Source organism: Adiantum capillus-veneris, chromosome 8, assembly GCF_014529385.1.
Source record: "Adiantum capillus-veneris isolate H3 chromosome 8, ASM1452938v2, whole genome shotgun sequence".
NCBI lineage: Eukaryota > Viridiplantae > Streptophyta > Polypodiopsida > Polypodiales > Pteridaceae > Adiantum > Adiantum capillus-veneris.
In genome coordinates, this window is record NC_140938.1 from 146,263,310 (window position 1) to 146,335,398 (window position 72,089).

Genomic DNA, 72,089 nt, shown 5'->3' on the forward strand with positions numbered 1-72,089 from the left:
AGAAGACAAGGAAAAAGGAACAACACAGACAATTAAAATAAGTGATAAGCGGTCATCAACCCAAGATGAGACATGATCATCAAGCAAAAAGCCCAAGAAGGTTGAGCTACTGAAGAAATTCCAAGTAAGGATGCAAAAACTAGCCAGCACATCTGTCTCGCCAGTTGATACCCGTAAAAGTCAAAACCAGTGCACAACAAGAACCCAAGCAGATAACTGGCGGAGATACATCTCAAACAACCATTGCTGTTCAAACCCAAACCAATGACAAACCAGACATCGAGAAAAATCAGGCATCAGGTAGTGTTTTAGAACCAAATAGAGATATAACTCAAATGCCTATAGTTAAACTGGATAGGTTCCAATGCTTCTAAAAGAAACCGCTAAAGGGGGCGAATAGTAATGAAGAAACCCGACAGAGCCTCATTGCCCTATGCATTTCCAATGACAGTCTATAAGACTGATCAAACTGATCCTAAAATCATTACACAAGGATGTGCTGCAGCTATCTAGTTTGGTCGAAATACAATTGTCAATTCTATAAGCCAGATGATGGAGGCTCATGCATCCATGTCCATCATAGAACTAAACAATATCACGAATGAACTGCAAAATACTAAATCCAACTTGGAAACTCTCAAGAAGGGACAAACTGACTGGGCAAGCAAATATTTCATTATCAACTGGACAACAACAACACAATAGGGAAGTGGCCACTCTTCAAAAGAAAAATGATAAATTAACCAATGAAACATTTTCATGAATGAAGAGAAGAAGATTGCTCAGGAGGTAGCAGATGCTTCAAATCAACGTTGAATGAAAAGTGGAACGATACAAACGCCTTCATTAGAAACATCATCTAATCTAACTCTAAACTTGAACAACTTGGAAACAGTCATCAAGTCAATCTAGTCTGACCTACAGGACAAAGCTAACGAGTATACCATGGCACTGGTCAATGAGGCCATCTTTGAATATTTAGATAACCAGAAGAATAAGGATGAATATTATGATAAGGAAGATAATGAGCAAGAAGGTGAAGCAACAGACCAGCATCATCACAAGGACAATGATGATGATGACGACGACGATGATGCTCCGAGGTCAATTGGAAGAGGCTCAACACCCTTTGGAGGTCAGAGCTCATACAAGGCAAGGGATGGCCACAACGAAGATCGAGAGCCTCCTGAAGGTGCCTCCTTAAGGTGCTAACTTCCAGTAGCAAGATCCATTTGCCAACCAGCAACATACTACATACTAAAGGAAATAATAATATTATAGAATCTGACTATGAGTCTGACCACACACACTCTAATAACTTGCTAATGCTAAACAAATCACTGAGGAAGCAAAGGCATATCTAGATCCAAGAATTCCTAAATGATGAGACAATTTATTTGGATCTGGAGTATGTGGGGGACTAGGCGGATGGTATTGGAGTGGAAAGCAATGAGCTATCATAGTCAGCCAATGTGTAAACTACCCCAACATCCAAGCCGTATACAGGTACTGGAGAGAGTTCCAAAGCGGTGTGTCACTACTGATGATGTGGCAATAAATTTAATTGTGAAGAACTTGGCCAGAGACAACTTGAAGTCATCGGGCTTGCAACTAGAAATGCTGCTCGGCACTAAAACCACGTACCAATGCATGAAAGACATTATGATTCAGATCAAAGAGATGCTAATCTAGATGCAAAGTGCTAGAGGAGTGCTGGATCAAAGAGTAAAGGATTTACATGAAAATAAGGTTACTAGTAGTAGAGGACTGAAGACTCGGATGACCCTTAGAGACCAAGAATTCAACCTAAAGAGTCTATTCCACCTGGTTTGAATTGCAAGGAAGATGATGCAATAAGAAAATCAGATGCTTCTAAATTTTATGGAGTTTGTTATAGACTCTCCAGTGATGCTATATGCCATCCTAGCTAAGGAAGCAGAGCTTCCATGATTTTTCCTAGCACTCTACTCCACACACCCTGAGTCAACATGCCAACAATGCTATATCAGGATAGTGGACGGGCTCAAGGGGTGGTATGAAGATGCCACTACTTAGTGGCTTGCATGTAATCAAATTCTACAAGACTCTTTGAAGAAAAACTAGGTCAATGAGTTGATTAATGACCTTCAAAACTTTCAATTGAATATGGGCAAGTGGAAGGTGCAACTCCAATGACTGATAAAGATTACTAACCAACTACTATAGCTAACTATGGAAGCTTCTAAGATTCATGAGAAGGAACTGGCCAACAAAGCATCCTCTAAACCCCAATTCACAGAGATGGTTGAAATCTTGTTTGAGGCTAGAATCAACTGCAATCAGTCACTGCCTCAGGGATGGATGCACATGGCATCCTATTGTCACAAACGGACTAGAATTACTGGGGATAAACAAACACTTTACGACCCTAACACTAAAACCTGGAACTCATTGACACCATATGAAGTTGAAATGAAGACAACCAAAAAAGACTAGTTGGAGCAAGAGGCACTGTACCGTTTAATTCAAAAGGAGAACACTGGTCCTAGTGCAAGTGCTTTAGAACCATTTAAAGTTCTGCATAAACCTCCAAAGAAGAAGGCACCAGACAACAAAAAGCGTGTTCTCGTCGATGGACTGACACTGGTTGACTGTTCACTGGCGAATTTTGGTATACACTGAAATCTAAGAAAGGAGAGAAGGAATGTAAATGGTGGGAACGATTGCCAGACTCGAGCGCATAGGCTGGAAATTACCATAGTCGATTAGTGAGGTAACTGGCACATGGAACAGTCAGCCAGAGAGCCAGAAAAGAGCTATAAATAGGGCTCATTACTTCATTTGCGGGGACCGGATAGCGAATCCATGATTCCTCAATCCTAAGCCTAGTGTTACTGCACACTCTTAGCTAAGAGCTATTCATGCTTTGTAATTCTCATTAAACTCAAGGCTTACATGTTTCACTGACTACAATTGTATACAATCATCTGATTTGATTAATACAACTCCAGTTCAATTCTTAATTTCAGTGCCAATCTCTTTTCACTTCTAGTCTTATCTTTTCGTTAATGTCTGGTCTGATCTAAAGTCTTATGTCTGGTCTAAACTAACTCTAACTACCAACTTGGAATAGCTGTCTGAAAGTGTCCTGCTTATTTCATTTACCAATTTACATCTCCCTTGCATGGTTAGAGCAATTGAGTACATGACTTCGCACATCAACAACCAGTGCTCAAAAAACTCAGTTTTCAAACCATACATAATTCCTCTCTATGCTTTTCAAAATACGCAATTTTAGAAATTTGAGATATTTCTCCATATGTTTACTACTCTCAAATTTTAGGTAGAATATCTCCTTTCTTATTGCTCCTAATGAGCATTATTGAATCTTCAAGCACTAGGATTGTACAATGTGAGCTCAATCATACTTTCCCCCAATTCTGTGTATAACCTATGCTTCGTACCTAGAGTGAAATTGGCATTGTGAACAAGGTTGATTTTGGATGTGTGTCCTTGCCCTGTTGGATATTTTATTTTCAACCATAAGAAATGGGCAAACCACCCCAATGGGTAAATGCACGTAAAAAAGCAGCCTAAGTTGTGAGTGTGGAAAGAAAAGGGTTTGAACTGTGTGGTTTGGAAGAGTCTGAACGTTATTACTACCTTAGAGGGTTTCCACACGGTGAGTTTTGTAACTCATCATACTCCTTTGATTTTGCATTCCCACACACATAAAGAAATTCCCTTTATTGGCACAAGACCAAAATAGAAATACTACTTTTCCTTTCAACCAATAGCAAGAGACTTCATGAAACTAGACTCAAAATATCCAAACTATTGCACAATGCAAAAGTTTCACGAAAGGAACAAAGACCAAAATCATAGATATCAGGGGTCTCTCCATATTAGTCCATCCAGCACTGTCAATAGACGGTCCCCAAACCTGAACCGCGTAGTGCATAACTGAAGCGACCAAAGTATCGAAAAGCCAGAGCTTTGTTCGAGGTTCCTGGAACTGAACTTGCGAACAAATCCTCTCTAAACCACCTAGGGCATTTCAACCCCTTTTTAGTCCTTGTTCCTTTTGAAAGGGTACAGTGTAGTAAATTTCAAACATGTCAAGTCCCGCCAGCCAACGTTGACTCATTCCTCCTCCTAAAACGTCTTCGTTATTCCACTGAAGTCCATTTGCAGAAGCGCGTTCCCCCTCTTTCTTTAACGAGGGATCTCCGCCGAAGGGTTTTTCGTTTCCCTTCAACTTCAACAGCAGAAGGGGTAGAAGCTGGTTTTCGAACCGTTCTCGAGGGCTCAGGGCAGGATCGACAGAACTCTTCAAACCTCTATGCATAGGCCTGGTAGACCGTGAGCTAGCTTCGTTTCTTGCACGGATTTTGGAGAGCTTCCCCCATCTGTTAATTGTGCAGGTCGCTTGAACTACTCTTGTTGTGTATTGACATATGCCTCGACCTTTTGTTGAAGAGCACTCAGGTATACCTAACAAAGAACACCCTATCAGGGCGTCTGCACAATGGTTCCTTGTAAATCCTTCAGCTTCTTATTTCTGTCTCATCTCATTTTGATTTACACGTCTGCCCTTCCATGGTCCGCATCAGCTGACAGTGCCCCTCTTGTTCCACGAAAGGGCAATGTTCTTCAAGTCATCGTTCCGGTAAAGACTGTCTTTAAAGAGTTTGTAGAGTGCTCCAATGATTCGAATGCCAGAGGATTTTGCATTGATGTCTTCAAGAATGCACTTTCCATCCTCATCCCAAAGCCCACCTGGACGGATGTCAAATATGAGTGCTACCCAATCGGTGATGAAAGCTATGACAACATGATCAATTTGTTAGCCAGCAGAGATGTATGCTGAATAGCTCACTTGCAATTTTTGTAGTACATGCAGTCCCAACTAGTTTTCTATGGTTATTGTTGTTTGTCTACAGGACGTTGATGCAGTGGTTGGAGATGTGACTATATCAGCAGCACGTTTGGTGAATGCTAGCTTCACACAAACATATCTGGATTCTGGAATTGTCATACTTGCACCAGATGAAGGCGTTTCACAAAATTTTCCTGGAGTCTTTTTTGCACCTTTCACCATTGAAACGTGGGCGATTTTGGTGGTATCGATCTTCTTAACCGGTCTAGCATTATGGCTGCTAGAGCACAATGAGCAAACATCTTTACAAAGAGCGCCATCAAGAGCAGAGCAGTTTAAGAGAATATTTTGGTAAGTGTCTTTCTCTTGGTCTGCAGTTTTTTCAATTTGTCTGTGGAAGTCTTTATGCAATTTGTTATTTTTGGAACGAGTCTTTGGGTATAAGGTCTGGTACTGGTTTTAACTTTTCTGGCCTATGCATGTGGCCATCTCATAGTTGGCTATGATAGGACGGTACACTCTCAATAAAATCCTGGTTGCCTTGAGTAAGTTCATCCCGCACAAACCTGCAGGAAACTATGGACTAATAAAAAACAACTCCGTTTCTATAATCGACCTTTGAGACCCACCACTCAAACATCATAACTGTTCTCCTCAACTGATCCTCATTGAGTTGCACCTTAAAGACTAATGCATTATAAGCTATTCGACTGATGGTTATGGCAAACAGGAACAAGAATGGAAACAGAAACGGCAAAAATTTAGAGTTTTGGCGAGCTCCACTAGCTTAAGGGAGTGAGGGGAGTGGAAACAGAAACGGAGAATCGAAAAAAATATGGAGTTTTGGGGAGTTTCGGGTAACTATGATTTAGACTTATGCAACTAGACATTCGAGTCTGTTATATTCAATCACAGCAGGAAGCTGGAATTTCGGTTTGCTACACACGTAAAGCCAGCTTTTGAACCCCATTCTTCAATTAGTACGTACTTGTCTATATACAATGATCTCTCTCCCCCCCCCCCCCCCCCCCCCCCCCCCCCCCCCCCCCCCCCCCCCCCCCCTCTCTACCCCCTTTTCTTAAAACATGCGTGCACGCTCACACACACACACACACACACACACTTTTTTAAAATTAGTAAATCAATTTGATTTATCTATATGTGGGAAACCTCAAAGAGAGGAAAACCCACCAAAAAGATGAAGTACAAGCGAAGGAATACAAAAGTGTTCGGCTCTACAAAGCAACTAAAAGCATTCGTAAGAAAGCTGATGTATCTCTGCAGTGATATCACCAACTTCCAAGGTGAACCGTAAAGACTGCCTAAGGGAAAATTTGAAGAAAGGCAGGGAATCTGCATGAATGCAATGGAACATATGGCCATTACTCTGTCGCCACAGCTCTAGTAAGCCCAAAACCTTACCCACATGAAGAAGACTGCAAAGCGCTGCAACTCAGGTGAGAAGATACCAAAAGCCCAAAACTGTTTATGGAAGACCGTTGTGGGAAAACAAAGCCGCATACACGTAGATACCCGACGAAGAAAGTCTCGAGTAATACAATAATCCCACAAGAGGTGACAAACGTCCTCCTCGACAGATGAGCAACGGACACAAGATGAAGGGCGGATATTGCGCATCCTAAGAAAGGTACCCACAGGGAGCACACCAAGTAAACAACGCCAAAGAAACAAACGCTCCTTCAACGGCAAACGGCTTTCCCATAATGCAGATAGAAGCTTCCTCCACCAAATATTTGATTTATGCGTGTGCCAAAGAGCGTTGCAATGATCAGCAAGCCATGGTTGAGGCAAAAGAAGAGCATATTCCCGGCCGGCAAAAATATCTTGAAAGGGAATTTCCCGAAGATTCCAGTCAGACATGCGACCACCATCAGCCAAGGGTGAAACGGGCAAGAAACCGACCAACATTTGCTGCAATTCTCTCCAAAACTGGCATAATACATACCCAATCCAAAACGGTGAGTGGCAAATGGAAACTCTAAAGTGAAACCAGTTGCATCCACCACATCCTCAACCACTCAAATGCCACGGCAGGAGAGAAAATACGCTTGGCGAGGCGAGTGGTCAACCAAAGTAAGAGAAAAGGCCCGGCTCCAATTAAGACTCTCCAAGCGAAGAGAGTTTCCTTGCGTCCAAGCATTCCACGATAGATGATTCGTACCCTGTTTCCAGGCAAAGAGCAAGGTGGAAGCAAGCATCCAGGATCTTACCAAATACCACCTCCCAAATAGATGATTGCTAGTGACCAAACGAGGACGTAACCACATGTTGGCTAAAGTGTGCAAACATAAGAGTCCAAGGCTGAGATTGTTGCGTAAGTGTAGCATAGCCTTCCTAGCCAGGACATACGCAGGTCCAAAATATTCATACCACCAAATTTGTGTGCATGAGTTCGCCACAAATGAGACAAAATGGCTGACATGAGAGAATCAAGACAGTGGCAAGGCCAGTGCAACAGTGGCAAAAAGAACTGAACATATGCCACGAGGATACTCTGAACGATTCTTAGGCGAACATGTAGTGGCCAAGTAGAAAGCTTCCAGTAATGCAGTTTAACATTTAAGTGTTGCATAACCCAGTCCACTTTTTGCGTGAGTGACGTTCCATCCAATTGGATAACCCAAATGCCCGGTGATCACATTTGGAGGAACAATCTCTCTTGGCCACAACACACTTTTTTTTGTAAATCGATTTGATTAATTTACCAGTGGGAAACCTCAATGCGAGGAAAACCCACTTAAAAAGTCATATACAAGGGGAAGAACACATAACTACTCAGCTATATGGAGTAGCTAAAAACATTCATAGGAAAGCTGATGCATCTCTGAGGTGATATCACCAACTTCCAAAGCAAACCGTAACGATTGCCTAAGAGAAGCTTGAAGAGAGGGAATGGGTCTGCATGAGTACGATGGAACACGTAAGCATTACGCTGACTCCACAAAGTCCAGTAAGCCCAGTATCTGACCCACATAAAGAAGACCGCAAAACGTTGCAGTGACGGTGAAAAAATGCCAAATGCCCAGAACCTTTTGTGAAAGACAACCCCAAGAAAACCGAGCCGCATACCGGCTGACACACGACGAAGGAAGTCTCTAGTAACGCCGCAATCCCACAGCAAGTGACAAATGTTCTCCTCTGCAGTCGAGCAACGAACGCAAGAAGAAGGACGAATATGACGCGCCCAAAGAAAAGTGCCGACCGGAAGCACTCCAAGCAAACAACGCCAAAAGAACAGGCGTTCTTTCAAAGGCAAATGGCTTTTCCACAAGGCAGATAGGCGCCGCCTCCACCAGAGATCGATTTGTGTATGCGCCAAAGGGCATTACAATGACCATCAAGCCATGGTTGAGGTAGAAGAAGGGCATAAATTCGACCTGCAGAAATGTTTCGAAAAGGTGTATCCCGAAGAGCCCAATCAAACATGCGGTCACCATCAGGCAAAGACGAAACAGGCAAAAAGTCGAGCAGCATACTGTGAAGCTCTCTCCAAAAGTGACGGTAATGCATGCCCAATCCAAAACGGCGAGCAGCAAAGGGAAACTCAAAAGTGTATCCAGCCTCATCTACCACATCCTCAACCACACGAATGCCACGGCCAAAGAGAGTAAGCTTGACGAGGGGATCGGTCGACCAAAGTAAGAGAATGCCCGGCTCCAGTGGAGACTTTCCAAACGAATCGAATCACCTCCCTGCTGAGGATTTCATGATAAATGCATCGTAACCTCTTTCCAGGCAGATACTAGAGTGGAAGCAAGAGGACAACAAGGAATGTGCCCTTCCATCTTGCCAAAAACCACCTCCCATATAGAGGGTTGCCAATGGCCAAAAGCAGAAGTAACAACATGTTGAGCGAGGAATGCAAACATCAGAGTCCAAGGCTGAATTTGTTGCACAAGAGCAGGCAACAACATAACTTTTCTCGCAAGAACATGCCGACGCAAATCCAAGATATTAAGTCCACCAAGACGTTTCGGAGTGCAAAGCTTCTCCATCGACATCAAGCGTAAACCTTTTTTCAAAGCATGAGTCCGCCACAAATGAGACATAATGTCCGACATAAGAGAATCAAGACAACGGCGAGGCCAATGCATCAGTGGCAAAAAGAATTGAACATATGCCAACAAAATACTCTAAACAACAAGGGCCAAGTAGACAACTTCCAGTAATGCAATTTGACATTCAAACGTTGCACGACCCAATTGACTTTCTGAGAATGAGTAACGTTCCAGCCAATAGGATAACCCAAATGCCTAGTGATCACATTTGACGACACAATCTCCCTTGGCTAAACAAACCATGCCAATCACACGAATAGAGAGGCAAAAGCTTTGATTTACAAAAGTTGACTCTAAGCCCAGCCGCATTGCCAAAAAGTTCCAAGGCTTCCATAATCACTTTGACATCCGCCTGTTGATTACGGGGCATAAACAATGAATATCAGCGTAAGCCTGGCCAACGAATGTACGACCCGAAGGTAACCGCAGACCATGAAGATGCTCAGTAGAGGTCAAGTGATCAAGATAAGTCAACAACGGGTGAGTAGCAATAGCATATAATAGAGCACTAAGGGGGCAACCCTGCCTAACCGAACAACCAAGAGGCCAAGATTCAGTTAATTCACCTTCCAAGATGCCTGAAGACATGCTACATGCATACAAAAAATAAACCACATTGGCGAATTTAGGACCAAACCCTATGCATCTCATCGTGGCAGGAATGAAATCCCACTGCACAGTGTCAAATGCCTTTTCAATGTCAACTTGCATAATTAACACATCCTATTGAGTGTACTTAGCATACTCCATGCCAATCATAACATTAGCCAGATTATCCATAATTTGGTGATGTGGAATGAAACCATATTGAGCCTGATGGAGTCCTGCAAAAAGATGGTCCTTAATGCGGTGCACTAGCATCTTAGCCAGTATCTTATAAACCACCGGCATCAAGGTAATCGGGCGCCAATGAGAAAATCGCTCACATAGCGCTTGCTTAGGTGGCAGTTTAAGTAAACCTTCTTTCCAAAATAGAGGCAATTCCTACTTCTCCCGCATTTATCATGAAAAGTGTGCGCGTGACACACTGACTGTGGTGAGAACATTACTGGTGCTCATGGACTAAGGTTTGGTTTTGGAGTCCTTTCCAAAGGTTCAATGACAAGGAAAATGGATGCACGCTACATGCGAATGCAAATGCAGAAGAGGTTAGGGATCTTGTCTCCAACTCCTTCCATATCCGTATACAAAGCTAGGAGATCTTGGTACTCAAGATCTGGGTTTTTGTGTATCCGATGTCGATCTTCCTTCAAAGACATGGCAATGAAGATGGGGTGTGGTAAGTCCATGGTCGGGACTCAAAGATTCTTTCAGGAAAAAAAAACTGGGCGAGGTTCTTTGGTTCAACTTGGGTTCTCGGGGTTCTTTGGTTCTTCCCTTGAGTTCGCGAAGTTGAAGCACACACAGAGCTCTGATACCAATGTCAGGTGCAGCGGAAGAGAATAAGGATTTGCTTGAACCTAGTAACACAAGGGACACTTTACTTCACTTGAAAGAACTGAACGTAACTAAAAGAAAGAAAGAGACGAGAGAGAAAAGAGACGACATAGGGATGTCTCATCCCAACCCTCAAGGGCCCCCTTGCTCCGTTGCCAGAGCAAGTACTTTCTTTATTCTTGCACAAATGCTACTACAATGATGCTGATGCTAATGGGTACTGATGCTGGGGATTGGGTACTGATGCACTGAAGGGATACTAAGATACTGAGGTTCTATGTCGATGACGAGGTACTGACGGGTCTGTGTCGATGAGGATGATGTCAACGACAGGTACTGCAGGTTCTATGTCGACGACGAGGTACTAAGGGTCTTTGTTGACGCGATGAAGTCGATGACGGTACTGTGTCAAAGACGGCGAAGCCAACCACGATTTCGTGTCGATGACGGTCAAGTCGACGACAGTTTTGTGTTGAAGACGATGATGTCGACGACAGGTACTGCTCGTCTATGTCGACGGTGACGATAATGGTGAGTGTGGCGATGACGATGACGAAGGTGTCGTCGTCAAGATAGGGATCTGCGATGACGATGACAATGTCGATGATGACGATGGTGTTGACGATGACGACGTCAAGGTTGAAAAGTGAAAACGCTAGATGCTCTGCTATGGATTTGCTACTGTGGCGGTGCTGTGGGGCTGATCTGCAACCGTCGAGTCGTGCAAGGGCTGAGAATGCAAAATGTTGAGTGTGATCTTGGCTAGAATTGCAAAACACTGGCTGTCTTGGCTGAAAACTGAAAACGCCAGTCTACTGCTGGTTTGTCAATGCAGCGAGGAACTGCAACGGGGAGTTGCGGTCCGGCGAAGCTAAGGGCTGAAAACTGAAACGTTGGTGGTTGTGTGTCACGTGACACATCCCAACCCTATGTGTCCGTGGACAAGCTACAGCATGATCAGGGTTCAGTCAATCCAGTCAGTTTAGATTTAGAAGTGATCTGGCACTTTTGTGAGTCTATTCGTAGACCGTGCATGCCCAGTCACTTAGTGTAGATGCATATCCTCTGGTTGCACACAGCATGATCATCAGTATTTCCTTCAGAATCCATCAGATTCAGTCAGGGGAATTTTCCAATGCATTTAGCCTATTTTCCCTATTTTTGGTATTTTCACTTATTATTTTTAAGTGACTTCCCAACAAAAGTAGGTAGGGCAATTTTGCTAAGTTAATATATAAGCAAACCCAAGTTAGCACTAAATGGCAGAAGAGGCAGCAGGAGCACATGCTCAACAGGCACCTTCCTAGCAGAACCCCAGCAGCACTTGGCATTTTTGGTTCTCCCAACCTCGCCGTACACCTAAGCCCCTAGCGTTTTGGTTTGCCATCGCCAACCTCCACCACAGCCTGGCGTTTTCAGCATTCCTACCCGCAGAAGACCCCTATTCCCCAACGTTTTGCAGATTCCCCAGGATCGCCATCAAATCCCAGATTCTGCTGGCGTTTGTGGATTTTCCATCAACAACAACAAAGCAGCCCAGCGTTAGTGGTTTTCAGCCAAAGCCACATCAGAACAACAACGTTTCAGCCCTATGGTACAATTGTAGAAGTTGCAAGAGTTCCTCCATTTTCAGCCCATAAAAACGCAGCCAAAACAGTCATTTTCAGCCACCCAAACAATCCCGAAATTCAGTAGATAAAAGATCACAGATTTCAGCCCTAAAGTCGTCGTCGTCATCACCGTCGTCGTCATCGGCATAGTCCAAGTTGCATCAGTCCACTGCATTCGCATTGTACCACTTTGTGCAATCAAAAAGTAGACCACTCTTGCCGACGAGAGTGGGGCCTTCGGAGGAGGGTTTTACAACGTCTCTGGTGTCGTATCTCTCTTCTGTCTCTATCTCTCAGTCTCATACACTTGCACGCACATTGTCCATTCACTTTGTTCGTGATCATAACACTTTCCATTAAGAACGGAAGGCTCTCTCTTCCATAAGAACTAAAAGGAACCCTTGAGCACAGTTCGGAGCACTCATCTTGAGCAAAGCACAAACAATCATTCCGCTGCACCTAACATTGTGGTCTTAAAACGCTGAAAACGCCAGGCTGATTTGGGTCTTCTTCTTTTTGAGAAAACGCTAGGACTCCTGCTGAGGTGTTGCTTGATTGCTAGGTGCCTGCCTCGTTGTGTCCCTGCTTCTTCTGCTTCTCCCGAGTACCCAATGGGTTTCTTTTATAGATCTTTAGCAATTTGCCCTGCCTACTTTTCCAACAAACTTACAAAAAGAATTCCAAAAGTCACTTTTAATAAAATGACTTGTAAGAGTTGTTTCACGTGGTAAAATGCCTGCATGATGAAATGATCGTTCTTGTGCAAGAGAGGGTATGCAAGTGTGACCGGCTTGGGCATGCACATCCTGCTAGAGGCTCACAAAGTGCCAAGCTCAGTCCTACGCTAAGACTAACACTAGACTACGGCAGAAGCGTGTCCACATGGCGCAAGTGAAGTACACACGTGAGAGTAAGGTTCGGGACCGAACGTTTTATACATGGCGTTTAATACGCATATTAAACATATTTTTCGAGGATCAAAATAAAATACGTCAGTTTTTTTGAAATATATATTTTTTACAAGTATATTATATGGGTCTACACAAAGGTATATACTTTATTGAAGTCAAATGTTGCACGTAATTAAATGGAAAATTGACATCTATAGACCCTAAACTCATTGCTTAGTCAATGATAATTTCAATTCTTTACAGTGTACCCAAATGTCAAAAACCCTCTTTGCCATCTATAATAAATAATGGTCATACAAAAAGTGTTTAGACCTTGGAGGTCACAAAATGTCACGAGGGTTGAAGCCAACTTTTATTAAAGTCTATAAACTGCCCACGTTTTTTAACAAAGCAACGTACTTAACGTTTTAAAACGTCTCGTTCTGTACTCTATTTAAAAAACACGTTTTTTAGTTGCTATGGTTGGAGGTTGCTCCGAGGATGTATCGATTCATTTGAGGATAAGTATGCCCTGTTTGAAAGCATTCGAAGCATCCGCCTTCTTGTAGTAGGGTATAATTGGCCTGTACACAGTAGAGGGCGGTACTTACTCAATTACTTGTTAACTTTACACAGAGCACCGAGAAGGAAAGAGAGCACAGAGGTATCCATCGACTAGAATGTCATTGCGCACACAAAGACAGACACCCTGTAGGCCCCATAGGTTGGTGCCCCTTTCGGTATTTCTTTATTCAATTAAGAACAGACAATTCGAACACGTAGATCAAAGTCTCATAAAGCTGTCCAAATGTGGCAAGGTCTGAAATTGTAGGTTTTTGACCCAACCTCGGCAGCATAATGACTCCAAATCCCCTGCAGGTCAAAAGTTTCTGTCTAGGACGGATTCCCTCACAATTTAGAAGCTTTTTGGTGAGCTGTAACAGAATTTCAGCGCGTTGTTATTCCCTGTTTTGTCAATACCAGGTGCCCAAAGCCCTGTCTAAGATGCGAGTGTGTGTGCAAAAGAGAGAGAGAGAGAGAGAGAGAGAGAGAGAGAGAGAGAGAGAGAGAGAGAGAGAGAGAGAGAGAGAGAGAGAGAGTAGACCACAAACGCTAGATATGGTGAAGGGGGGGCGATTAGCCCCCCATGACTACCATGAGCAGAAGACCCTCAGTACAATCAATATGATCAGATAATGGAAGTGGGTACCCCCTTGGCCCCATAAATAGGTGCCCAAGGAGAGCTAGGGCAAGGCCTGATAAAAATCCCCACGACCCAACAGAAAATGATGTATGGAAATATATGAGGCCGCTTGGACATAGGTGGGCGGCCGGCCCCAAACTCGGGCGGTCGGACCAGGTACAACCTAGACTATGGGTGGCCAGTAGCTTGGAGACATACTAGCCATACAAGTATGCCCTAGACCTATGTGAAGCAACAGAGTGGTGTAAGTCTAATACCCCCTCTCAGCACCGAATGCTGAACAAACCGCGTGAAGCTGAAGATGTGAGGCAAATGATGATGTTTGTTGCGATGTCCACTGAAGGATACTCCATGAGTGTAGCAGCAGTTTGGGGTGTACCAACCTCCGAGGGTATCTCCATGGTAAAGTGCCGTCACAAGCAGTATAACAAACTGTTGTACTCCGCTAATGTGGGGTGAAGATATTGCGTGAAGGTCTCGAACTGAGTATGAAAACAACTCCTTGTCATGAGAGAAGTGCCAATAGACCTGCAAGTGTCCTGCCCAAAAAGATCTGTGGTGTTTGTAGTCAAATTGTCTTGAGAAAATGAGGAAGCCCAGGAACCATCATGAGAATGACTAGAAGCCTGTCAATGCATGAACCTGCAACCCAATGTGGCCAGGTGGCTAAGCTGTGAAAAACTCTAGAAAGGCAAGATGTAGCAATTTGCACGGTAGACGACGAAGCCCAGGAACCGTCATGAGAATGACTAGAAGCCTGTCAATGCATGAACCTGCAACCCAATGTGGCCAGGTGGCTAAGCTGTAAAAAACTCTAGAAAGGCAAGATGTAGCAATTTGCACTGTAGACGTCCTTCAAAACAAGGAAAGCCGGATTGTTTTAACAGTCTGCACTATAGAGGCTATCGTAAGCTGCAACAGTCTTCGAGAGACTGCACGGACCACCACTGAATGGTGTCCTGTCAGTAGGTAGGGTAATCCAAGATGAGGGGAAGCCAGACTCAACAGTCTACGTTGTGAAGGGCCTCTGAGAAGAGGGGTGGTCAGACCAAGCTGTCTGCACCGCGATCATCCTGTAGAAGTAGGGAAGCTAGACCGAGAAGTTTGCGCTGTGAAGATCCTCTGAGAAAGGGAAAGGCCAGACCAATCTGTTTGCACCGTCTTGCCTGTATCTCTTGAGTCCTCCCTCCAATCCTCGGATGTCAACCAAAACAAAATTCGCGCCAAACAACGCCACCGAACCGCATCTCGGTGTTGCTCTCAATGTGAATGAGTTGGGAGGGGCCTACTGCCCAGGTCGAGGGACAAGTGTGTTCTAAGGTTACCAAGGGTGAGTGTGAGCAACTCTGAAGGTAGCAATCCAAATGATGAGGAGTGTAGAAGAGCAACTGCACTACCATCCAAGCCAAGCTCCGGGTGACTCCGGATGTATTCATGGGATGCCTGGTCTCTCGCATCTCGCGGGTAAACTCTCCTAGAGAGTCCAAAGCACTAAAGTCCCACTCTAGTCTGTAGATCCAAGCAATGAACCTGTCCAAGAAGAGATCCAAGATCCTCTCTTTAAGTCCATGTAGATGCTCCTGTGTAAGCAAGTGATTTGACGTGTCGAGGTCAAGTGATAAGTGTTTGTATCCACCCAAGATGGTGGTGTCTTCTCTAGGAATGTCGGAATCCCATATGCCATGAGCATGGCCATATCTCGTGTGAACTCCTCTGATGAGTGCATAGGTGTGTGCATAGCAAACCACAAGTCACCACCCCCTCTGGAGTGTGCAACTGCGGAATGATGGGTGGAATGAATGGATCTCTCAAGGATCGTACGCCCGTAGCTGATTAAGCCGATGTCGAAGATACCGTGTACTGCAACAGTCATTGAGAGACCGCGTGGACCACCAGTGGATGGTGTCCTGGCAGGAGATAATTGCATCCTCTGTTAAAAACACAAGCCATGTGGCTGCTGTCCACCCAAAAAACGCAATTGCGAGGTGTTGGAAACGGTGCTGTCCAGTGATTTTCACCGTGCTTGTACGCTCCTGGCATGGTTCAGAGCAGTGCAAAGGGTGTAGAGAGGGTTTGTCTCTATGTGCACAGCCATCGGGATTCGAAGGGCAGTGGTATGTGGCTGAAATCTGGTGGCATGGTGAGGAACCGGACTAGAAGGCAAGATCCAAGTGGGTGGGAAGCCAAGTGCTGCCCCCCTCTGCTGAAAACGCTGATGCTCCTAAAAACGCAGATGGGCTGCAAAAACGTTGATGGAAGGAGGGGTTTTTCGACGACAGATGGTGCCCAAAAGGGTAGCGCTAGGCAGCTAGGAGGTGATCGCTTTGTGTGAATGCAAAAGCGCGAGTGGAGAAAGGTTTCTCTGTGATGGAAGTGCTCCAAACTCCATCGTTGGCCTTGCTGATGCAAAAACGTTAGCAGATCAAGTTTTCCAAAAACGCTGGCTGATGTCATCCCGTGGGAGGAGAACCTGTGCGGAGATGCGCCTTGGATTATCGAGAGCCTGAAGCTGAGAGAAATGAAATGAAATGTTATATTAACGTCTTCAAAAGGCCGGCGAGAGAGAGAGAGAGAGAGAGAGAGAGAGAGAGAGAGAGAGAGAGAGAGAGAGAGAGAGAGAGAGAGAGAGAGAGAGAGAGAGAGAGAGAGAGAGAGAGAGAGAGAGAGAGAATAGACCACAAACGCTAGATATGGTGAAGGGGGGGTGATCAGCCCACCCAGGACTACCATGAGTAGAAGACCCTTAGTACAATCAGTATGATCAGATAATGGAAGTGGGTACCCCCCTGGCCCCATAAATAGGTGCCCAAGGGGAGGTAGAGCAAGGCTTGATAAAAATCCCCACGACCCAACAGAAAATGATATATGGAAATATATGAGGGCGCTTGGACAAAGGTGGGTGGCCAGCCCCAAACTCGGGCGGTCTGACCAGGTACAACCTAGACTATGGGTGGCCAGCCTGGAGACATACTAATCGTACAAGTACGCCCTAGACCTATGTGAAGCAGCAGAGTGGTGTAAGTCTAACATAAGAGCCTTCCCAAAGCTCCTTGGTATTCTCTTGCAGTTTAGGTGTGAAACCCTAAACCTGCAGAAAAACACAGCAGGCCGTAATTCTCTGTTTTGGATTGTTTTTAGTGGAGTGAACACGTCTACGCGTGTCCCAAGATCTTCGGCATGCAATGAGACAATCCCCTTGTGATTTGTACGAGTTTTCATGCGAGAAAACTCTCCAAATTCGCAATCTTTCTCAATGGAATTGTGCGTATCTGTGGGGGATTAACAGTTAGCTAATCCGTTCAGAAGGCTCTTACCTTGGCAAACACGCATAAAACCCTCAGTATTGTACATGATCATCTGAGTAGCCCAACTAGTGGGGCATTACCATATGTGCGAAGGGGGGAGAGAGATGCGTGAGAGAAAATCGTTGTGCCACATGAGACAAAGGAGAAGACGAGCTTTTCATTAAGGTTGTGAAACCTGCACCCACTACTCACACACACACTGTAGGTCACAATGAAGACCAAAATAAGCCTCCACCCTCATTTCGGTGCCCCCTCTTGTTGAGGTGTCCTGCAGGTTGCTCTCCTACTGCCAAGTGTCCAGTTTGCCCCTTTGGTTTAATTCCCTAGTTCCCACCAACTTATAAAGTTGTGACTTGCCAAGTGGCCCAAATTCCACCTGGCGCGTACAAGCTTCCATACTCATGAAAATTGAGTGCTAACTGGCCCGACCAATCCCAGACTAATCGACCTAGACTCCCAATGTGAGAAACCTGTTCTCGGCCGCAGCCGCTTCACACTGGCCATGCAATGTCCACTTGCACCTTTCCAAGGGTTTCAGAGGAAACATGTAAAAATAAGAAAATATAGTACATATTTAAAGAAGGCAACAGGAAAAATACACCTCCTTGAAGAGATTGCAACGGCTATGGTGGGTGCCGGCGATGGGAGCCATGGTGCTTTGGGGAGCAAGGGGATGAATGCGAGAGAGAGAGAGAGAGAGAGAGAGAGAGAGAGAGAGAGAGAGAGAGAGAGAGAGAGAGAGAGAGAGAGAGAGAGAGAGAGAGAGAGAGAGGAGCATGACACCAATGAAACAACGTTTTGCATGTATTAATCTTAAAAGCCTTACATATAAAAAGAGTGGAATTTGCCATGCAAACTTCTAAAAGAAGTGGAGTGCATCTGCATGCTCCAAGAGAATGTTCCCACAGGTTGACACGATTGAACCAGGGCTTGCAAAACCCAACAATCCTCCCCTCAAGCCCAAACCACTTACAATGGACTCGTTATAGACCATGACAGAGTTCAATCACCTGAAACTATGAGTAGAAGCCCCCCCCCCCCCCCCCTCGACAACAACATAGGTGTGTGTGTGCACTTCCCTCAAACAACTATCAGAGTGCCTGTCAATGCATGAACCTGTAACCAAGTGTGGCAAGGTGGCTAAGCTGTGTAAAACTCCAGGAAGGCCATATGTAGCAATCTACGCCGTAAACGTCCTTTGAATCAAGGAAAGCCAGACTAAACAGTCTGCACTGTAGAAGCTACCGTAAGCTGCAACAATCACCGATAGATCGCACAGACTGTCACCAGGAGGTGTATTTTTCCTGTTGCCTTCCGTAAATAAGTATTAGATATATTTATTTTATTTTTACTTGTTTATCCCAAAACCCTTGAAATGGTGCAAGTGGACATTGCATGGCTAGTGTGAAACGGCTGCAGCCAAATGGGTTTCTCACATCGGGGATCTAGGTCGGTGAGACAGGGACTACCCGGGCCAGTTAGCACTGAATTCTGATGAGTATGGAAGCTCGTGTGCGCCAAATTGGAATTTGGGCCACTCGTCAAGTCACTGCAACTTTATAAGTTGAAAGGGGCTAGTAAATTAACCCACATTGTAGATGTTGGTCAAATGGTAGTCTTCAATGATGGTCAGGAGACCGATAGGGACGCCATGGAAGCATCTCCTAAAATTTAGGGAACTGCTATTTTTGACGGGAAAATGTGTTCGCGTCATTAGCTCTGGAATGACAAGGGGAACATTTTATTGCTCTGCTGCCAAGTCAATTGACGCACCAGTTGAGATATTTTTAGCAGGAAAAGCCCAAACTCGAAAACTGGGCGACGTGTCAGCCTGTGAGCGATTTTGCCACTCTGGGAGGCAAAAACGAGCTGCATATCAACAAAGGGGACGCCATTTTCAGCCTCAGGTGGATTGTAGCAGGTACAGAAGCTATGGAATGCTTACCTTGCCCTCTATGCACAGTATGGTGACGGGAGTGATGCCCCGCACGCTACATACTGCTCTCTTTCTCCCCTACGTACAGTATGTTATGCCCCACTAGTGGGCTTCTCATTTGACCTATGTACAACTGTGGGGAAATATGCTTTCATGCCGAGGCGAGAGCCTCTTTGCACAGGAACCGGTGTAGCTAGCTGCTATACCAAAGCAGGTCCACGAGAGGGTGATAACCTCTCGATTGCGCAGTAAATTCAGCACTGTTTGCTTGCTGTTTTTACTCTGTTTTGGGACTGTTTTGTGCCCGGGATGCTTCCAGAATCAAGGGGCACCAAGCCCAAGGTGCAGGGAACAGTGTAGGGACCGTCGTGTGCCCAAATCAGGTCAAAAAGAGGACTGAACCAGAAATTACAGCGACCTGGAATTTACTGTTTTGTGCTCCCGACTAAGAGATAACGCCAGTGGGATAGAGTCTTAAGCTTGGAGACTGATTCGGATTAATTTCGGTACCATTATGTTGCCGAAATTCTCCGAATCTGGAGCGTACTAGCTGGATGCAGGTGTTATCTTCCAAGGACTCTCTTTTTGTAATTCCTTCTCTCTAAATTAAAGAAATACCGAAAGGGGCGCCAGTCTTTGGGGCCTACAGGGTGTCGGTCTCGTTTGCGCAGTGACATTCTAGTCGCTGGACGCAACTGTGTTCTCTTCCCTTCTCAGTGCTCTGTGTAAAGTTAACAGGTAATTGAAATAGTACCGCCCTCGTTGTATAGGCCGGCTATATGGTTCCATCGACGGGATAGTCACTTTTTCTTCAAAAAGTGCAGCGTGGATTGTTGTGGGTGAAAGCAACACAGAGCTTGTCGATATGGCAGAGAAGACAGACCAAGTACCTGAAGAGGGATCTTTCTCACATGGCACAGAGAAAATTCCTTCAACTCTTCAAGAAGAGGACAAGTTGTTTAGAACTCAACTGCGTTGTTGCATGGACATGTTTCAGCAGTTGGCTAACAACCCAAGGATGCAGGAATTCTTATAGGCTCCGACACAGGGTTTTCAGCCTCCTACACAGGGCATGACTGAGCTGTTGCAGGAAAAGGAGATTTCCAATGCGCAGAGGACTCATGATGCTCGAGGGAAAGCCCATGTGGTTGAGCAACTAGCGGTGTCCATTGATCCAAAGCAACTTGCTTTAGCTGGACAAGAACCGTTTGTGAATGGTCAAGGGAGAAATGAATAGGCTATGCGTCAGACCCTTCCATTACCTAATACTTATCCTGGTTATTTTGGAGGTGGTTCAGTATTTCAAGCTATGGCTGGTCCTTCCACAGGTTATATGCCAGGGAATGTGTTCGGGACAATGCAAACAGGTATGGGTAACCCTATGTACGCGAACATGGGTGTCCAACCAGGTTTTCAGGGTGCCTATGGCCAGTTTCGAGTGCCTGGAACACAATTTGGTATGGCTGGTTTTTCGCAGCCATACGTACAAAATACAGATATGACAGGGAAAACAGTTGATGCGAGTGCTGGAATGAATACTCATGGAGCACCATTGTTACAGGCACCTGTTTATGATAATGTGGCTCCTTTGAGTCAGCCTAAGGATTACAAGGAAGGTGGACAGGGAGTGAAGTTTGAAACTTTCAGAGGAACTGAGGACCAATTAAAGGCTTTGACCTTCATACAACAGTTCGATGTAGCTTATGCTGGAGGCAACTTCATGGAATCTTCAAAGATACGCAAGGCTTCCACTTTCTTGAAAGGGAATGCGCTTCAATGGTGGACTGCATTGTTGAACCAAGGTCAAGCCCCAACAACGTGGGTCCAATTCAAACTACTTTTTGCGCATTCATGGTTGATAAACACTTTTGAAGTGGATGTGATGACGGAATGGCACGAGTTGAATGCTAAACAGTGTGCGAATCTGGAAGAGTACAATAAACGGTTTTGGGCCGCACTGTTGCGAGTCACCTCTTACAGGTTTGTGCCTTTGTCAGAACAAATTGAGAAGTACTGTTGCGGATTGCCCAAGAAAATGAGGGACTACTGCACAAAGACTACTGTCATGAATATGTTTCAATTGATAGAGAATGCAAGAGTGGCCAACAATCTGTCGAAGGGAGATTCCGATGGATTTAATAGCCACAAGAAAGGGGCCCAGGGCAAACAATTTTTAGCCAAGGGTAATGTTGCAGCAAAGCCTTCTGAGTCTCCTGCAAAGAAGCCCTCCACTGAAGAAGCTGATACGTCCAAGAAGCAGTCTAAATCTTCTTCGGAACGAGGACAAGGACAAAAAAGGCATTTTTTTGGCAAAACTTTTCAAGAAAGGAAAGCTCTTAGGGAGGCCAAGAAATGCTACATTTGTGAACAAGGACACTTTGCAAATGAGTACCCACATAAGAAGTCACAGGATAAGGATGACAAGTCAGACCATAAAGGGAAGAAGCCAAAGTCGAGTGCAAGACTTGTTCCAGATTTGGTTGGAGATCAGCCAAACACAGATGCCACGGAGCTGTGCAGAGCTTGGTGCAAAGTTAGAGACCAGACAGTGCTGGTTTTCTTTGATCCAGGAGCCTGTGCAAATTTCATATCACCAGAATTGGCATCAAAGTTGGGCATTCGTGCAGAGGAGATGGGTATGACAGGCGAAGCAGATTTGGCATGCCCAGGACATTCAGAGCCTGTTACTCCCATTCTGGGAAAGCTTCGTCTGCACATTCAGAGCTATGTGGATGCGGAAGAATTTCATATTATGCCGCTTGAGGGCTGTGATGTGTTATTGGGTATCCCATGGTGTTATAGGTTGCATGCTATGGTGGATACTTACAACAAAAAGATTACCCTTTAGCTTACCTGAGGACTTAAGAATGTGTTCCGTTTTAAGTTGTTGAAGTTTGATTTCTAGGATTAAGTTTTTAAGATGTCTTATCATTTTTTTGCTTAAAGTTGAGTACTTGTTTAAAGCCAAGTAAGTTGCGTCAACTTATTTTTACACATGCCTTTTCTAAAAACATTTTTAAGTTAATAATGTTTTGTTTTATCTAGTTTTGTTTCGTAGCAAACAAAGTGATTTAGTTTGTTTGTTTGTTTGTTTTTCTTTTTCTTTTCTTTTCGTGTGTCCCTTGCTTTTATAGTTTTATGAGTGCTTTATTCCCTCTTATAATTCGTGAGTTTAGACTATTCTGAACTTATGAAGGTATATATATTACCCTTGTACATAGAGGAAAGACTCATGTCCTTGATGTAAAGCTTAAAGGCGAGTTTGTTCCAGTTGTTTTTGCTTCTACTATTTCATCTGTAATAAAGAATCATCTTTCTGCGTACTTGATCTTTGCAAAAGAAGTACCTCAAGTTGTATCTAATTTGTCTACCTTAGATAAAGACAGGTCAACTTTTTTGAGTGGTTTCAGTGATTGTTTTTCGGACTCTTTGCCAGGGGAGTTACCTCCTGAGAGACCTGAGGATCATACTATAGATCTTGTGCCAGGTTCTAGTCCACCGAATAGACCACCATACAGGGTTAGTGCAGCCCAGCAGAAAGAGATTATGGGTCAGGTCAACGAGCTTCTAGAGAAGGGGCTGATTCAGCCCAGTTCATCCCCTTTTTGTTCGCCTGTACTCTTAGTGCAGAAGAAGGATGGTTCATGGCGCATGTGCATTGACTATCGCGCCTTGAATAAGAATACCATCAAGAACAGGTTCCCCATACCGAGGATAGATGACATTCTTGATCGGCTTGAGGGAGCGTCATTGTTTACAAGAATAGACCTAAAGAGCGGGTATCATCAGATACACATTAGACCAGAAGATGTCCATAAGACTGCGTTCAGGACAACATTTGGTCTCTATGAGTTTCTTGTCATGCCATTTGGTCTCACAAATGCTCTTTCCACATTTAATAGAATGATGGACAGAATTTTTAGACCACATAGATACTTCGTGGGTACCTTCTTTGATGACATGATTGTCTACTCAAAGTCTGAAGAGGAGCGTAGGGATCACTTGACCGCAGTTTTCAATGAGCTACGCAAGAATAGGCTACTCATTAATGCGAAGAAAAGTGAGTTCTTTTTGCAAGAGATTCACTTCCTTGGGCACATTGTTTCAAAGGATGGGATACGCATGGATCCCGCTAAAGTGGAAGCAATTAGGTCATGGCCAGACTTGAAGTCCGTACATGACATTCGAAGCTTTCTAGGCTTATGTTCCTATTACAGGAGGTTCATCCGAAATTTTTCTGAGATTGCTTCTCCACTCCATGCACTGCAAGGAAAAGGAGTTACTTTCAAGTGGATAGCCAAGGAAATTTTAGCGTTCAAACACTTGAAAGAGAAGCTGACTTCAGATCCGGTAATTATTTTGCCAGATCTTTCTAAACCTTTTGTGGTTCAATGTGATGCGTGTGGCCATAGTCTCGGTGCAGTTCTAATGCAGAATGACCGAGTAGTCGCATATGAGAGCAGAATTCTTTTGAAGACTGAAAGGAACTTGCAAGTCTATGAGAAAGAATTGCTGGCAGTAATTCATGCTCTCACTAGTTGGAAACACTATTTGCTAGGGGCTGATTTTGTTGTCCAAACGGATCATCAAACCTTGCGATATTTTCTTACACAGACGAAGTTGTCTGAGAAGCACATGCGATGGGCAAACATTTTGTCAATGTTCCATTTTCAGATTGTGCATGTGCAAGGGAAAAAGAACGTGGTGGCTGATGCGTTGTCTCGAAAGCCCCAAATTTCAGTAGTGTCAATTCCGTACCATTGTGAACTAAATGAAATGAAGACACAATATGTTGAAGATTCAGATTTTGCAAGGATCTATGACCAACTTGTTGATGGGCAACATCATGAGCACTATATGCTTAAGAATGACTTTCTCATGATGCATGGAAAGTTATGCGTTACTAAACAGTTACGGCCAAAGATTTTGATGGAAAGTCATGCTCCACCTTATGCTGGGCATCGTGGAATTGATGCGACAGTGAAAGGGGTTGAGGCATTCTTCTATTGGCCAGCTTTGCGTCAAGATGTTGACACATTTGTAAGATCATGCTTAGTATGCCAAAAAGTCAAATTTGACAGACAAAAGCAACCAGGATTGTTGCAGCCATTGCCGATCCCTGATAGGCCATGGGAAAGTATAGCAATGGACTTTATCTTTGATCTTCCAAGGATGCAAACAAGAAATGATGGGATTTGGACTATCATTTGTAGGTTCAGTAAGCATGCCCATTTCATTCCTGTTAGGAAGAAGATAAAGCCAGAACACATGGTCAAGATATTCATGAGCAATATCTTTAAATATCATGGGATGCCTCAGTCAATTGTCAGTGACAGGGATCCACGTATGACGAGTCTTTTCTGGAAGGCATTGATTGAGAACATGGCACTAAGCTCAAGTTCTCTTCTTCATTTCATCCGCAAACTGATGGACAGTCAGAAGAGGCAAATTCTACTGTCTTGGACCTGCTCAAATGTTATGTCTCAGAGCACAAGGCAACTTGGGAACACCATCTCCCATTGGTTGAATATGCTTACAATAACACTGTGCATACGTCAACAGGTAAGGCACCATTTGAGATAGTGGAAGGAGGGAAGGAAGTCCTGCCCATTTTGCAGACTAAGGACAAGATATTTGAGGCAGACAAGTATGTGCAAGATATGGATGAAACATACAGGAAGATAAAGATTGCTCTTGAGAAGACTCTCAGGCTAAGCAAAAGGAAGCTGCTGATCGTCACCGTCGTGAACTTGTATTTTCACTTGGTGATTCGGTACTTTTGCGCTTTGAAAAGGCCAGGTTAAGGAAAAGGAAAGGGAAGGAACTCTTGTTTCCTAAGCTCAGTATGCGATATTATGGTCCTTTTCAGATTTCAGAAAAGATCAACGATGTAGCTTACAGGTTAAAGCTACCAAAAGGCTGGAAAATACATAATGCTTTTCATGTCAGCCTTCTAAGGCCCTTTGTTGGTGATGTGCCAGAGAATATGCTTGATGAGGAACAACCCGAAGTGGAAGAATTGGATTTCCCATCATAGAATATATGTGATATCAGGAGATATCCGCATGTATTATTGGCATGCAAGCGAGGTCGCCTGCAGTATTTCAAGGGTGGGGTGTGTCACCAGGAGGTGTATTTTTCCTGTTGCCTTCCGTAAATAAGTATTAGATATATTTATTTTATTTTTACTTGTTTATCCCAAAACCCTTGAAATGGTGCAAGTGGACATTGCATGGCCAGTGTGAAACGGCTACAGCCAAATGGGTTTCTCACATCGGGGATCTAGGTCGGTTAGACAAGGATTGCCCGGGCCAGTTAGCACTGAATTCTGATGAGTATGGAAGCTCCTGTGCGCCAAACTGGAATTTGGGCCACTCGTCAAGTCACTGCAACTTTATAAGTTGAAAGGGGCTAGTAAATTAACCCACATTGTAGATGTTGGTCAAATGGTAGTCTTCAATGATGGTCAGGAGACCGATAGGGACGCCATGGAAGTATCTCCTAAAATTTAGGGAACTGCTATTTTTGACCAAAAAATGTGTTCGCGTCATTAGCTCTGGAATGACAAGGGGAACATTTTATTGCTCTGTTGCCAAGTCAACTGACGCACCAGTTGAGATATTTTTAGCAAGGAAAGCCCAAACTCGGAAACTGGGCGACGTGTCAGCCTGTGAGCGATTTTGCCACTATGGGAGGCAAAAACGAGCTGCATATCAACAAAGGGGACGCCATTTTCAGCCTCAGGTGGATTGTAGCAGGTACAGAAGCTATGGAATGCTTACCTTGCCCTCTATGCACAGTATGGTGACGGGAGTGATGCCCCGCACGCTACATACTGCTCTCTTTCTCCCCTACGTATAGTATGTTATGCCCCACTAGTGGGCTTCTCATTTGACCTATGTACAACTGTGGGGAAATATGCTTTCATGCCGAGGCGAGAGCCTCTTTGCACAGGAACCGGTGTAGCTAGCTGCTGCACCAAAGCAGGTCCACGAGAGGGTGATAACCTCTCGATTGCGCAGTAAATTCAGCACTGTTTGCTTGCTGTTTTTACTCTGTTTTGAGACTGTTTTGTGCTCGGTTTGCTTCCAGAATCAAGGGGCACCAAGCCCAAGGTGCAGGGAACAGTGCAAGGACCGTCGTGTGCCCAAACAGGTCAAAAACAGGACTGAACCAGAAATTACAGCGACCTGGAATTTACTGTTTTGTGCTCCCGACTGAGGGATAACGTCAGTGGGATAGAGTCTTGAGCTTGGAAACTTATTCGGATTAATTTCTGTACCGTTATGTTGTCGAAATTCTGCCAAATCTGGAGCGTACTAGCTGGATGCAGGTGTTATCTTCCAAGGACTCTCTTTTTGTAATTCCCTCTCTCTAAATTAAAGAAATACCGAAAGGGGCGCCAGTCTTTGGGGCCTACAGGGTGTCGGTCTCATGTGCACAGTGACATTCTAGTCGCTGGACGCAACTGTGTTCTCTTCCCTTCTCAGTGCTCTGTGTAAAGTTAACAGGTAATTGAAATAGTACCGTCCTCGTTGTATAGGCCGGTTATACAGACCACCATCGGATGGTGTCCTGTCAGTAGGTAGGGTAATCCAAAATGAGGGGAAAGCCAGACTCAACAGTCTGCGTTGTGAAGGGCCTCCGAGAAGAGGTGTGATCAGACCAAGTTGTCTGCACGATAATCATCCTGTAGAAGTAGGGAAGCCAGACTTATTAGTCTGCAATGCTAAGTCTGCAATGTGAAGAACCTCTGAGAAGAGGAAAGGCCAGACCAATTTGTCTATGCCGTCTTGCCTGTATCTCTTGCCTCCAATCCTCCTCCGGTGTCAACCAAAATAGAATCCGTGCCAACAATGCCACCAAACTGTATCTCGGTGTGCCTCTCAATGTGAATGCTCGAGCTGGGAGTGGCCTACTGCCCAGGTCGAGGGATAAATCTGTTGTAAGGTTATTGAAGGTGAGTGTAAGCAACTTTGAAGGTATCAATCCAAATGATTAGGAGTGCAGAAGAGCAATTGCACTACCATCCAAGCGAGCTTGCGGGTGACTCCGGATGTAGGTGCGTAAGGATGCCTGATCTCTCGCATCTTGCGGGTAAACTCTCTGAGAGAGTCCAAAGGCACTCAAGTCTCACTCTCGTTTGTAGATCCAAGCAGTGAACCTGTCCTAGAAGAGATCCAAGATCCTCTGCCTAAGTCCATGCAGATGCTCCTGTGTAAGCAAGTGATCTACCGTGTCGAGGTCAAGTGGTAAGTGTCTATCCACCCAAGATGGTGGTGTCCTCTGGGAATGTAGGAATCCCATATACCATGAGCATGGCCATATCTCGTGTGAACTCCTCTAATGAGTGCATAGGTGTGTCCATAGCAAACCACAAGTCACCAGCCCCTTTGGAGTGTGCAACCGCCGAATGATGGTTGGAATGAATGGATCTCCCAAGGATCGCATGCCCATAGATGATCAAGCCGATGTCGAAGGTACCGTGTACTGCAGCAGTCACTGAGAGAACCCAACAGAAAAATGATATATAGAAATATATGTGGATGCCCGAACAAAAGTGGGCAGTCGGCCCCAAACTTGGGTGGCGTACAACCTAGACCATGGGTGGCCAACCCGGAGACATACTAGCCGTACAAGTATGCCCTAGGCCTGTGAAGCAGTAGAGTGGTGTAAGTCTAACAACACTATCATTCACTTGCGCTGCACATTACAATGAATGAAACCACACATATTAGATTTTGTGAGACGAGAGTGTTATGATATAATCTCAATTGAGATGGTGTCCATAGTAAATGACAGTGGCGAGAACCCAAAAGAAAAATCCCAACTACCTAAAGGGGAACAAGAAAGGGATATAATTGTATTTAAGATGCAATACAAAATCTCCATCAATGACTTGTTCGAGAAAAATCAAGAGTCTGAATCTACCTATTATGATGCTGTAGACAAAGCGGAAGAGGATCTAGTCACTTTTGGCAAGGAATAGGGAAGAAAAGTTCTTTGACTTTCCAAACCTATGACCTAGTTGACAAAACCCCCCCGGGTAGCCGGTAGGGCACCTTGTGCCGACCGAAAATAACATTTGGAACAAAACTATCACACAAACGACACAAATCTGCAAATCCTTTAGGCACTTAAACTAGGAGAGAACCAGAGATGAGATATGGAGTGATGGAGTTCCACTCCCACATGCACTTGCTCTTCGACTATGCCCTCCTTGCATTTTCTCTTATTTTATTAATCGTCACAAATACAACTGCCATTGCGAGTCTAGCTCCAGTTGGATGCTTAGAACTTGCACAAGGTTTCTCTTTTATGGGCCTATTACAAGTGCTCGAGAACACGAAAATCAGTTTTCTTTTAAAACTGATGGTCCCAAAAGCTCATAAAGTCATTGTTTTCAACGATTGACGCTAAAAGCTGATGCTGCCCCTGCTGTCATCTCACTAGCCTGTGTTCTGCGGTGCATTTCCTGGTGCAAATTGCTGGCTGTCATGCTCAAAGATTGATTTGCCTTTTTGGTGCACCTTGGGCTCGATTGTCCATCCTCTCTCTTCCGGTCCAGTGCCAATATGCCACATCATCAAGCTGTGAGACTCTCATGGATACCATTGCAACAGTAGATTCAGACACCCTTGTCCCTCTTGCAAATCACGTCAACTTTTACATTTACCATCGCTGCATCCAAGCCAACATTTAGAGGCATAGAGCAGCTCCTACTTTGCATTTTCACAAAGGAAGAGATTGATACCATGATGAAGTTGCCCATAAGAGAGTTTATGTGATTGTACTTTTAATGATAGCCTACTCAAGAGACCAGGCGTTGGAAGATATGTTACCAGCTGGCTCTATTTGCATTTTTGGCATTTCTTACCTTAGGTCTTTTGTATTGGACAGTTGGATCATACAACCATGTGTATTTTCCTTTTGGCCTTATAGATCTTTTAAGTTAAACCTGTTGCAGTTAATAAACATTTCATTCATTTCTTGCGTGGTGATGCTTGGCCATTGCTTCTGCTGCACTCTGATCCATAGAGAAAGGGTTACAGCATCAGAATCCAATTTTATGTATGAAAGCTTTCATGTATCTTTAGATGGTCTCAAGTCCTTAGTTTGCATATGTTATTTCTAAAGTGAATGTGGGCATGCTTCCTAGTTTCAGCAGTATGGGATGTGCCCGTGGATGCAAAACTGGGATCTTTTTCGACCCTTATATATGTCTAAGTAGTTTGAGTTCCATCAAGAATGGTATGTTGTAATAGATTTTGATGGTTGTTATGCATTTCTGGTTGGTGTGCAGGTTTGTCACATCAATTCTGGTTTTTTTCAAAAGTGAGTAATTTTTCTTAGCTGTCTTCACTGTATTGTTCTTGGACCAAGTTAATTTTGTCTTTTCTTGGGTGATTCAGGGGACTCCATCAGGAACCCATTAGCTAAGTTTGTTCTAATAGCTTGGATACTTTTCATCCTTCTCCTTGGTTCAAGCTATACAGCTAGCTTGAGCTCAATCTTAACAGTCAACCAACTTTCTCAAAAACCCTTGACCATAGATGAGCTTGCTGCCATGAATAAAACCGTGGGCTTTCAAGTGGGCTCTATTGTTGAAGATTATCTCAAAAATCGGCACAATATAAAGCATCTCAAAGAATTGTACAATGTAACTGCGTATGCAGATGCTCTGCGCTCAAAGCAGGTAGTAGCTATTGTCGACGAAATTCCCTACATCAGCTTGTTTCTCGCAGCACAGTCTGCTTCAAACTGTAAATTTTCAGTCAGCCAAAAGCTCACGATCGCAGGCTTGGGTTTTGTAAGTGCTTTCTCTCATTATATTTCTTGTTAATGTATAGTTTGCATGCAAATAAAATTTGTTAGTTGTAGTGCCTAAACAAAAGTTTTAACACCTAAAGATTTTCTACAATATTTCAACTTAATCAACAGTGAATGAGCTGGGCTGGTTTTCTTTGGGTTACCTATGTGTAAAGCTTTTGACTAGGATGGTACAACGGACTTTGGCTTCTCACCTTCGACTCCTCTGTGTCGTCTCAGCATCCGGTGCTGAGAGGGGGTGTTAGAGTTACACCACCGTTGCTTCGCCATTTTGTACGGCTAGTGATTGTCCCGGGTTGGCTACCCATCGCACATCATGTAGATTGCATGGGCGGACACTTTTAGCACGTGTCGAGCTGGTCATTTTCTGAGCCGGCTGGGTGCACACATTTTTAGCCATTTTTGGGTTTTTATGTTTTTTGCACCAGTTACACATTTTTGCCCTACCTCAACCTAAGATTCTATAAATAGAATGCTTAGGGTCTTGTAGTGCCCATGGCTTGTTTTATTGAATGGCTTGATTGCTTGTGATTAAAACCTCAAGAGTCGTAATAGTGCAACACAACTCGTATATAGCTGGCTGATTATATGTAGCTTTGCTGTCGTCTTCGCCTATATTTGCAGCACTTTTCTTCTATAAAACGGCCTTCCCATAGAGCAGAAAAAATTGCCAGTAGGTGGCATTTCACGTTCCCACACACCATTCAAAATCCTTGCTGGCAATCAATAATTTAGGGGGTGGTTGAGCAATCCCCTGAACTCAACTTGCCCTTTCAGCAGCCAATGGGATTGCAACTTTCATGTATCGCGAAAAAGGATGTCGTTAGATTTTGTGAATCACTTCTTGGGGGTTGTCTGGACTATGTGGTTGGAGTTGTGTTGGGGGGGTGGGGGTGGGGGGGGGGGGCAGCCAGATATTTTATCTGGTGCAGGTGGTTGCCTGCTAAGGTGGACTGCCTGACACTTTTCATATGCTGTGATTAAAGGGCCCTTATTCTGCCAGCTAGCTACTCCACATCTTTGCAGTATGCGGGTATGAAGGCACCGCTCGTCCACAAAGAGGAAAGTGCTCATTAAAGGACGCCCAGAATATAGGTCCTTTCTATTGCAACATAAGTGCTCTGGTAACGGAGGAGTCTTAATTGTGAGAAGCAATATACGAAGGAAGATTGTGTGGCTCTTTGTCCAAATTATCATAGGTCTACAGTTTTGTTCACGGTGTAATTTTTCAGTCTGCTAGATAGTATTTTAAGCTGTTACACAGAAGTGGGTTGATTGACATCATCTGCATTTGAGTCTGAAAACGGTTTTGTGTGTTTGATTGGCTTCTTCTTGCTGTATTGTTTACTAGCTATATATTTTTGTGCTAATACATTGTGTGGCATACACGTCGACCAAAGTATTCTCTAGCATCACAAACTTGAGGGGATTTCTTTACCTTGTGTGGTGACTTCATTGTCATGAGCATGCCCATAGCATCTTCAACCGAGTCATGCGTCATGTCATCCTTGTGGCTGCCTACTTTGCGCGATATGTATGGCCATGCCTTATGTCCAAGAGACTGCATCTGAATAGAAACCCCCACTCCACATTTGTTCAAGACAGCCCAGATTTTCTTGGCCCTGCCCATTCAAGAGACTACATCCCTGACGAGGAACTCACAAAGAACTTACTTTGGCCATCTCAGCCCTTTCCTCATCTGATTTGGAACAATCCTTTGGCTAAGTTACACATTCTACTCCTTCCTCACCTCCATATTGAAATACTTGAGAACTTGACATATGAACTTTTTTTGAGACAAGTAAAGAACCTTCTTACTCTTGTCTCCCATAATCAACATTCCAAAAATATTATTGGCTTCACCCAATTCGTCCATATCAAAATTCTCATGCACTTAAAAGCGTCTACCACAAAGCCGTTCTTTCTGGCGATAAGCATATTATCTGCATAAACAATCAAGATCAAAAGGTTACCGTGTAAAGGCACATGGTAGGCTAGGTGCAAGGTGCACTCACACATTGTGTATTTGTTGCCAATCGGTTCTCTGTGGTCGATGGTGATAATGGGGGGCTAATCTCCCCCTCCCCCCCCTGCCCCCCGCGCCAAAAAAAAAACCCCCATTGAGGCAGATTACTATTACCAACTTCTTTTTTGTTACACAGCCCCGTGTCATTAGTGCTGTTGATACTACACCTGCTTCATCAACTCCAACCTTGACACATCATTGAGGGCCTTCCTCTTCGAGTGGTGTTACCTTGGATAGAGTAGTAGCGCTTACCCGAGCAAGACTTCCACATCCATCTAAGAGGGGACTCAGAGACCCACATCCCGTACAGATGAGAGCTATCATTGAGCGCCATCAGAGGCGGATGCCACGATCATCTCAATCACACAAACGTACATCTTCTCACCAGGCAGACACATCATAGAGAGGATATTTGAATGATACCTTGTATGTTTGGACTTGGATGTAATTTTTAGATAGGTTGCTCATTTCAGCCTTTAGCTTTAGACTTACTTTTGTGTTTCTTTCAGATGAGAGATTTCTTTTATGTATGTACAGGTTTGGTCTCATAGGCCACATTGAACTTTTAGGGACACCCCCCCCCCCCCCCCCCCCCCCCCCCCGCGGTTGCGTTGCCTTCCCCCTGCCCTCTTTGTCGCGCTCCCCTCCCACCCCCTGCCGTGCTCCCACCTCCCTCTCTCTCTCTATCAAGCTCCACCCAACCCCTCGTCTCCCTCCCTCTCCCTTTCTCTGTCAGGTCGAATTATTTTTCGGGGGATGGCTAAGAAATTTCAGAATTCTGGAAACTCAGAATTTCCCTCTCTATCAAGCTCCCCCCAACCCTCGCCTCCCTCCCTCTCCCTTTCTCTGTCAAGTCGAATTTTTTTTTGGGGGGATGGCTAAGAAATTTCAGAATTTTGGAAATTCTGGAAACTCTCCCACCTCTCTCTCTCTCTCTCTCTCTCTCTCTCTCTCTCTCTCTTATCATGGTGACACTTATCCCCACTTTGTACCTTTATGGCATGATACCATTGCTCAGCCTACCAGCCACCCATAGGAGTCGGTAGCACTCCTATCTGTTCTTTGTTTGTAGTTTTCTTGTTTGTACCCAGACTTGGTACTAGACTCATCATTGTAATCAGTTGGTCTCATAGGTCATTTTGGCCTCTTGTAGACGTTAATATATCATTTCATTTCATTTCTCTCTCTCTCTCTCTATCAAGCTCCCCCCAACCCTCGCCTCCCTCCCTCTCCCTTTCTCTGTCGGGTTGAATTTTTTTTTGGAGGATGGCTAAGAAATTTCAGAATTTTGGAAATTCTGGAAACTCAGAATTTCAGCTGCAGAAATTGCAGGAAAGTTCAGAAATTTCAGAATTTCAGTTCAGGTGCAGAAATTGCGGTTCAGAAATTTCAGAAACTGTAGAGATTGTGGATAGGTGTGGAATGCACATGTATGGACGATGTGGAGATTGTAAACAAATGTGGAATGACCTTGTATGCATAATGTGGAGTCACATATTTACATAGTGTGCATTTCTCCCTCTCACGAACTTTCTGTAACAGGCTTGGACACTCCAAGCGAGAAATCAATAGCAACACACGAATAGAAGCTTCATAATCACCGAACTTTGAGAGAGACACGGCCCGACCTAGTTGCGTGCCCAGAGGTATTGGCCCCTAAGTTTGACGCCCCCTTTTGGTACTTCTTTATCTTTAATCATTGCAAAGTACAACTCCCGAGGGACCTCTGCTCTCAGACTCCGCGTCCAGATGCCTGCAAAGTGAGGTCCCAAGGGCTCTTATAATTTTACAAGGGATGCCAAAAGTAGAGCCTTAAAAGCAGTTACACAAAAGCTTCAAACTCAAAAGCACAAGGCCTCCCAAAAACTGGCTGCCAGCGCTAAATACGGAAAACTGTACGGACTGCCACATCAACAGCTTGTCGCGTTTTACGGAAATCTGTACAGTCAGCCACGTTAGCAGCGCGAATCTCAGAAATTTGTACAGTCAGCTACGTCAGCAACACGAATCTCAGAAACTCGTACAACAATCCTCCAGCTTCATTTAAATTCTCTAGTGTCCCTTTGGCCCCGTCGGCAGGGTGCCCATAAATTGGAACAACTCTATCAATAGCCCTTTGTTTGTTAGGCATGCCACATCATCAGTTTGTGACACTTTCTTCCCCTCCCTTTGGAGGTTGCCATTCAAAAATGCAAAGAAGAATTGTGCGAGACCATTCACAAAAGTAATCACAACCTCCTAGATACTCGAAGAAGGTGTTGGTCCAAAAAAGCACGATAAACACACATGAAAATCAGGTGATTGCCCAAGATGAGGAGATAGTGTTACTCAAGAAGGAGCTTGCAAAGATGCGATCACTTCACACACTTGAAGAGGGAGAGCTTCAATCCTCAGTAGTTGACGAACTCAACACAATTAAGGAACAAATGCGGGCCATCAAAGAAGGGGAGAAGCAACACAAAGAAATGACGACTTCGTGGGTGGATGTTATTACAAAGACCCAACAGAAAGCGGATAAAGTTGAGAAGTGGATCAAGATCGCCAACAAAGGAAAAGGCAAGGAGACAACCCCCACAACTACCATCATTAACTGAACACTAGAAGAGGAACAAAGGAGTTAATGATGGTGGTTGTCTCCTTTTGTACCGAAAGGGGGGCAAGTCTTTGGGGCCACTATCTCTAGGCACGGAACTCCGCCGGGCCAGTGTCGAATCAATTGTGAACTGTGAACTGTTTTGAAGTGGTTATTTGTGCTTTTTGCGGTAGATTTTCGACTTGGAGTGTCCAAGTCTGTTACAATGGTCTCAGAGCACGACCAATTTCTCTTCTACGGGAAATACGATCCTTTTTTTTTTCCGCGGCACTTATTGCTTTAGGCAAAGATCAATCGACTCCCTCTGCATCCGGAGATGCGGGGAGGGATCACAACGAAGATTCAGGCAAGGAGTACGGCCCGCCTCTGCCTACTCCGACGGAGCATTGGGAGATGGAGCGTCAACGATTGATTGGTGACGCAACAAAGATGATACTCAATTTTGTGAAGGATCCAAAATTTGCAAAATATATGAGCGAGACCTCTTTCAATGAGGTGCACACGTAGTGGCAGAAGACCACAAAACCACTCCCCAAACCCGCTCTCAAGAAACCTCCTACCCCCAGGAAGTATACAGAGAAAGAATTAGAGGAGGTGGTTGATGCACGAATTGCTCAGCTTTTTGACGCACAGAACAAAGTTAAAAAGCACGAAAAAAAGCAAAAGAAAGGCACTGATTTCCTGGGTTATTTGGGTCGTCAGTCTACTTTTGAAAAGGCAAGAAAGCAGAAGAAGCGTGTTCGATTTGAAGGAGTACCCAGTTCTTCTTCTTCTTCTTCTTCTTCTGACAGTTCTTCTAGCTCCTCTGACTCTAGCGAAGAAGACAGGAAAGGCAAAAAACGAAGCAAAAAGCAAAGCTTCGGAAAGGGTAAGAAAAAGGCAAAGAAGCCTAAATCTCACCCCGTGATTGACAGTTCTACGGAGGACTTGTCTACAGACAATTCGGACTCTGATGACAACAACTTTTATGCAAAGAAGAAGAATTTTTACAAAGCCAATCAGTATGACTTTCTGGAAGACGAAAGCAAGAAAGTCTGAGAGTTTAAGGAAGGTGGACAGTCACTTAAATTTGACACGTTTTCTGGTTATAGAGATGCTTCAAAGGCTTTGTCTTTTGTACAATAGTTTGCAATCGCTTTCGCGGGAGGGCTTTACGCAGAGCGCTCTAAGATTCGGAGAGCTGCCTCTTATTTTAAGGGGAATGCTTGAACTTGGTGGTCCATGCTTCTATTAAACAAGACTACGCCAGTTAAATGGCTGAAATTCAAGAGGCTTTTTATTTCTTCTTGGCTGACTCGAGAGTATGAATGCGATATACGAACTGCTTGGAACCATCTTCGGATGATCAAGAAGGATACAGTGGATGCTTATTGCGAGAGATTCTGGAGCTCTTTTCTACCTGCCTCTTCATTTAAGAAGATCTTGTTCAAGGAACAGATTGAGCGGTTTACCTTGGGTCTACCTACAGAGATCCGAGATCACTGCTTGGAACAAAAGTCAGCTTCCATTCAGAAGTTGATGAGTCATGCGAACCGGGGTTTTCCATTCACTCAGGTAGTTTGACCTACCCCATCGATGAGATCACGACGCAAAGAGCTGAACAGACTTCGACAAATGAAAGTAGAAAGAGGAAGAGCAACCCAGAAAAGAAAGATGCACGACCCAAACTCACTCCTCAGGAGAGAGCTCGCTACATCAGGGAAGGGAAGTGCTTTGGATGCGGGGAAATTGGGCATATCTCGGCAAAGTGCCCTAAAAAGGCACAGAAAGAACGGAACGACAAGGACGATGAAAGGCCTGAGAGTTCGAGAGCAGCTGAGGACTGTGGAAGAAAAGGCAAGATGAAAACAGGACTGGTTCCAGACTGCGTGGGTATCGATCCCAGCACGATGAACGAGAGTACATAACTTTGCCGAGCTTAGGACAAAGTGAAAGACCAAGAAGCCCTCATCTTCTTCGATGGAGGAGCCAAGGCCAACTTCATTCACCGGAATTGGCGGCGCGGCTCGAGATCACTCCCGATCGAATGGGATCACTTGCAAAGGCAGTTCTAGCGGCACCCGGCAGGGACGTAGCCATCACACCTATCATTGGCAAACTTCGGTTGCATTGTCAAAGGTATTTGGGGCATGAGCACTTTTACATAATGCCTTTGGAAGGTTGTGATGTCCTCTTGGGAATTCTCTGGTACCACAAGAACAACGCCGTGGTCGACTATCGGGCGAGGAAAGCGACATTGACCACAGAGAAGGGCAAAACCATTGTACTTGATATTAAACTTAAGGGCGAGTCTGTCCCTATTGTATCGGCTTCGGCCATTTCAAAGTTAATGAAATCCAATCTGTTTGTTTACTCGATCTTTTTAAAAGAGTTGAGTGATGAGGATAGGACAAATATGTCTGAACTTGATAAAGAACGCCAAGATTTTCTCCACGTCCATGCCGATTGCTTCTCAGAAGGCTTGCCAGGCGAGTTACCACCCGCTCGTCCTGAAGATCATACCATTGATTTGATACCTGGAAGCACACCACCGAACCGGCCACCTTATCGTGTGAGCGGAGCCCAGAACGAAGAGATTATGAACCAAGTGAAAGACCTCTTGGAAAAGGGTCTTGTCCAGCCTAGTACTTCATCTTATTTCTCTTCAGTGTTGCTGGTTTTGAAGAAAGACGGATCTTGGAGAATGTGCATCGGTTATAGAGCTCTCAATAAAATCACCATCAATAACAGATTTCCAATTTCCTAAAATCGATGATATACTTGACCGACTTCACGGATCCTCATGCTTTAGTAGGATCGACTTAAAAAGTGGATATCATCAGATCCGAATCGCGCTGGGAGACGTCTACAAGACAACCTTTCGGACGACTTTTGGGTTATTTGAGTTTTTGGTGATGCCTTTTGGCTTAACCAATGCTCCTGCGACATTTAACCTGATGATGGACAAGATTTTTTGAGAGTACAGGCTATTTGTTGTTGGCACTTTCTTTGACGATATCATTGTTTTCTCAAGGATGAGGCAGAACATAGAGATCATCTGCTTAAAGTCTTTCAGGCATTACGAGATCACAAGTTAGTGATTAATGCGAAGAAAAGTGAATTTTTCCTACCAGAGATACACTTTTTGGGACACATTGTGTTAGTAGCAAGAGTGCAGATGGATCGGGCCAAGATAGAGACTATCTGTGATTGGCCCGATTTGAAGAATGTCCATGAAGTTAGAAGCTTCTTGGGATTGTGTTCGTACTATAGGCGGTTCATTCGAAAGTTTGCAGAGGTTGCTTCCTCTTTGCATATCTTGACATAGAAAGGAGTCTGTTTCTCGTGGGGACCCACATAAGTAACTGCCTTTCAAACTTTGAAAGAGAAACTGACTACGGGACGAGTTCTGACTTTGCCGGACTTGCAGAAGTCATTTGAAGTATATTGTGATGCTTGTGGTCGTAGTCTGGGTGCAGTCTTAATGCAAGAAGGCCATGTCATTGCTTATGAGAGCCGATTGTTCTCAAGGCCGAAATTGACAACACAGATTTATGAGAAAGAGCTTTTGGCGGTTATCCATGCTCTTACTCAGTGGTGGCGACACTACCTACTCGGAGCGGATTTTATTGTCTTTACAGGCCATCAAAGTTTATGCTACTTCTTGTCACAGAAGCAACTTTCGGAAAAGCAGACGCTGTGGGCGAACATCTTGTCATAGTTTCACTTCCAGATTGTCCATGTTTAGGGACATAAGAATTTGGTGGCAGATGCTTTGTCTCGGAAGCCGTTGGTTCTTGCTATTTCCGCGTTCACCATAGGAGCTTCGAGGATATGGTCGACCAGTATGCCACAGATACAGATTTTGCAAACGTTTTCACACGGATACGTGATGGGGAGACAATAGCGGGATATTCCATTCGGGATGGCTACTTGATGAGAAAAACCATGATGTGCATTACACAGCCGTTGAGGGAAAAGGTTACGACTGAATGCCACTGTCCGCCTTTTACGGGTCACCGCGGCATTGCTACCACCATGAAAGGGGCAGAGAGATATGTCTTTTGGACGAGACTAAGAAGGATGTGGACGAGTTTGTGCACAGGTGCTTGGTATGCGAGAAGGTCAAGTTTGACATGCATATAGCACAGGGATTGTTACAGCCTTTGCCCATACCCACCCGCCCCTGGAAAAGTATTGCAATGGATTTTATTTTTGATCTCCCGAGAACATAGAGTAGTCACGATGGTATCTGTTATTGACAAATTTATCAAGCAGGCTCATTTCATTCTAGTGAAGAAAACGGTCAAGCCGGATCACTTAGCGAGACTGTTTGTGGCCCAGATTTTCAGAGTACATGGCATGCCTGAGACGATTGTCTTCGACAGGGACCCTGATTTACGAGTTTGTTTTGGAAGGCAATTTGGGTACAACATTGACACGCGGTTGTAGTTCTCGTCATCTTTCCATCCGCAGACTGACGGGCAATCTGAGATTGCCAATTCAGTGGTTTTTGATTTATAGAAGTCTTATATCTCGGACCAGAAGACTCAATGGGAAAAGTATCTACCTTTGGTGGAATTTGCCTACAATAACACGATACACTCTTTGACGGGGAAGGCGTCATTTGAGATTAGTGAAGATGTTGTGAAGGTTTCACCCTTCCTAAGCACGAAAGATAAGATTTTTGAAGCCGATGAGTACACATGCGACTTGGACACGGCTTTTACCAAGGTCCACGAGGCTTTGCAAAAATCTCAGGAAAGACAGAAAAAGGCAGCGGATCGCCATCGTCGCGATTTGAAATTTAGGGAGGATGATTGGGTTCTCTTACGTTTTGAGAAGGCACGCATGAGAAAGAAAAAGGGAAAGGAGAGGCTTTTTCCAAAGCTTAGTATGAGATACTACGGACCTTTCGAGATCTCCGAAAAGATCAATGATGTCTCCTTTCGATTGAGACTGCCTGACACTTGGGAGGATTCACAATGTATTTCATGTGAGTCTCTTGAAACCTTTAAAAGGTGATGTACCCGAAGATGGGGAGCCCGATGAGCAACCCGAAGTAGAGGAAAACAAGGAGATCCTTGTTCTTGAATAGATTTTGGCACATAAGGACAGAAAGAATAAGGGTAAAGTAAGAAGGCGGTTCTAGGTTAAATTCAAGAACTATCCTGCATTGGATGCGAAGTGGATGGAGGAGGAGGACCTAGCAAATACTCCTCAGATTGTGAAACTTTACCGTGAAGCTTTTGGTTTAGCATAGTCTATTCCAAATGGAACCCAGAATTCAGTTTGGCCGGAGATTTGTGCAGTGGGTTTTCACAAGAGGGAAGTTACTCCGCTCGTTTGTCAACAAATGCCTTGATTTTTAGAATACTAGAGTCATTGATGTCTCTTTGAGCTTCAGAGATTCTGAGAGTTGACAATATTCTGCTGTATGACTTTATGAAATGAAATTCCAGAATATGAAACTGATTTGTTTTTGACTTGCTTTTAAGTGCAGGAACTGATAGACGAAATGACTGTAACATTTTGGTCTAAATGATCTCGAATAGACATGGTTGCAATAGGGGTTAGTCAATCGGACATCATGAGGTTCTGAGTGGATCTAGATGCGATTACTAACTGCATTGTTGATAAATCATAGTCTAAGATCCGAATGAATGTTGAATGTCATGTGATGTCCTGTGATGTCTAGTGATGTCTTGTGATGTAACTGTTGATTGGTACATGTGCTAGATGTGTGTTCCTAGTGCGTAGGTACTAACAGTTAGTGTCTGCTAAGATAGTTTATGGCCTTTGTCTGTTTTGTAGGCGTAATTGAGGGCGATTACAATGCTTCAAGAGGGGGGTATGTCACAAACTGGTACGTGGCGGACACATGCAAACATCCTTTTGCTGGACAGCCCTGGCAGAACATCTGATTGGTTGGTTGCTGCAGAAATTCCGGACGACATGCTGACGTGGCTTGTCCGTAAAATCCGGCGCCATTTGCGGAGATGCTGATGTGGCAGCAGCAATGGCAACTTGCTTTTGCTGGCTGATTTTGGCTACGTTGGAGCTTTATTGAATTGCTTTAGTTTACTAAAGAAAGCTAGAGTTGACTTGCTTTATTTTAGCATAAGAGAAAGAGAGAGAAAGAGCCTTTGCTTTATCTGGGCTTTTGATTTTTAGTTTTTGAAGCTTTTGGGGCTCTGCTTTTAGCATCCCTTTGTAATCTATAAATAAACAGGAAGGCCTCTCACAACTCAGAGCATCTGGACGCAGAGTCTGAGTGTGTTGCTTGCCTGCACTCTTGTACTTTGAACACAGATTAATACAAAAAGAAATACCGAAAGGGGCGCCAATCTTTGGGGCCAATATCTCTAGGCAAGGAACTCCCCTGGCCATTGTCGAATCAATTGTGAATTGTGAACTGTTTTGAAGTGGTTATTTGTGCTGTCACGGTAGATTCTCGACTTGGAGTGTCCAAGTCTGTTATTACAGGGGTAATGAGCTGTCACAAACGAGAGCTTGGAGAGTGAACAATAAGAAAAGTGGAAGCAATTGGGAAACCCCACAAAGGAAAGGGCACTTATCTTGCGCTTCCCCTCCATGGAAGCGAAGGACTTTTTGATTTGAAAGAGACCAACTCTCAAGAAGATGGACATCTTTCTTGGAGATGACCTCACACTCTCGCAGATTGCTCACATGTAGGAGGTAATGCAAAATATTAGAGCGGCAAGGGAAAAAGGTAAGATTGCTTTTTATCGAGATGGAAGGGTGGTGATATCGCATGATGGTGTGAGACCTATGGGACCACATTGAAGATGGTAGCATGGAATTGTAATGGGTCACTTCGTCTTGATGTAGGGGCATTTGAGGATAGCTTTATGGGGAGAGACATTGTCTTTTACTTGAGAGACACACCCGACACCGGTACAGCTGATGCCACATGTGAGTGGATATAGGTGGGAGACAGCTTGTAGAGCAAAGACGAGATCAGAGCTTAGGGATAGAGGGTCAGGCGGAGTAGGAGTCCTATTCAGAGAGGAGCTACAATTGCTGTGAGATTGAGGCTTGTACAAGTAGATTCTTGTACATTACTATATGTTACTGCCCCCCCTGGCACATTAGTGTATGTTGCACTTGGAGAACAATCCCCTTTCTTTGTATTAGACAAGGATATATGGGAATTTTCCAGAGATGGTGACATTATTCTCTTGGGGAACTTTAATGCCCGCATGAGAAATTATCAGACAACTTTTTATGATACCTTAGATGAGATACTGAGAGAGCTAGATTTCAGTGATATGAAGCTTGTAGACACAAAATGAGTACATTGAGTATGGGAGATATTTGATGGAGATGGGGGCCCACATGGATTGGCCATACTTAATGGCCTACAACAATTTCTTGGGGCTAGCGCAGTGGACTATGTCCTGACAGAGCCGAGCTTCATCCCTTGCATTCAGGAAATTCACAGTAGGACCCAAACTAGTGGGTGTAGCTGTGAATCATGCTATCTCAACATTTTTAGTTTCCTTTCAGTACAGTACAGCTCAGGTCTCAGGCATCGGGAGGACACATACCCACTATATGTTTACACCTCAGATTGACTCTGTTTATACAGAGGAGATCTATGGTCTTCTATGTACAGCAGCCAAGCTAGGACTCTTAGTGGAGGAGATCTCCACTTTGCTGAGTGAGACATTGCATGTTGAATGTAAGGTGCAACGGAAGTGAATGTTGAACTTTGCTCAAGATGAGTGCTCCGAACTGTGCTCAAGGGTTCCTTTTACTTACGGAAGGAAGAGCCTTCCGTTCCTTTAGTGAGAGAGTGCAAGTGGTCACAAACAAAGTGGGAAACACTGAATGAAGGTGCTGAGATTGAGAGATAGAGAGAGAAGAATATGACACCAAAATGTTGTTAAACCCTCCTCCAAATGCCCCACTCTCTATGACAAGAGCGGTTTACTATTGATTGCACAAATCTCTACAATGCGATGGACTCGCAAACGATGTCGACGACGACGAGACGGCGGGCTGAAATCTACGAACCTCATATCTGCTGAATTCTGACTCTATGTTGATGACGATGTCGATGGCGACGATGCGACGATGACGAGCTGAAAACGCAGATGTTGAAATCTGCGAATAGTTGGCTGAATCTGCAAACATTGGCTGATCTGACCCTGCGGCGAGGATCTGCTGCGGGAAGGTGAGATCTTTGAGGTTTGGGGCTGCTCTAGCGGAGTCTAAATGCTAAAAACTGAAAACGTTGATGCAATGCATGGTTCTGTCGTCGGGAATATGCAAAACGCTGATGGTAAACTGCAATTGCAAAAACGTTGGGCTGATCTGCTGGAAACTGCTAACGCCAGGCTGATTTGCAATCTGCAAAACACTGGGGCTGATCTTGATGAAAAATGCTAGCTAAGTTGTTGCAGAAAGCTGCTACCGCCGGCTGATCTGCAACTGCAAAACACAAGGGATGAATCTTGATGAAAAACGCTAGGCTTGATCTTTGGTCTTTGGCTGAAAACGCTAAGTTGTCCGCCCCGGGGGGGGGGGGGGGGGTGTCTTGCTGAGAAGATGCTATACATACCAAATAGAGTAGGAGACAATGGACAACCTTGTTTCACTCCAATAGTGGGAGTCAACTAAGTCTATCCCTTTTGGAGTACATACATGTCCCATCACTGATCTGTAAAGAGCCATGATTGTCCAAATCAACTCATTGGGCACTCCAATCACGTGTAGTCTGCACATCAATCTGGCTCTGGGCACCATGTCAAATGCTTTGTGAAAATCCACAAAGCTACAATAGCCTATAGGTCCGTCTCCCATGTGCACTACCCTCCTCGATGATGGCTCTAAGTGTCACAATATGGTCAAGAGTGGAGAAGCCTCTTCTGAAACCGGTTTGTCCTATTACAGGCTTGGACACTCCAAGCGAGAAATCAATAGCAACATACAAACAAAAACTTCAAAATCACGTAACTTTACAAGAACGCGAGAGAGAGAGAGAGAGAGAGAGAGAGAGAGAGAGAGAGAGAGAGAGAGAGAGAGAGAGAGAGAGAGAGAGAGAGAGAGAGAGAGAGAGAGAGAGAGAGAGAGAGAGAGAGAGAGAGAGAGAGAGAGAGAGAGAGATGAAATGAAATGAAATGTTATATTAACGTCTTCAAAAGGCCAAAGTGACCTATGAGACCAGAAAGTTACAATGCAGTGTATCTGATACAAAGTCAGATTAACAAAATAAATTAAACTAGGATAACAAAATATAAATACTGTGAGACCCTAAACTAAGTAGTACAATGTGAAGACAATATGGGAGGGGAGTAGAGATCCATCTTCATCTGCACTCTGGACGTCGAAAGAGTATGGCTTGAATCCTTTGCTGTAGCCTCCTTCGAAACTGTGTAGCTCCTCTTCTCCATCGGGGTCGTCTAGATCTCCCTAGCTCCAATGCTCGGTCTATGAGAATGCTAGTAGTGCGGGTAGACCTCTCCACCGTTGGCTGCTCCTCTGTCTGTTCTTCTGGGTGTACAATATCTAGTGTAAAGAAATCTGTGATCTGTCTCTGGGGATGTCTCTCTTTAGCTCTCCTCAGTAAAGTTTCTCTATGCCTGTGTAACTCAAGTAGATATAGCCCAAGACATCTTTGATCCTCATAACTCATGACCCTAGATAGAGGCCCAATACCTTCTCTGAATAGACAATGAAAACGGCCTCGTATCTCATAGTACACTGTGCAATGACATATGTAATGTACTTTTGTCTCCGGTTCTAGATGGCATAAGCGGCATATCCTGCTATCTGCTGGTGTCTCTCTGAATCTGCTAGTCTCAATCTCAAGCTGATGTGAGGACATGCGTATCTGGCCAATGGCACAACGCAAACCATGCGAAAGATGCGTGTCCATATAGCTAGGTCGAATCACAAACCCATCCCCCGTGAGGTGGAGAAGATGCTCTCTATAGAAAGCCATCTTCGTGCCCAACTCCTGTAACGGCTCTATCCATGTCCTCCTCGTGTCCAGCTGGATCAGATCCTAACGAATGAGTCTATATCTCTACCCGTGTCAGAGACCTCAAGGGTGCCTGTAGGGAGTATTGAAAAGGAGGCAACTTCTCCATGGTGAAACCATGTGTCTGAAACCATGATGCCATCTGTGCATACCAGCATGATGTATCCCCATTAAGAGCTAATTGTCTAGAGGACTCTAGAGCCACCCTGGCATATCTGTCTCTGGTAGTATCCCACAGACTGTGAAGAAAGGAGACTGATCTGGTAAGCGCCTCAATCTCCATAGGGGGGGCAGCTAATTCCGCGTGAATGATATCATGCGGTACGGAAACCTTGGCTCTAATCAGTCGAGAGATCATAGATACTAGGGGCTTCTCCATACGCCTCCAACCATCCTGGCCTATAGAAGGTCCCCAGACCTGCACCCGATATAACAAAGTAGAGGCAACCAAAGTATCAAAGAGCCATAACTTTGTCCTAGGTTCTTGGAACTGAACCTGCGAACACATCCTCTCCATTCCTCCTAGAGCGGCCCCAGCTCTAGTTAGTCTAGTCACTGCTGCTCTTCTCAAAGAAAATCTCGGCCCAGTAAAGATTACCCCCAGGTAGGTGTATGCATCTGTATACTCCACAATCTCCTGACCATATTTGAAAGTAGGTACTGATCTCCTGACCCATTGCGGTGTGGTGTTAAACACCATAACCTTGGTTTTACCTAGGTTTACACACAGTCCACTATCCTTTGCAAAACTGCGTAGTGCATCCAACTGTCGTTGCATACCTTCTGGTGAGTCAGATATCAACACAATATCATCAACATATAGCAACAATGGGATCCACGTCCCTGCCAGCTGGGCACCCCTGTCACCCTCTCTGTCAATGTAATCGGACGCCTCATCAACATACATACCAAAAAGAGTAGGAGACAATGGGCAGCCCTGTTTCACTCCAATAGTAGAGTGAACTAAATCAGATACCCCTTCCGGAGTGCGTACATGTCCCACCACTGATTTGTACAAAGCCATAATCCCCCAAATCACCTCTATGGGCACCCCCATCTCCTGCAGCCTGTGCATCAATCGAGCTCTTGGTACCATGTCAAATGCTTTGCGAAAATCCACAAAGCTACAATAGATCCATCTCCCATGTGCTCTGCCCTCCTCAATGATGGCCCTGAGTGTCAGAATATGATCAAGGGTGGAGAAACCCCTCCTGAAGCCGGCCTGACCCTTTGCTCGTACACCCTCGCCCTCTACCCAATTACTGAAGTGTTACTCCAGAATAGATGCATACAACCGTGCCAATGTGTGTCCAACCATAATAGTGCGGTAGTTCCCAGGCTCTGTAGGGTCACCAGCCTTGAAGATGGGCACAATATTAGACAACCTCCAAGTCTCAGGTAATCCCTCACACATGGCACGATTGAACAACACTGCGAGAACCTCCATCAGCATATTCCTGGCATGTATAAAGTGCTCCGCTACTAGACCGTGATGATCATATGCCTTCCCGGTCCTCATCCTGTCGATGGCCCTTTGTACCATCTCAGGTGTAAAGAAAGTGCTCGTAGCTGGGCAAGGCTTGGTAGGGTTTGGAAGGGCTTCCTGTCCAGGAACCGTATATAATGATGTCGCATATTGGCCCCACACATCAGGTGAAGTAATCACTGGTGGAGGGGAGTTCTCATGGAAGAGTCGCCATGCCTCTCCTGAGTCCCTACTCAAGAACATCTGATAGAAGTCTCGCTCCATCTGAGCCAAGTAAGCTCGCTTCTTGCGTCGCACAAGGCGTCGGAAAGCAATCCGAGATTGTCTGTAAGTGATGACTCCTAAAAGAAGATCCCTCTGAAGCTGGGCTCTCATCTCTCTGCACTCCTCATCATACCAACTATTCTGGGGCATGCTCCCAGAATGTCGTCTCTTGCCCGGATGAGTATGTGGGTATGCCACTGATGCAGCCCCATGCAGTGTCTCAGTCAGTAGAGTGGTGCACTCCTCCACTGAGAGGCCTGTACCATTTGTGCCAGCTGTGCCTTCCAATAGACAGTCCCAGATCTCCTCTGTATAAACGAAATCAGTCTCTGGTGTAAATGTATAGCGGGTGTGTGACTTGCCTCCTGATGTCCGGGTTGTACTACACTGAAATTTAACGGACAATGTCAAGAGAGCATGATCTACTGCTATGCCCACTGGCCTGGCTCCCACAGTGAAATCCTGAATGCAGGGGACAAAGCTCGGTTGTGTCATAACATAATCCATTGTACTGGCCCCATGTCTGTGTGGAAAGCATGTGAAACCGGCTGCTTCGGGAAATCGTTGTAAGCCATTAAGTATGGCTAATCCATGTGTAGTCGTCATTTCCAAGAGGTATCTCCCATACTCCGTCTGCTCTCTGTCATCTGAGCATCTGTCAAGTCCCAACTCACCCACATCCAGCTCTCTAAGCATCTCATCTGAAGTGTCGTAGAAGACTGTCTGCGAGTTGCCCGTTCGGGCATTGAAGTCCCCTAGGAGAATGATATCACCATCCTTAGAAAACTCCCATATGTCATCATCTAGAATAGAGAAAGGCGACTCCCCTCTGGATGCAGCATACACAGAATGTACTGGGAGGAAAGTAACATATGGCAATATATAGGAATCGACTTGTGTCAGCTCTCAGTCTCACCCACATATATCTAGCATGATCATCTCTTCGCACAATATGTAGTAATGGTTGTAGTTCCTCTCTGAATAGCATTGCTACTCCTCCTGAACCTCTACTCCCATGCTCAGATCTCGCATTTGTCCTGTGAGCTGTCTCCCATCTGTATCCCACCACAGGTGGCATTACTTGTCCAGGGGCTTGATGAGTCTCTGAGAAGAATACAATATCCTTGTCTTTGAAACTGTCCTCAAATGCACCCACGTCCAATCTCATAGACCCATTACAATTCCAGGTAGCCATCTTCAGTGTGGTCCCATAGGTCTCGCACCGTCATGCAGTGTGCCGCTCTAAAATCACCACCCGTCCATCTCTGTAAAAGGCTATCTTTCCCTTCTCCCTTGCCGCTGTAATCTCTGGCATTACCTCTCTCATATGTGCGAGCATGGAGAGAGAGAGAGAGAGAGAGAGAGAGAGAGAGAGAGAGAGAGAGAGAGAGAGAGAGAGAGAGAGAGAGAGAGAGAGAGAGAGAGAGAGAGAGAGAGAGAGAGAGAGAGACACAACATGGCAGAGTTCCACGCCCAAAAGCACTGGCCCTAAAGATTGGCGTCCCTTTCGGTATTTCTTTATTATTGCTCACAGCAAAGTACAACTCTCGTCAGACTCTGCATCCACATGCTTTGCAGAGTGAGGCCCCAGGGACTCATAAACATTACAAGGGATGCCCCAAAGAAGAGCCCCATAAGCACTATCCTCAAAAGCATTGAACCTCCAAAAGCTAGCACTAAAGGTGCCAGCACGTTTTGCGGAAGTCCGTATGACTTACCACGTGAACAACGTAAAACGCGGACATCCATACGGATGCCACGTCATCAGCCTTCACGCAAGTTTCTTTTATTCCTTGTGTCCCTTAGGTGCCAACGGATAGGGTCCCATAAGTTGGTAGAAACTTAACTTTTAAAATTTGGCCACTCGGCAAGACTTTAAAGTTGGTAAAACTTCTTCCGCGTCTTTCACTAGGGGATATGACCCTTATCTGTTTGGAGTCCGCCGTCCATCAGGTTATGCCATGTCATCACTTTGTGACATGTCCCGCTGCCCGTATGCCCTCACTCTCTGTCCATCTGCTCAACTGTTCTCAAGAATAGATGCATACAACCGTGCCAATGTGTGTCCAGTCATAATAGTACGGTTTCCAAGCATCGTAGGATCCCTTGAAGATAGGCACAATAGTAGACAGTCTCCAAGTCTCAGGTAGACTCTCATACATAACAAAATTGAACAAGTTGCAAGAACCTCTATCAGCATATCTCTAGCATGTATAAAGTGCTCTGCTACTATTAGACCATCATGATCATATACCCCCTCCTTGTCTTCATCCTGTCAATGGCTGTCTTTACCATCTCAATGGTAAAAAAGGTACTCGTAGATGGGCATGGCTCACGAGGATCTGGAAGGGGTGTCTGTCCAAGGACCGTATATAAGGATGTTGCATCCTCACCCAACACATCAGGGGAGGTAATCACTGGAGGAGGAGAGTGCTCATGGAAGAGACATCGTGCCTCTTGAGTCTCTACTCAAGAACAACTAGTATAAATCTCTCTCCATCTGAGTTAGGAACGCTCGCTTCTTCCGTCGCACAAGGCGCTGGAAGGCTATTTGAGACTGTTTATGATTGATGACCCCTAGGAGAAAATCCCTCTCGAGTTGTGCTCTCGTCTCTCTGTATTCCTTGTCATACCAAGTGTTATGAGGCATGCTCCCAAGATGGCGTCTCTGCTCAAGTTGAGTGTGGATATGCCTCTGCTGCTGCAGTGTCACGTGCACATCTAACCCTATGTGCATGTGGACAAGCTACTTCATGACAAGGGTTCAAACAGTCTAACCTAGCAAGTGTTCTGGCACCTTTGTGAGTCTATTCGCAGACCGTTCATGCCCAGGCACTTACAGTAGATGCATATCCTCTGGTTGCACACAGCATGATCATCATCATTCACATCCGCTGCACCTTACATTGGTAGGGGCCTTCGGAGGAGGGTTTGACAACTTTAGTGTCGTATTCTTCTCTCTCTATCTCTCAGTCTCAGCACCTTCATTCACAGTGTTTCTCACTTTGTTTGTGACCACTTGCACTCTCTCACTAAAGGAACGGAAGGCTCTTCCTTCCGTAAGTAAAAGGAACCCTAGAGTACAGTTCGGAGCACTCATCTTGAGCAAAGTTCAACATTCACTTCCGCTGCACCTTACATTGGTATCAGAGCACATACCTATTTTCCCTATTTTAGCCATTTTTCACTTATTATTAATAAGTGACTTTGTTGGGAAACTGGGTAGGGCAATTTGACCAAGCATGTATATAAGAAAGCTATCGCTAGCACTTTCTGGCAGAAGAGGCAGCAGGGACCAAACATCCAACAGTTAGATGAGGTTTCGGATTACATTGATGACAGAGGTGCCCAGCTAGCAGGGACATGGACTTCATTGTATGTATATGCTGATGGTATTTTGTTGATCTCTGAATCACCGGAGGGTATGCAGTGACATTTGGATGTAGATTTGCGGAGGATAGTGGATTGTTTGCGAACCTTGGTAAAACCAAGGTTATGGTGTTTAACACCTGTCTTCAATGGCCAAGTTTTTCTTTGAAGAGAGCAACAGAGACTAGACTGACCAGAGCGTATGCGGCCTTGGGAGGATGTGTTCGCAAGTTCAATTCCAAGAACTCTGAACAAAACTTTGGCTCTTTGATACCTTGGTAGTTTCAGCTATGCTCTATGGGGTTCAGGTTTGGGAACCCTCTGTGGGTGAGGATGGGTAGAGAGTCATGGAGAGGCCTTTGGTATTTATGATTTCCCGATTGATTAGAGCCAAGGCATGCGTGCCACACGAGATCATTAGAGCGGAGTTAGTAGCCCCTCCTATGGAGATAGAGGCGCTTACGAGATCAGTCTCCTTCATGCACATCCTATGGGTCTGACATGCGAGATTGGCCCTTGAGTCCTCCAAACAGTTAGCATTACAAGGGGACACATCATGCTGGTATGCACAGATGTTAGCATGGTTCTAGATACATGGCTTCAACATGGAAAGCGTACCACCCTTTCAGTACTCCCTTGATGCACCATCGCTTTCTTTTATTCGGATGGAGATTACTAGACTCATTCACCAGGACCAGACCTAGTTGGACACCAGAGGACATGGATAGAGCCGGCACAAGAGTTGGATGGCTTTCTATGGAGAGTATCTTCTCCCACTCGTTTGACCTAGCTATATAGATACACGTTGGTGCAGCCAAAGTTGGTCCGAGCTAGGAGATGGTCTATGCCAGGCAGAGGCAGCAGGCAAGTGCAGTGCAGAAGGCTAGGGCAGGTGCCAAGGACCTAGGCAGCCAAGAGGTAGCGGAAGTGTATGCTCCATGCGGATTTTTAGGCCAAAAGAGCTGCTGTATGGTCCAGATGGGATAGCGGATGAAGATGTCCGAAGGGCCCTATCAGTGTCCTAAAATGTAGTGTTCAGTGTGCTCTAGAAGCCGGTCCAGACGGCTCGACAAATGGAGCCCCGGTGTTTTGTGTGAGAGAGTGAGATTGAGCGGTTGTGTGTGCGTGTAAGGGTGAAGACAGGCCGTGGTAGCAGGTGTGCGTTGTGTGGTGGATTTGTGGAGTGTGTGAGCAGTGGAAATTGAGCAGACAGTGGTTTGCTAGTGTAAAGTGTTTCTTTGAAGGTGTTTTCTGAGAGGATAGGGGTGCTGTGGATACCCTGAGCTATAGAGAGGCCCTTGTGTTTGTGCCGCGCGTGTTCCCCCATTCCCCCTCTCCATCTTCTGGTGCCCCCACGGGGGAGCACATTGATTGCTCCTAGTTCATCGAAAAGAACCGGTTTTTCGCGTTGGAAGTCATGGCAACTAGAAGCTATGGACCGATTTTCATAGGCGAAGAGAACCCTGACGAGTGGATGTCGAATTTCGATATATGCTATCGTTGCGTATGCCGAACGAGGATAGCAAAATGCAGACTTTTCCTTTGGTGATGCGTGGTAAAGCTAAAGCATGGTATAAAGCGTTGGAAGGCGAGCCGAGGCAAGCATGGCCGGCTCTATGGGCAAGGTTTCTTCACGACTTTCGCAAAGAGGCGTCCCCAGTCGAGATGGATGCGAAGCTGAAGGCGCTTAAGCAAGATGTAAGTGAAGAGTTTAATCATTTTTTGAGTCATTTTGAAGAGTGCTGGGCAGAGTTAGCGACAGCCATGCAGCTGGCTAATGGAGACTACTTCAAGTTGGATAAGTTCATGGCGTGTCTGCATCCCAAAGTGAGAGAAAAGGTTGATTTCGAGAGCCCAGAGAATTACAATGGTGCGGTAGCGATTGCACGGTCAAAGAGCAGAAAAATAAAGAAGAAGATAGAGCAGGGTGTGTTAGGCTATGAGACGATGGCCCATGTTCAGCGGCAAGAGTCCGAGGGAGGCTATACACGAAGAAAATCATGGAAATCGAGGTGTAGCTGTTGTGTCGTAAAATTGGGTGTGCACGGTGCAAGATTTGTCCGAGCAAATGCAGGAGTTGCGGCTCAGTGTCATGGATAGAGGACAACCAAGAGGAGCAAGAGGCAGGGCAAGGCCGCTGCCAAGTAGGTGTTACAATTGCGGAGAAGAGGGGCACTATGCACCTGATTGTCCTCAACCACAGAGAGAGAGAGAGGAGGTATCTACCCACTGTTTGGTAGAGGTCGAGGCCAAGGGCAATACAATGGTCCAAGAGAGCAAGCGGTGGAGAATCTTGTGCAGCCAGCTCCACCAAATGGAGGTGAGGTCCCAAGAATAAACATCATAGGGGTGGATAAGCAGGATGTCGAAGTTTTGGCTAATAAGAGAGCCAGAGCTGAGAGAGAGACAGAGACAAAGCGGGAAACTAGAGCTCGCAAAGGCAAAGAGAAGGTGTATGAAGGTAGAGAGCATCCCGAGCCTAGCAAAAGGAGGCGTCGCAAGATCAAACAAGAGGATTTCCAGCTAGGGCGTGGCTATCCCGAGTACAATCTGGTAAGTGATGTTCAAAATCAGAAAGCTAACATTACTTTTGGTTAGCTGTTAGCTTTAAATCCAAATCTAAGGAGACAGTGGTCCACAAGTGTTAGCACGAGGTTGCCAAGAGCTAAGGGAAATGTGCAAGCGGTGCAAAACATGGCTTTGAGGGTAGGTAGCCCCACCGACGTTCTTCCGCTTGTGGATGCGATTATAGAAAAGAGGATGCAAGTATAAGCCTACATAGATGGCGGAGCGCAGATTTGTGTCATGACGGAAGCAGCCATGAAAGAGACGGGAGTCAAGGCAGTAGTCAAGTCAAACGTGCGCATGAGGATGGCCAACCATACTAAGGCCAGGTGTCTGGGTGTGGCCTAGGATGTGAAGGTTAAGGTGATGGGCATAGAGTGCCTAATAGACTTTTTTGTGATGAAGGCAGGGGATAATGCTTACCCAATCATTTTGGGTAGGCCATGGCTTTTGGCCATAGGAGCAAAGCAAGATTGGGAGAGCAAAGTGTTTACCTTGCCCGACAAAGAGAGAGAAAGACAAATTGTGCTTGATTTGAAGACCAAGGAGAGCAGTTCTTGTCCTATGGCAGTTAAAGACGAGGGCGACACGACGAGCTACGAGTACGAGACAGAGACGGGTTATGATGAAGGCTATAGTAGCATAGGGGAAGAGGAGAGCGAGGATGACATGCTGAAGATAGATGCAGACTTATTCGGAGTCACCATAGATGACTCTCCACCTAAAGAAGAAGGTATGCAGTCTCAAGCTCATGGTCTAAGCATAGAGGAGGTTTCAAGCATGTTGAGTGAAGATTTAACCAAAGGTGAAAAGGAAGGTTATATTCAACTGTGTGAGTCCTATCCCAATCTATTTGCGACGGAGTACAAGCATTTGTGAGGTGCAAAAGGGGTAGAGCACAAGATTGTTCTTAAGGAGGGGCATAAGCCCACAGCACAGAAGCTGAGAAGACTAGGAGAAATCCAAAAGGAGGCCCTTTGGCAGGAGGTCAATAAGCTACTAGATGCTGGTATCATATTCCCTGTGAAAGAGTCAGAGTGGGTCTCGCCAGTGGTCATAACCCCTAAGAAGAATGGGAAATGGAGAGTGTGTGTCGACTACAAGCCACTGAATGCCGCGACTAAGAGGAATCATTATGCATTGCCGTTTTAAGATGAGATCCTAAACCAGGTGGCTGGGCATGAGAGATACTCGATTATGGATGGTTTCTCGTGGTACTTTCAGATAGGGATTGCACTTGAAGACCAGCTGAAGAGCACATTCATATCTCCATGGGGTTGTTTCGCTTACCACAAGATGCTGTTCGGATCGGTAAATACGTATGCCACCTTCCAAGACTAGATGAACAGGGTGTTTGGTCCATACTTGGGCCGTTTTATCAGGGTCTTTATGGATGATATAGGCTGCTACAGTTCAAGATTGGAGCATTTATCGAAGCTGCAGTTATGCTTTCAAAGGCTTGATGAAGAAGGAGGTCAGTTGAATCCCAAGACGTGCAAGCTAGCACAGCCTCGAGCGCAGTTGTTAGGTCATGTGGTGTCGCAAAACGGTATAGAGGCTGATCTCGAAAAGGTAAAGGCATTGGTGTTGATGGAGCCACCATCAGATGCCCAAGGTTTGGCTTCGTTTGTTCATAAGCTGAAGTATCTATCACGTTTCTTTTGTATGATGTTGCAATATGTGCATCCTCTTCAAAAGAGGGCTCAGCAAGTGCATGGTTATGAGTGGGATGGAGAAGCTCATGAAGCTTTTGACAGGGTCAAAGAGATTTTGTGTCAGTTGCCAGCGGTGTGTCCTCCCAATCGAGAGGATGACTTCTATGTGTCTATGACGGTGGACACGGTTGCTATTGGAGCGGTTCTACTACAAAAGGTAGGGAGAAGCTACAAGTCGATATACTTCGAGAGCAGGGTGATTAGCCCAGGAGAGGCTACCTACACCGAGGCAGAGCAGTGGGTGATGGCTCTGGTCTTTGCTTGCAGGAAATTTAAGGTCCATTTGATTGTGCACAAGTTTTTTGTGTTGACAGCTAATAATCTATTGCTAGAGGTAGTGCTACATTTAAAGCGAGGAAGGAGGATTATGAAGTGGGTGTTGGAGCTGCAGTTCGAGTTCAAGGTAGATCATACGGGCCGGTCTCACTTGGCAGACATCCTTGTGAGCAAGATCGTCGATTTGCCGGCCTATCCAAGAGTGGTATGAGATGAAACTAAGGAGGAGCCTGATTTGGAGGATGCTTTTACAATGTGGTTCGAGGGAGCGTATCGAAGGGTAGTACAGAAAGCAAGAGGGGGTGTGGTGATACACGATCCACACGGCAAAGCTATATTTTGGAAGGCGTATGATCTGGAGGATGTTCACACCAATAATGAGGCGGAGTATCTCACTCTGCATTTGGGTCTTAAACAATGTATAGAATTTGGCATTTCAAGGTTGGTGGTGAAAGGAGATGCACTGCTAGTCATCAAACAACTTTTAGGCCAATGGCAGGTAAAGCGCGATTCTTTGAAGCATTGGTTCTTTTCCATCAAAAAGATGCTAAAGTCTTTTGAAGAAGTTCAATTCAAGCATGTGAGGAGAGAGCAGAATCAAGAGGCGGATCAGCTAGCAAGCAGCAAAGTACAGGTGCATGTTGCAGGTCTATATGTGGCCCCAACCACTTATGCAGGCAGGGATACTTTAAAGGAGATTGAAGGGTTTTTGGGTACAGGGCAATGTTTAGAGGGTTTGTCTAAGCTGCAAAAAGGTCCGCAAATTCACATTGATAGGTGAGGACCTCATGAACTATGGGCGTGACGGAGTGCTTAGAAGGGTGTTGTACAAAGAAGAAATAGGAATGGTGCTGGAGCAATGCCACGAAGAAAGTGGACACCAGGGCAAAGACCAGATTCTGTTTCGAGTGCTTAGAGCAAGTTTTTGGTGGCCATCCATTGCGAAGGACGTGCATTACTGGTGCAAGACGTGCCACGAGTGTCAAACTATAGGTGAAAGACGACTGGTAGCGGACTCACAAGGTGCCATCATTGCACAAAGTGCTTTCGAGAAGTGGGGTTTGGATGCCATAGGCCCTCTCCCAAAGTCTACAAGCGGTAAGGAGTACGTGGTGGTAGCCATTGACTACGTTACAAGGTGGGTCGAGGCCAAAGCAGTGAAGGAAGTAAATGCTAATGTGGTGGCTCAGTTTGTGTTTGATAACATCTGTTGCCGTTTTGGTGTTCCATGGGTGTTAGTTTCTGATAGGGGTCAGGGATTTAGAAGCAAGCTCATGAGTGCATTAGTGGAAAAGTTAAAGATTCAGCATCTTTTTTCCTCGCTCTATCACCCTCAATGCAATGGTCTAGTCGAGAGTGCTAATGGTCAAATCGTCAAGATGTTAACAAAGTATGTGTACAAGCAGGAAGCTGAGTGGGAGACAAATCTAGAGAAGTGTCTGTGGGCGTATAGAACATCCTATAAAGTAGCTACAAGCTTCACTCCATTCGAGCTGGTCTATGGTAAAGAGGCTGTATTGCCAGTACATGCGTAGCTAGGTGCTTTGAAGGGTATGTGGCGTGTGAATGCCACCCAACAAGAAGTTCTACAGGATCGAATAGCCAGTTTAGAGGCTTTGCAGATGGACAGAGAGGCAGACTACTATGTGAAGCAGAGAGAGAAGCGGGTTGCTAAGTTTAATCAGAACCTGCTAGACAAGAAGATAGAAGAAGGAGACTTGGTCATGAAGTACGAAAGCTACTTGGATTTCACATTCCAAAAGAAGGTCAAGAAGAAGTGGATAGGTGTGTATAAAGTGCAGAAGGCCTTTTCGAATGGGACCTACCAGCTAGTAAGAGCAAATGGCAAGCTTCTTAGAAACAGGGTGAATGGTGTGCGGCTCAAATTGTATTTCGAGAGAAATTTAGTGCCTGAATTGTAGCAAATTGTAGTAAAGGGGGGTGGGCAACCCACCTAGAGCATGCAGCGTGCGAGAGAAAAGGGATGAAGCTTTTGTACATAGCTTGTATATACAGTTATGGTTTTGTGAGTGCTTTTTATTGTCGGTTTAGTGTGCTAGTTTCAAAGTTTTGTACATATGCTTTTGGTCGAACATAAAATGTTCGACCGAGGGGGCTTGGCAATGATGGTGCAACCAAAGTTGGTCCGAGCTAGGAGATGGTCTATGCTAGGCAGAGGCAGCAGGCAAGTGCAGTGCAGAAGGCTAGGGTAGGTGCCAAGGACCTAGGCAGCCAAGAGGTAGCGGAAGTGTATACTCCATGCGGATTTTTAGGCCAAAAGAGCTGCGGTATGGTCCAGATGGGATAGCAGATGAAGATGTCCGAAGGGCCCTATCAGTGTCCTAAAATGTAGTGTTCAGTGTGCTCTAGAAGCCGGTCCAGACGGCTCGACAAATGGAGCCCCGGTGTTTTGTGTGAGAGAGTGAGATTGAGCGGTTGTGTGTGCGTGTAAGGGTGGAGACAGGCCGTGGTAGCAGGTGTGCGTTGTGTGGTGGATTTGTGTAGTGTGTGAGCAGTGGAAATTGAGCAGACAGTGGTTTGCTAGTGTAAAGTGTTTCTTTGAAGGTGTTTTTTGAGAGGATAGGGGTGCTGTGGATACCCTGAGCTATAGAGAGGCCCTTGTGTTTGTGCCGCGCGTGTTCCCCCATTCCCCCTCTCCAACGTCTATTCATGGGTTACGGTGTGCCATTGGTCAGATACGGACATCTTCGCACCAGCTTGAGATTGAGACTGGTAGATTCAGAGGGATACCAGCAGCCAACAGGATATGCCGCCTATGCCACACAGAGCCAGAGACGGAGATGCATTATGTATGTCAGTGCACAGTGTATTAGGAGATACGGGGTCGCTTCCATTGTCTATTCAGAGAAGGCTTCGGACGTTTCTCCAGAATCATGAGCGATTAGGACCAAAGATTTCTTGGATTGTATTTGCTTGAGTTACACAGACACAGAGGCAGTTTATTAAAGAGATCTGGAGAAAGACAATTCCAAATATAGATTACTGATTTCTTCGCACCACTGCAAAGCTCAGCCCAAACTCACACCCGTGGTACTCTCATCGACTGAGCATTGGACTGAGGGAGATCGAGACGCCCCCGACTGAGGAGAGGAGCTTCACAACATCGATGGAGACTACAACAGAGGATTCAAGACATACTGTCTTGAGATCTAGAGTGTAGATGAGGATGGATTCAGTCGTCACTCATACCCCACACAGTTCCAGCTAGTAGTACTTATAGTTTTTTTTTTGTTTTTTGTACCCAGACATGGTATCAGATTCACCAGTTTGTAACGGTTTGGTCTCATAGTTCATTTTGGCCTTTTGAAGACATAAATATATCATTTCATTTCATCATCTCTCTCTCTCTCTCTCTCTCTCTCTCTCTCTCTCTCTCTCTCTCTCTCTCTCGTCGGCACATGCACACTCTCACATGGTATCAGAGTGTCAGTCCTGAAGGTGCACCTAAAGGTAGAGACCTATCTAGAGGTAGAGTCCTATCTAGAATTCTGAAATTATGAGAGCATTCATTACCTGTGGTAGGGTTTATTAAATCAATGCATGTCATCATCACACTTTGATGAATATGTTCATAAAGACTTAGCTTATTTGCACAAATTAGCTGATTTACACGACTATGAAGACGTAACTAAAAGCAGCTAATGCCATGGCTGATTTGTTTCCCTTCAATAATGCAGGCATTTCATGACAAAGATCTATCAGCTGCTTTTTCAGTAGCTCTCCTCAATCTTTCAGAAAGTGGGCAAATGCAAACACTGCAGGATGGCTGGAAGTTAAGTAACTTCCAGTGCCCTTCGAGGGTACAATCGACACGGCTAGATCTTAAGAGCTCACAAGGCCTATTTGTACTTCTGGGTGCGGCCATGTTTCTTTGCATATCCATCTTTATGCTCAAGCACCTTGTGATTCCTTGTTCAATTTGGAGTTACGCACACTTTCGAGAAAATCAGCGACAAGATGCAATAGATGCTTACTGGGAGCCAAGATTGTATGCGTCAGTTCGAATGTTCTTCTCGCGGAGGCATGATCTCTTACCTGGAGAGATGACTTAGATGTGTATGTAAGGTTGGTGTAGGGCACCAACCAACATGGTGGTGTGTTTGTACATGAAGCTGGAAGCGTACATTTGACAATCTTATACTGTACTACCATTGTTGTACATTTGACCTAGCATCTCATATGTTTCATCATACAAGAAACTGTACAGAATATTCTTTATTTTCTATCTTTTCTACCATTGAGTTTACTCAGTTTCAATAATAACAATGTTTTTTTCCAATGAACTGTGCTCCATTGATCTTGTCATTCTGTTCTTTGAGAAAAATGGCCACAGATGCTTGAATATTCTTTAAGGTTTTATCGTACAAGTGACTACAGAATATTCTCTTTGTTTTCTATCTTATCTTTCAATGAATATACTCATTCTCAAACGTTAACATGTTTTTGTTCAATGAACTGCATTTCATTGATGGCCTTTCAAATGTATGTGTTATTGCAAACTTGTTCAATATATAGCATTATATTTCAGTAATGTTAAGTATTACTCTTGGTTAGCTACAAACCATTACCCTCTCAATCTCCACCTCTTCCTCTCATCTCATATATCTCCCGTCTACTTACAAGTTTTACGCACACTCAGCATCTACAGTTAATTAGGAGAAAGTTTAAAGAAAGAAAAACATCAACCAAAGCTTCCAAATATTCAACTGAGAGCTAAAAAGATCTCATGCTGTGGTAATGCCTGAGATCCTTGTCTAAATAGCTGGAATGGCTTTCCGAAGGTTGGTCAAGTTTGTAGGCAAGCTTAAACATTTGTATGATTCGAAAGAAATTCAGGCTTATTCTTACCTTGGATAGAGCTTCCAGCTTTTGATAGCTAAACAATTTGAAGCATTAGGTCTTCACAATTATTGGAAAAGCAACTTTTTTTAATGTTAGTTACGATGTTGAGAGGTGGAATGGCCAATTGGAACTTCAAGCAAGGAAAATTGGATGGTAATAGTATAGTAAAATTAAAATTGTCCCAAACTTAGAAACACAAGAAGTTTTGAACAGATTCTCACAATAATTCACACTATGACTTACCTCGACATCATGAGCTTTTGTGAGGGAGGCACGGCATACCTAGCTAGGTACCATTGGGGGCAGGGGACCGCCGGCCCGGTGGGGGGGGGCCGGGGGTCCCCCGCCCCCAATCGTACCTAGCTAGGTATGCAGTGCCTCCCGAACAGAAGCTCATGATGTTATGTATTGTATGGAAAACACTGAAAAAGGCTCCCTTTTCCTACATGAGAAAATTTCTAAATCTTCTTGTGAAAGTGACAGGACTTTGTATACAAGCCTTTTCATAAAGGGGTTGTTGAGCATGTTTCTTTTCTTTACCTTTCCTCATTCCATGAATCAGATTCCCTCCCTCTGCTGGAGGCAGAGATGCTACTTGAGGCAGCAAAAGGACTATCAAAGTAATTGGAAGCTCCTTGTTGTTGCCTACAATGGTGGTGTCGACAAAGAATGGACTTCCTTCTTTTACTCACTAATTCATTTCCCATAGGAGTGTCATGCTCACAAGATCTTGAATTCCTTTGTTGCAGACTATGGCTTCCCAATTCAAGCGTGTTCCTTGCTTGAGAGGTGTTGTGTACCACACACACTCTTGCCTTGCTTCTAAGCAGCTGACAACAACAAAGATATACCCAACATGGAAGCTCTTTGTTGTTTTCACTGGATGCATTCAAATGTAATCACCTTTTCTTGCACCTTGACTGTATGTAATTGTACCCAAGACCTTCACGTGTGTGAAGAAAATTTAGAGGAGATAAGGGGCAATGTTGGAGAAACATGTTGTGCTTGACAATGCTTTGGTTGATATGTATGTCAAATGTGATTAAACCAAGTAATTCATCTCCTCTACAACATCTTCCACTACAATATCATCTACTCAATAAAATCAGATGGTACCCCCCTACTACCGTACCAAGCCAAAAAAGCATTTAGGTCTTGCCTTCATCAATTTTTTTTTTGAAAAATCATTGAGGCAACCTATTGTATGCGTGCATGTGGATGGAGAGAGAGAGAGAGAGAGAGAGAGAGAGAGAGAGAGAGAGAGAGAGAGAGAGAGACCATAAGCATCAATTGGTGCCAGCACTATCCAAGGTCCAATACGATGCATGCTTTGCCCAAAGTTTCGAGGAGGGACATACAGCCTATCTTCCAACCGAAAGCACGATCACCATACACATACCATGTATTAGGTGGGAGTTGGTTCGCCACCTCCTGAATACTCACATATCCATGGCCCTGATCATGGTCAATATTAGTTTTCATGTCATAATACCCCTTGCAAGCCATCAACATGATGCTAAATAGCTAGAAAAAAATTACTACCAATAATAATGGTTCTTGCTAAAAAAAACCATACTCACTCTCTTAAAATATGAAGGTGGGATTATACCAAGCATATGTTTTCTTCATATAGTGATTTGCAATCATACATGTGAGAGTTTGGGGCACATGCACAATCCTTTCGTTCAGTTATGAAGCCTACCACATGTATAAAGAATCCATGATCATGGACATGTGAAACCCTACCTTGGTAAACATTGTTACAACTCAAATTCCTATGATTGATGCCCTTGTGAAAGGCAAAAGATCTTGCCCTGTTTTTTGGTCATGGACACATGAAACCCTACCTCAGTAAACATAATTAGAAAAGTTCCTATGATTGATGCCCTTGTGAAGAGGGACAAAAGATCTTGCCCTGTCTTTTGGTCCACATCCCTCATGGAAAGGTCAATTTTATTCTCGATCATGAAAACAACATTAACCATACCGCTTGATCTCTCTTCACAACATTCTTTTGCATTAGCAAGTGTGATATCTAAACACTTTAAAGCATCCAAAATCAGGCAGGTTTCTTATTAGAAAATTTCCTTTAAGGTCATATTGTGTACAACAGTAGTGGGTGTCGTGTTCATGATGTAGACGACCATAGAAATTACCTCAACCGAATAACAATGAGGCATGTTCTTCTTATTCATCATTGCCACCACAACTTCTGCAAATGTGCTTGTTCTTTTGCTTAGCAATAGCATTTTTGTGGTGTATATATTCATGAAAAATTCCTTTGAATTCCATGCTTTCTCAACAAACTACTAAACTCATTGCTCTACTTCGAGTCTGACCTTAAGCACTATACATATTTTCCTGTCTATTTTTCACCCATAACCTTGAAAATTTGAGAGTGACTAAAAAAAACTCACTCTTCTCTTTCATGGAGTGCACTCATATCTCCCTAGGTATGGTCATCAATGAAGGCAATATAAATCTGCATCCACCTATAGATGTAGTCTTTGTACCTTAGAATGCACTATTGAAAGCACATTTTTGCTTACATACTTGTCATGAGGAAATGATGCTTTTGCTAGATTTTCAAATTGATAGCCTCACAAAATCTATACACTTTAGCCATCTTAAACACAAAAAAACCAGTCACAAGCTCTTGACTTTGCATAGTCTTTAATTTTTGCATGTCCAATGTGCTCATGTGAAATGTCAACAACTGACCCTTGTGCAAACATGGCAGTTTTCATCTCTAGAATATATGCATCAAGAATGAACATTCTACCTACCTTTTTACCTCGTGCAATGAGCCTTGCATTCTTTTTCTATTACTCTAGATAGAGGCCATCAGAATTAAGCGTGACCTACAAACCTTGCTCAACCATTTGCCCAATAGAAACCAAGTTCTTTGTAATGTTAGGTACATGCAATACATTAACTAAATACTCTCACTACATCAGCCCTAGTCTCAACATAACCAGGACTAGCAAGGTTTTCATGTCTTGAAAACATTTAACATGGTTGGTCGTGTGATTCAATGCACCTAATCCACATTTAATATATTTTCACTATGTCTTGATACATTTGCAGGCATAGGTTCACCATATGCTACATAACAAACAATCCCTTTGGCTCATCCACACCTCTATTAGTACTTGCAAAATTATTTTGTTACCTTCTTTGTAGGCAGTTGCACTTGAAGTGGAGTTGATAGCATGTGCAACATCCCCTACCATTATTCTGCACATTATATTTTTGAAATTTTCCTTAATCTCTTTGACTCCCCTTACCTTGAAAGTATTATCTACCACCTTTAGTTTGATTTTGATCTTCAAATATATATTGATTGCCTTGATTCTAATTTCCATATCCATGGTGTCGGGGATCAAGGTTTGGGAGATGAGCCGGGAAGGCATTCGGCCTTTGGTTATGAGAATAAAGAGGGAGAAAATGCACGGTACAAGAAACATACTTTGCAATTGAAAATGGAAATTTTACCCTAAATTCAAAAAGCAATTACAAATATTGCATGAAATTGGCTCTAGGTGCGCTCAACTGTGACACACACTAGAGGTTTAAAAACCATAAAGAAGAGTGCAAGATCAATGTCCTCCATAGGTGTGGTAACCCAAAACTCAATCCAAAGAGCTAGAGAGAGAGAGAGAGAGAGAGAGAGAGAGAGAGAGAGAGAGAGAGAGAGAGAGAGAGAGAGAGAGAGAGGAAACCCAACCCTAATACCCAAATTGTCCTCTTTTCTGCTCCGTTATCTACCCTTCTTCACCACAGAGTGGAAAAAACATGATTTTAGAATTCTTAGTCTACTTTCAATCCCAATTCCGAAGAGAATAGCTCAAAACTGTGTCTTTCTTCCCTTTTTCTTGTCCAAGACGGAAGTACGAGATGAGAGTAATCTTCCCCTTTTTGCCACCATAAGAGAGATGGTGAGAGGGATGCCCTCTTTTTGTCCTTCCCCCTTTTCTTCTTCTTCTTTGCGAGAGAGAGAGGTGAAGTGCCCTCCTTCTCCTTCCTCAAGCTTCTTCCTCCTTTCCAAGAGCCAAAAGAGAGCGTGAGATAGATCCCCCTTCTTCGAGGATCTTCCTCGAGGATCTTCCTTTTCTTATTCACCCCTGTGTGATATCCAAAATTGCGTCCAATCCATTCATAGATTTGGACTCACCTTATGTGGCCGACCCAACAAAAAGGCAAGATATGTGGGTTTTAGTGCAAGCTGATGGAGTCTTACCAAACAGCAAGCAAGTATTGTCAAGAAAAACAAAAATCAAGCAAGTTCCTTAAAAGATAGAGCCATTTATAGAGTGTAGGTCTATATGCAAGCAGTCACACAAAAAACCACCTATGAAAACATTAGTAACTGGTGCACATGAGCAATAAGGTCAATTGCGTGTGTATATCCACACACAAGCCTAATATAAAGTTTAGATGTGAACACTTAAGAAATGATTTTTTGTAGACCCATTGAAAGTGATGCCAGAAAATTTTTCACGTGTTGTATGCACACAATGGTAGGAGGCGTAATTTGTATAAATTGATTCTCTCCCATTGTCATTCTCTCCCTTTCGTCCTGAAATTCCAATGTAGCTCTAGCCTCCAGGCCCCTACTTTCCAAATTCCACCTAACCATCTTACACTGCCTCTTTTTCTACACCTTACACAGTTGAACCTACTTTGATGGTGCAACCATAATCGGTTCACTTGCCTTCTCCTTCACCCCACTCTTTTGCCTTTAGCTTTCTACTACTAGGGCCACTTTTGTTAACTCGATTAATTTCTCACTAAGATTCCACGATCTGATAATTTCAAAGGAAAAGAGCTTATACAGCTCTGCCCCCGCCTCTAAATCCCCACTCTGTGTGGGTCCATCACTCTCTTTGCACGCTCCATGCCGTGTTCCCCTTCCCTCGATGTGCCCACATTGTCTACAGATTCCTCATGGAGAGGAAAAATGGTCTGCACACATTGTTGCCTTGCAGCGTGTAATGGAAATGGCCTATGAACTTTGAGAATAGCCAAATTAGGAGAATTAAAAAGAGCATTTTTGTGAGAATACTTCGAGAACATAGAGGGTGAAATTAATTAGCGGTAGCAACATAACCATTATACTTAATTAACTTGGCACGAACAATACTTTTGCAAGAGAGAGAATCAGAGAACTTGACAACAATTGAGGACCGACTTTATGTGGAGCCGGTCCCCCCTCCAATAGGCTTTTGTATTATAGATTCTCCCATGATGAGAGACTTCATACAATACAATGATCCATTCGTAGGATGAACGGAGTCCCCAAGAGATAGTGTTTCCACGTGTCTAGGGCATATAGAACAACTAGTAGCTCTTTTTTGTATTTGCCCAATATTCGGTTATTGGAGTTGAGTCTTTGACTCTCATATGCTATGGCATGCCCTTCTTGAAGAAAAGTAGCTCCAAGGCAATCACCACAAGCATCACATTGGACCTCAAATTGCTTTGAGAGATCTAATAGCGTGAGCACAAGTTGAGAGATAATCTTCTCTTTAAGCTTCTTGCACTTTTGCAATCCATGAATACTTAATGTTCTTTTTCTTTAAGTCATGTAATGGGCTTGCTATTAGCAAGAATGTTTCTATGAAGTATCTATAGTATGCACACATACCTATAAAGATTTGTACCTTCTGTAGATTCCTTGGATTAGGCCATCCTTTTATTACCTCTAACTTTGTTGGATCCATACGGGGTGCAATCTTTAGAGATAATGTGACCTAAATATTGAATCTCTTGTAGGAAAAATTCCCTTTTCTTTTGATTAATGAAAAGTTTATTCTCTCTCCCAACTTGAAAGATTACTTGGAGGTGTCGCTTATACTCCTCTCAAGAGAATTTGAGTGGCCTGAAGATTTTTGTCCATCATGAGCTTGAATGCGGCTGGAGCATTTGTCAGGCCAAAACTTGTAACATATCAAATAGATATTATACCCGCGGCATGGGAAATATTTTTTTATAGTGATCTTATTTAGTGCTCTATAGTCGACACACATGTGATTTGCGCCATCTTTCTTTTGTACTAAAAGTACCAGTTTGAATAGAATGAAGAGGAGCTAGGCCTCACTATCCCTTTTTCCACCAATTCATGCACTTGCCTCATGATCTCCTCTTGTTGAGCTTGTGAAACTCAATAAGGAGGTTTATAAGGCGGTGAGCTTCCTAGTAGAAGCTCTGTTGCATGGTCATCATCCCCTTGTTTTGGAGGTAGCTCACTAGGGATGTCATCAATGAAAACATCTTGGAATCCATTTAGGAAATTAGACAACTCTAATTCCTCTTGATTCCCATTATTGCTACTTGTGAAAACATTAGAATCATTTATAGATTCTCTAACAAAAATCATATACGCAAAAATTGAGCTTTTCATCGACTTATCAAAAGCAAGCGTAACCAGGGATATGGTGTTCCCCAAGTCATTAGCATCTATGTACATGCTCTTTTCCCTATAGATGAAGTAGATTCACCTTTCAGGGAACTTCATGTTGGCAGCCATGCAGTTGAAGCATGTTGCCCCAACAATAACATCCTCATGTTTGAGAGGGGAGATGAAGAAATCCTCTTTGTCCACATAGCTTTGGACATGAAATCTCAATTTTCCAATTAAGGGAGTAAATGAGACGTCTTGTCCCTTGATAGCTCCATCGGCTTTCAATGCATCTTCCATCTTGTGGGCTTATATGCCTAGCTTGGTGGTCAACTCCGTGGATATGAAGTTGTGAGTTGAATCAGGGTCATGAATCAGGGTCAAACAAAATAAAGGCATCATGGTCTTGCATCTTTCCCCAAGCATAGGAAAGGATAAATCCTTGGCAATGAGCATCCTCTTTTGGAGCTTCAACCATAGAGACTCTAGGCGGCTCATTACGCACATTTCTTTGGGGGTAAGCACTATAGGCCTGTCCTTGCTCCTCGCACTTGAAGCACCGGTTATCTTTGTGATAACGCTCCTCATGAGAAAATTGATTCTTGCCTTTGTAGACTCCTTTCTCCTTAGCTTTATTGTTGTTGGTAGAGTTGCCTTGGGAAGAATTTTGAGCATTGTTCTTTCCCTTTGCTTCATTTCGATCTTTGTTTTCGATGGGCTTGGCATTCCTTTTAGCTCCTTGTTGGAAATTGATGCGGGAAGCAACCATACTGTGGTGGATTACTTCTGTGATAGAACCAAGCCGTTGGGAGTTGACATACTTGGCCATTTCTTCATATAATCCCACACATAATTATTACTTTTGCTTGGCGAAGTCTATTTTTTGAAAGACAGTAGCCTTGAGATGTAAATCCCAAAACTTGTCCACATATTTGTGGATAGATTCATGGGGGAGAAGCTTTAAACTCTTCCATGTTAGATAAAGGCGGTGTGCCTCACCGTGCTTTGCCCGTGTTTGCAAGCCCGTGTCTGACCGCCCACATTTATCTCCTTATTCTTTATACATATAAAGAATAAGGAGCTTTCACTCATTCTCACACTGTGCTCATACAGTGAAATTTGGGAGCTCCACCCCACATCCCTCTCTCTCTCTCTCTCTCTCTCTCTCTCTCTCTCTCTCTCTCTCTCTCTCTCTCTCTCTCTCTCTCTCCATATTTCCTGTACACACGCACGACTTCGATCCATTCCTTCACAATTGGTATCAGAGCTACGGTGGCAGACGGCGTACGTAACGGTTTCTCAGCAAAACAAAAGCGACGGAGCTCGGCTATGGCGGCTTGAGCTTGGCGGCGGTGGAGAGATCAAGGAAGCTTATAAGCTTTGTGAGAATGCAATGGGAGCTCGTGAGCTCAGTTGAGAGTGATGTTTGCTCTTGTGGAAACTCAAAAGACAGTGTGGAAGATTGTGTGTAGGTGAAGGTGCTACCCTAAAAACTGTGTATGCAGTAGCACTATTTTCAAATTCATTTTTCTCCTTGTAGCAAATAGATCTAAATATTTTGCTGGGGATGCACGTCCATTTTGACGTGGTCTACAACTTTGGAGAAGAAAGTTTTTACAAATTCCTCATCGTTTTGCTGATATTCATCTCAGACCTACTGTATATAGAAATTGCAGGTTTTTTGTTTTTGCATAGTGTGCGAGTTTGATGCACTTTTGGAAGCAAGGCAGGTGCTCAAAGTTAGGTGCATAAATTTTGAGCTGAAGATGAAATTTCAACTTGTGCAGAGCTTGTGGTTTGAGAGTTTTTGTGGTAGATTTGGGCAAAGAGTCATGGAGGCGTTTACACACCATCGAAGTGGTCTCTTAAGAGACACGGTTTTTGGAGCACACAGGTGAAGCTTCTTTCACAGTGTTTCACAGGATAGTTTGGCAGTGATTTTGTGCTTGGATTCATGGTCTTTGCGGATGGTTTGCATATGGTGCTGATAGATGGTTGATGCCCATTGTACATGCATTTTGGCGAGCACTTTCAAGTGCCGGCGAGCTCTCTTGAGAGCATTGTTTCGCATTGATCAAATTTCCGGATTGCAACTCTTTTGGTGCTTGCTCATGCGTGGTCACTCCGTTGATGTATGTTGAGTCCGGATTGCCATTGTATGTGAAATTGTGGAGCCATTTTGGCATTTCTACTCATTGGCATTGAGTAGTGTTATGGTTTATGGTAGAGATTGTACTTGAGTTTTTGCTTAGTTTTCAGGGGAAACTCTATCAGAGTTTTCTCAAATTCTCGCCATGGTTTATGCATAATCGTAGTTTGCTCTCTAATGGTATAGTGGTCGATATATTCCCACTTTGACATTGATCGAGTATTTACTCTCACTTGACAAGTTTTGTCAGTTTGAACACAATTTAGTGTTCTTGTACCCACTCTCGCAAGAGTGAGGAGCCATTTTTGGCGCCGTTGAGTGATACTCCGGCTAGAGCGGTTTGGCTTTGTGTATGACTTTGTGAGGTGATTCCAAACGAGTACATTCCCGGATTGGCCGTTTGGGCATTTGTTGTTGTCTCCATTGCGATTTACTGTTGAGTTTTTTGGTCAAGGGAGACTTTGCCAAAATTTTGCCAGGTATGTATGCCTATTGCAGAGGCTAGTGAGCTTGACCGTTCAATCACCTTCTTTGCTTGAGATAGTGGTTTGCTCTCGGGTGGGAGAGTCTTGTGATCTTGAGCATTGTTTGTCATACTTTTGGCATGGATATGGAGACACTTCAAGTTAGAGGTGGTTCTCAATCACGATTGCGACTGACATGTTGGCACTGCAGCCACGGTGGACATATTAGGCGCCATTGCTTTAGGCGTATAAGGCAGCGGAAGAGGCAGATGCATGGTGTTACTATGAGGATAAATGATAGAGAGTATGCATGTGATGGGAATATCACTTTTGAGTCGAGCTTGCCTTCGAACTACTTTGCTTCTCGGGATAGCACATTGCCTACGTGTTTTCTACTAGACGAGCATGCAGGTTTTCATGTGATGCCACGTCGTGATTCGTTTTTCTCTTTCTTTAGTGGGAGACTTGGTTGTGTGCAGTTTGTTGATGGTTCAGCATATGACATAGAGGGTGTTGGAGATGTATGCATGTCTTTACCTAGCGATGCATTGCTTACGCTACAAGATGTACGTTACGTACCAGGACTCGGCTAAAGTCTCATTTTAGTGCGTCAATTGGAGAGTAGTGGACATTGTGTAATGCTTGGAGAGTGGTCATTTCAGATGCATAGGGGATCATTGGTGATAGCCAGAGGTGCTAGGAGTGGTCTGGTATACCCTTTGCATATTTTTGACATACGAGGTGATGTAGTCTCTGTGTATTTTCAACCATGTTTGGAGCGAGAGATGAGGCGTGTCTATTTTGCGGATGTGTTGCATGGAGAGAAGATTGTGCATTTGTCATGTGGTGACATTCACACAGACAGTGATATCTCTGAGGATGAACAGCTTGGTCAACCATCAATTGAGCCAGAGACCAATGCATTGTTCTATGATGCGAGAATGTCCTTCAGACAGCTATGTGTGGTTGCAGTGGTGGTGATTTTTTGGTTTTGCAGTTATTCTTAGTAGATATGCCTTTGCCAGATGATGCTGACATGGTGATGCATAGTCATGTGGTTACTGATGAGGATGCATATGGCACTGAGGTTGCTAACAGGGATAGGTTGCCACCAACAGTGCATGTTTTATCGGCTTTTGGGTCTCTCATGTCTGACCTTTTGGTCTCGAGACCTGATCTTGCTTATGCGGTTGGTGCATTTGTAGTGGGAGTTGTCAGTTGTGTGACGACTGATACTAGTATTATGCATTGTGGAGCCATGCAGGTCGTCACTCGATACCTGCATCAACAAGAGTGTCATCGTGGCTCTAGCCCTAGTGGTATGCATGTTGCATTTTCACTAGAGCGGTTACAGATGCACTCACATGTTTGGAGTGAGCCAGTGGGCATAGATTGAGAGCCGTCTTCTCTCACCTCTTGTATATACTAGTTGTAGGCTAGTCTTCTCGCCACTTCTTGGAACATAGTCTTTAGTGGGAGAATATTAGGTAAAGGCGGTGTGCCTCACCGTGCTTTGCCCGCGTCCGATTGCCCACATTATCTCCTTATTCTTTATATGTCTTATTCTTTATACATATAAAGAATAAGGAGCTCTCACTCATTCTCACACTTTGCTCATACAGTGAGATTTGGGAGATCCACCCCACATCCCTGTGTTGTGCTCTCTCTCTCTCTCTCTCTCTCTCTCTCTCTCTCTCTCTCTCTCTCTCTCTCTCTCTCTCTCTCTCCATCTTCACTGTACACACACACGCCTTCAATGCATTCCTTCACACTCCATTTGGTAAGCACTTTGTCCTTTGCATCGCTTGCAAGGAATTGCTTCAGGATAGAAACTCGTAGAGTTTTCCATATCTTTGGGGCTTTGCCGTGGCCACAAAGGCTAGCCCACCATTGACAAGCAGATTTCTGGAAGTGCATAGCTACATGGTGTAACTTGGAGGACTCTGTGAAGACCTCATCTCCAAAGGCCACATCAAATTGCTAGATAAAGGCCAATACTTTGTTGGTAGCACCAAAGGTGCCATCATAGGTAAGAAAAGAGATACTCTTTCCTCTCTCTTTGAACTTCTTGAGCTTTTGGGACCTTTGCCATGTAGGGTAAGACTTGTGATGTCCTCCCATCTTGTATTCTCTAGGAGAATATCTATTGGTTTTGTTGGAAAAGGAGGAAGGTGAAGAAGAGGGAGACGAGGGTGACCTCTTTCTTACCCTTTTCTTCCTTTGTTTCCTCTCTTCCCTTTCGTAGTGACGAGGACTGTTGACCGTTTTCTCTTGGGAGGATTTGGTGACCGTCTAGACCGCTGTCTTTGTGGAGCCACTTCTTCAAAGGAACTTAGTGATTTGCTTCTTTCTCGTTCTTTGGATTACTCCTCTCTTATAGGAGGGAGTCTTCTTTCTCGTTCTTCGGATTACTCCTCTCCCGTGGTTTAGGCACTATTGATTGTGAAGACTAGTGGAGAGGCTTTAACATTGCTCGGTTGATTATAGTTTCTATTGAGCTTGCTAGTAGCTCAATAATGGTTAAGACAAAGGCAAGCCCTGAGAGATTGCATTATTAAGACTATAGTTCCCAATGGTGTACCTCAAACTAAGTCCTTCTCAACCAAGATAATAGATCCATGTCCCACTTACCCTATTGCAATAAATAGGACCAACCTTTCATGAACAACTTAAGGACCTCTCTTCTTAAGCAAGAAAAGGGAAACCAATAGCTCTGATACCAATGTAATGGAAATGGCCTATGAACTTTGAGAATAGAAAAATTAGGAGTATTAAAGAGAGCATTTCTGTGAGACGACTTTGAGAACATAGGGGCTGAAATTAATTAGTAGTAGCAACATAACCATTATACTTAATTAACTTGGCATGAACAATAATTTTGCAACAGAGAGAATTAGAGAACTTGACAATAGTTGAGGACTGGGATTTATGTGGAGCTGGTCCCCCCTCCAATAGGCTTTTGTATAGATTCTCCCACAAAGAGAGACTTGGTACAATACAATCTTTGTGTTATCTTTGACCTTGGTGATGCTATGAAGATGGAAAGATTTATGCATCATGAGTATAACATAAACTTTGTAAAAGCATTAACCATCCCCGACCTCAGTCCCAAGGTCTCAAACACCTTCAAAGGTGGAGAGAGCTAGAGGGGAATGAGGATAGGCAAAGAAAGAAGAATCATTCATTAGAGAAAGAAGTAGTTCCTCACTTATCATCACTCTTCTTGCTTATCTTAGCATAATACCATAGTAAGGAAGATGGAAAGCTTAAGCATTGAAGCATGGCTCTTGGTTGGATTTGCATTCCATAGCCAAGAGTGTTGGTGTAGGCTCTCAACTTCTCAATAAGCTTGGAGAAGGAGATGGAGTTCTTGCACTTTCACCAAGTGAGAATGTATGAAAAATGAGTGTGTGAGAGGGTGTATACCCCCAAGCACACCCATTGCTTGCTTTGGTCGACCCCTCCTTGTGGCTCAAGCTTTAAGCTTATTGGACCCCTCTAAGCCTTGCCAATAACATGACAATGCATCTCAAGCAACATGGGTAGTCTTTGGTGGACAAGTGTCCTCCTTACCCCTTTGAGAGAGAGAGAGAGATCTTGAAAATATCTAGATATTTTTTGAATTGAACTAATAGCTTATTGGACCGCTCTTTAGCCCAACCAATAGGATTCAAGCACACCATGTGGCTAAGCATAGGGAGAGCATGACATGTGTCTTTGTGCCCCTTGAGAAAGGGAGTGCCCTGTGAGGGGGAGGTTAAGTCAAAGATTCCACTAACTTT

General features: G+C 44.3%; 1 protein-coding gene across 2 annotated transcripts; it reads left to right on the forward strand.

The window, feature by feature from the left end:
• The first annotated feature begins 4,147 nt into the window (after positions 1–4,147).
• LOC147453128 (glutamate receptor 3.1-like) lies at positions 4,148–58,675 on the forward strand. Of its 2 annotated transcripts, XM_086518611.1 has the most exons (6): positions 4,148–4,467; positions 4,593–4,840; positions 4,923–5,209; positions 29,623–29,654; positions 29,732–30,129; positions 58,130–58,675. In XM_086518611.1, the coding sequence occupies exons 1-6, from the start codon at positions 4,437–4,439 to the stop codon at positions 58,502–58,504; spliced, it is 1,371 nt and encodes a 456-aa protein (XP_086374737.1). In that variant the 5' UTR covers positions 4,148–4,436; the 3' UTR covers positions 58,505–58,675. The 2 variants fall into 2 exon arrangements, with proteins under 2 accessions (XP_086374737.1, XP_086374736.1); XM_086518610.1 differs by having other exon boundaries at positions 4,149–4,840.
• The last annotated feature ends 13,414 nt before the right edge of the window (positions 58,676–72,089 follow it).

What these genes read in the sequence shown, in the direction of transcription:
- LOC147453128 (XM_086518610.1), top strand. Translation starts at nt 4,508, where the DNA reads ATGGTTCCTTGTAAATCCTTCAGCTTCTTATTTCTGTCTCATCTCATT. An exon ending in AATTCTGGTTTTTTTCAAAA is followed by an intron (nt 29,655 to 29,731) that starts GTGAGTAATTTT and finishes TGGGTGATTCAG; the next exon opens with GGGACTCCATCAGGAACCCA. An exon ending in CGATCGCAGGCTTGGGTTTT is followed by an intron (nt 30,130 to 58,129) that starts GTAAGTGCTTTC and finishes TCAATAATGCAG; the next exon opens with GCATTTCATGACAAAGATCT.